We start from the raw sequence: 72,089 nt of genomic DNA, 5'->3' as shown, positions 1-72,089 counted from the left end.
GTTGTCAGGTATTCATGATGTTAATTTATGTTAACAACAAATCAAGTTCCTTTCATAGCACATGTGTCGGTTATACCATACAGTTGGGTTATGAAAGTGCCAAGTATTTATTGTACCAAGGGTTATACAACATAAATCTAGATTAAGCATTTAACAAGCAAAGTATTAAGAGTGAATAAGATAACAAATACAAAACATGTTAGTATCAAACATTAAAGTCCATATTGAGTTTATATTATATTTATTCTTACACCATTAGTGTACCCTTTTCACATTGACATGATAAACTTAACTAAACATGATTAAGAAAAGAAACATAAACAAACTAGATAAGAACATAGTTATGATGAAAAACATAAACAAAAGATTAATGAGAGCAAAACTTAAACATTATAAAAAAATAAAGAAAGAGAGCAAGAACATGATCTTGATCTGAAAACTAAGATGCCTAAATGCATGGCAAATGCCTCCTTTCATATGCCAAAATTTAGGACTATTGATTTGATGACTAATTGTTGAGAGGGTGGTCACCTCTTGACTTGGTAACCATTATTATCTTCTTGTTTGCAGAAAACGTCATTGCTAACATTAGAATTGGAACAGATAGTCTGTATAAAAGTTCTGGGGAATTGTCTCAACTTTCCAACAAAACAAGAATGAGGTTATTTGGACTTCTAGAACTCGAGATATGGGCTGAACATTGAACAATATTTAGGTTGTAGGACAGATTCCAACTTCTCTGTTATTGCTACAATTTGAACTTAAAAACGGTCCTTTTGAATCTTGATCTCTTCATGAAAGTTTTAGGCCTATGTCTTAGCTTCTGTTTTTTATGCTGTCCAAATGATGGTGTTTATTGTTTGAGGTTTTCTTATCTTCTCTATAGAGTATAGTAATGTATTTTTCTGTTGTAATATATGGTTACCTCTCTATGTTTATTGATCATTGATGTAGATTGCCTACCACATTGTTGATAATTTGCTTTTTTCCTTCACTGTAAGTGCTTTCATCCTTTCTGGATGCCCGTGAACAATTCCTTCAGTTATGTTTGTTTGGTGGATGCATTTCTTGTTTGAATCTTAGGTAGTGTGGTCTTATCTTTTGGAATATCTTGTCAAGAGCTACTGACTTTGCAATATTGATCTCTCTCCTAGTTTGTTTATAAATCTTTCTTTTTTAATGCAATAAATCTATTCATTTTAAGGGAAAAAAGTCAATATATTAATTACTATGATGGTGATTTGTCTTCCTTTGTTTCTTTTCTTCTGCTCTTTTTAGGGGTATGCACCATTAGGTTCTACAGGTTCACAGAAGATCAAGACTAAGGTTCTCAAGAATCCAATTCTTAAAATGATTGCAGAGAAATTAGGTAAATTCCCGGCACAAGTGGCTCTCCGGTAGGGACTACAAATCAATAATTCACTTCATTTTCAATTAGGCTTTGCTCTAGCTTCTTTAGGGGTTATTACTTCTTTAGTAGCTCAACACATGTACTCGTTACCTGCTTATGCGTTTATAGCACAAGACTTTACCACTCAAGCTACATTATATACTCATCACCAATACATCGCAGGATTCATTATGACAGGAGCTTTTGCTCATGGAGCTATATTTTTTATTAGAGATTGCAATCCGGAACAGAATGAGGATAATGTATTGGCAAGAATGCTAGATCATAAAGAAGCTATCATATCCCATTTAAGTTGGGCCAGCCTCTTTCTGGGATTCCATACTTTGGGACTTTATGTTCATAATGATGTCATGCTTGCTTTTGATACTCCGGAGAAACAAATCTTGATCGAACCCATATTTTCCCAATGGATACAATCCGCTCATGGTAAAACTTCATATGGGTTCGATGTACTTTTATCTTTAATGAATAGTCCAGCCTTCATTGCAGGTCGAAGCATATGGTTGCCCGGCTGGTTAAATGCTATTAATGAAAATAGTAATTCATTATTCTTAACAATAAGGCCTGGTATGCTACCTAAAAGCATAAACGAGGCAAGAATCATAGAAAACATCGACATTTTTTACTGGTCTATTCCCAAAGACTTATTTTCCAAGCTTTCTGAAATTGAGCAGGCAAGTGACAGAGTTCTCTCTCAATTTTTTATGCTTATGGATGTTTATGTGCACTTGCTCTACCCAATACATTTTTTGTCTTGAGCTGCACTGCACCTACTATATATCTGATAATTGTAGTTCAAAGTAAGTAATAGTTTACTACGGTTATATAAAAATTTGCTTGAATTGGCCTGCAAGATTTTATGGGTCTGGTCATGCAAGTGGCCTATTTGCGTTAATGCACTTAGGCTCATGTTTTATCTACTTGGTGAATCTTGGGGTCATAGATTGGCTCTCTGAATTTATGAGCTATAAGAAGTAATTTACTTCCTTCAAAATGATTGACCTTATAATTTAAACATGCAGGAGAGGCTTGTTACAAGAACTACTTTTGTGCATGGGACTTATGGTGCTTACAGGACATTGGATGTGAAATGTGAGAAGATTACAAGTGTAAAAACTCTGGATTTTTCATTTTAGCTGCCTGTCTCTCACATTACTCAATTTTCAAATGTTTAGTCAGTTCTTAATTTTTAGATTAGCAGCAATATGTTGAATCAAAAAACAGTTGGACAATATGTTGTTATATATTTAGCAGCAGCAAAGCCACTTGATTACATTTCAGTCATGTAAGTTCACCAAAATCATATCAAGAAATGTATTTATTATAAATAGATGAAAACATATTCACAAGACATTCTGCCTCAAAATCAAGTGTGTTCATAGCAGCGCAGCAATCATCTCAGCGTTTATAAAGGTGGCAATGAATAGTTGGATCCCAAGTATCCATGCTTTGAGGAAGAGAGCATTAGTTGCCTAATTGTCTGTTGGCACAAGGTATGCTTTGCGTCTATGGTCAGGATGTTGAATTGACCCTAAGCAACTACATAGACATATGCATGCCATTTATAGTCCAAAACTTAATTTCATGTCCTCACTGTCTTCTTCAAGTATGCTGGTGATGAATAACCATCAAATAGGGATGGATCATTTTTCTTCAACTAATAAGGCCACACAAAATATCTTCAATAATAACAATAACAATAATCTCAATGATATTGATGATGAAATTATCAATCACTTATTGATCCATCTCCCTTTTTTTTTCATTTGTTTTTAATCTTATTTGTTATTCTTAAGATTAGAGATATCTTTCCTTTCAATCTTATTTATGATTTTTAAGAATCTAGTACAATTATATGATCTCTACCAGTTTTCATGTTATCCTTTTTGTGGCAATCAATGCAACTTTTTTTTTTAAAAAAATGCTTTTCACCATGGCTACTCCATTTTTATTTTTGTTTTAGTAATGAAATTTTATTATATTGACAGGAAAAAAAGAAGAGAAGAACATCGTAGCTGAGATGGAACAAAACTATAAAATAAAAGGTGTATCGCTAAATATTATTTTGACATGATAATTTTTTTTCAAGAATAGACATATATATCATAAACTAAACTGATTAACAATCCTGTTTTGTTAGGAGTGGTCCCATTCAACTCTATTTCTAGTACTTTGTGTTCTACTGCGTTGCCAATTTGGTTGGTTCAATGATGATGCTTTAAATGCACTCAACTTGTCAGGTTAGTTGTTTTCTGTTGTACCTTTAGGAGAGTTGTGATTGAATTAGTGGATCCTGAAGTTTCATTTTACATTTGCTTTCATTTCCTTTCATGAAAACACCACTCAAATTTTAACATGCACAATGAAAAGTATTGTCGACAATTGAGCGCAGGGAACATAACTAGTATAATGTATATGATGTTGTGGAAAGAATTTGGTTGTTTCCTTGATTAAAAGGTGTCGGCTCACTTTATGATCCAAGCCCAATGATGGTACAATGCATTAAAATTGACGTGGAAATTGTTCCTTAATTCATGTTTCTTAAGATGACAGAATTACAAGTATATATATAGTGTTATTTTCTTTGGTTTTTATGTTGTGGCAACTGCTTGTTTTGTTTTCACTTCGTTATATATTCAAACGTTATATATTCTTATTGAGATCTTTTATTGGGAATTTTTTTTGAATATTAGTGAACTGAAAAAAATGTAAACTGAAGAGGAATTCCAAAGAATGCTGACCTCACTTGTTTCTTTGCTCTCGTGGAGAGCTGAAACTCTCAAATATGAGTCTTGTTTTATTGATGATCTTATTGGCATGTTTCACAAATGTGTATCTCATTTATACACTAGTTTCTTTATGTTACATTTATTTTGTTTGGCACTTCTTGTTTGAATATCAGCATTGAAAAGCATTACTTTTATATATCTCTTGTCTATTTCATGGATAGATTTCTGACCCCTGTATTCTATAGACATGAAGGATTGGCAGACAAGGTACAAATACTATTTCTTTTCAATATTCTTTTATTGTAAGCATAATAACAAAGGTATTAATATGTTAAGAATCATGTTGCTTAAATGATGATAGGGTGTATAAAAAAATCACTATTAAAAGTGTTATAATTACGCGAGGCTTATAGGCTATATAAATATACAGAACCCGCTTGTTCTCGCCTGTTTTTTTTTCCTTCTCTCTTCCTTGTACCCAAGCTTTCTCGGGTTCTTTGCTTTGTTTTTGCTCTGGTTTTGCCTCTATTTTTGCTCTGGTTTTCCTCTGTTTTTCTGAGTTTTTCTTCCTTGTTTTTTGCTTGCGTTCCTCTCTTCCTGCTTCTGTTTTCTTCCCCGGTTCTTGGCCTGTTCGTCCCTCTCTGTTTTCTAGGTTTTTCCTTTGGGTTTTACTTGAGTTTTTCCCCTGTTTTTTTTTCTCGTCCAAAATCCCACTATTTTCCCCCCTTTCAGTCCCTAGTTTTTCTTCCTTTTTCCTCTTTTTTTATAAGGCCAGAATCGGTGGTAACGACCGCCTCCTAAATGCCCTGTAACAGGTCACCTTCAATGAGTAAATGTTGCTGCCAACGGATGAAATGTCTTTGCCTTTAATGGCAGAGCCGTTGCAGAGGAAGAAGATGGTGAGCAGTCATTGCAAAACGACCCCGTTTTCTAATTCTAAAGGCTGCTTTCAATTTAGTCCTTGGAATTCTTATAATTTTGCAATCAAGCCCCTGGTTAAAACGTAATTGGATCATTGCATTTCCACGCCATTTTCAAGCTGGTTCTTGGATTTTAATGTTTGCAATTTGGACCTCAATTAAACCCCAAACTGACCACTCGCGAAACCCTTTTCGCGTTTTATTCTTCATCAGGCAAGTCACCTGGAACAATTAGACCACTCGCGAAACCCTTTTCGAGTTTTACTTTTCCGATCGGGCAGGTTGCCGGAACAATTAGACCACTCGCAAAACCCTTTTCGCGTTTTATTCTTCTTCGGGCAGGTCGCCTGGAACAATTAGACCACTCGCGAAACCCTTTTTGCGTTTTATTCTTCATTGGGCAGGTTGCCTAGAACAATCAGACTACTCGCGAAATTCTTCGCGTTCTTTTATCATCGGGCAGTTGCCCAAAACAATCTGATCCATTAAAAAAAACAAAACAAAATAAAAAAAACAAAATAAAAAAACAAAAAGAAAATGGGTCGTCTTCCAAATGACTTGTTTATTGATTTCTACATCTCTCTGTAAAGGTCGTGTGTCAATCTATTGTTTTTGAAGTTTTCAAGACTAGAAAAAAAAAAGCAAAGGTTCTTTCTGTATCTACTTTTCTTTATAAATTTACTACACAAAGCTAAAAGAAAATGAAAATTTCCAATATCTTTGTATAGTAAATATTATAAAGAGGGGGCAACTGTCATAACCCAATTTTTGACCATTTTATTTTAATTATTATTATTATTTTATTTACTGAAAAGGATATATAAAAATGATGATACAAAAATAATAATGATGAAAAGCAAGTAAAATGAAATAAATGAAGAATGAATTAAAATTTGGGTTAAGGGCAACATGATTGGAAGTTTTGGGGTTTAATTAAATTTTGAAATTAATCTAATTAATTCAATCAAGGGTTTAATTGGAGAATTGATAAGTTTTGAGACTTAATTGAGCTTGGAATTAATTTAATTAATCCAATTAAGGGTTTAATTAGATAATTGATAAGTTTTGAGACTTAATTAAGCTTAGAATTAAATTATGAAATTTTACAAGGTATTAGTAACCGATGTAGATTCTCTTGGTCTATACTTTTTGCACCTTGCAAGCCTTGAGATGAACTTTTAAGGTTCATTTTCCTAAGCGATGAAGGATATTTTTAAAACCAATAGATTAATCATCATACTTAAACATAATAGCTAGAACCATGTTTAGGATATCCCCGTACAATCTCACTAGGCAAGCATGATGAACATGAACCTAACATTGAAATTTGGTCATGACATAACGGGTAACAAGACAACTAGAACCATAAAATATAATTAGGAGCAATTCCATCTAGAGGGATTGTTTAAGCTATGATTGGTTTAAGCTCAAGAAAGTGAAATTATGATTTGATACAAGGAAAGCTTCAAACTTTGAGAAGATTACAAAAATAATGAAATCTTTTAGATAAGCGAATTTGTAAGCATCAAGTGTAGTAAGATGTAAGGTGGTTCACATGGAGTGAATAAGTGGTATTTATAAATAAAAAAATCTTCACTTAGTTGTTTTTTAACTTTTAAAGTGTTCTTTCATCTATTAGGAATGGTTATAACACTATTTTTTGAAAGAATACACGAGCTTGAATGGAAAATAAATTAATCACTTCAGAAAAGTTAGCTCCTGAGTGTAAAATAACTAAAGTACAATTTTTTTTAAAACTCTTTAGTGATAAAAATTGCAAGAGCTCATTTGATAAACTTTATGTTATCGATTGAAAAAGAATTTGAGTGATAATACCAAAATATTTGATAAAATAATTTCTCATAAGGCATTACTTTATTTTGTAAGATATTGTTTAATTTGCTTTTATTTAGTTATCTTAGTATAAAAAAATATCACAACATCGAGTTGGTACTCGATATTGTAAGATATTGTTCGAATTCTTTATTTTTCTAAAGATCGAGAGTCAAGTAAAAGGACCTCACATACACACCTGTATGATGACCAAGTGATGATATAGATAACAAACTCATGGAACTACCGTACTTTCTAGACATGAATCTCTTTGAAGTAGATTAAAAGATGGACAATTTCTTCTAAAATGCATGGGAATTCTACATTTTATGGGAAGAAGTTTCTGTTCAATTACATTTCTCTAGTAGTCAGTAGTTGCAATATAACAGTAAAGACTCATTTGGAAATCCATGCCAGAGACGGTGCATAGAAATGCCCTAATCTAGGTAGTTTTTTAGAGGGAAAGTTAAGGGACCCTAGAACAAAAGCTCGTTAAGTGCATTGTTTGCTTGGATAGCAATAAATAAGAAAGGAAATAATCCTTCAGTATAGAAATTTAAAATACCCATCACTCAATATATTATATAATAGGCAGACAACAAATGAATAAGATTATATATATATATATATATATATATATATATATATATATAATTAATAAATCACAATGAAAAACAAACTTACCAACACAATTAATTTTCGAACTGAAAAGGGCTCGATGTATGGGGTTGCGCTATCCATGTTTTGGATAAGAAAATCCTTACACACCAAACACACTCTCTTAGCAGTCCTGCACAATACACTTTTCAAGCACATAATAACCAAGCCCCTCCCACTTTTCCCTAATGAATGCAGCAATTCAACAACTTGACCTACAAAACATAAGATATTAACGATAATGTTTCCTTGTCGAGAAAAGAATACATAAGATAATCAAGAAACCCAACTGCCATTAGCCTAATCCAAGTGAACCCTCAAACTTGGAACATGGTACACAAACAAAAAAAAATATTACCAATGGGATACCCGACACATGATATTCCTGAAAGTAGGACACCACCAGAAAAAAAAAACAACAGATTAAACCAAACCACAAAATTGAGCAACAAAAAAAAACCCAGAAATGCTCTTAAACTAAATTCAGATCCTTCAATTCCTGTGCAGATAAAATAAAAGATTATTAGCCATAGTGGATAACAAAAATCCATAAAGTAATGGCAAAACTATATCTTTTCTAACTAGCAGTATAGTTCATGATTATTAAAGGCCTCTTGACAAGATTTATGAAGATCATGCTTTTTTGCAATGACTCTTGCAAATAAAGATGTGAGCTCATCCGAAATCGAGTTGAAAAGAAGAAGGATTAGAAATGTATTGTCAAAACATGTTGTGCCTCGAGAAAATCATTCCACAAATTGCAACGGCAACAATAAAATCTAACAAATTGCAGGAATTTTACAAACATGAACAATTCAAAACCAAATCACCATTTTAGAAGTGGTCTTTGGACCTGCTATTCTTTGTAATGAATATATATGTCATTCTAGATAGATTTATATAGACCACATTCCTACAACTCTCAACATTAAGTTATAGAGTAGCAGTTCAGTATGAATGACAAACATTTCCAGCTGTGGTCTTTTAGTGGCCTTTGCACCCAAAGTATAACGGGTCTAGGCAACAAATTTAGTTCCTTACAATCAATTACAAAAATTTATCAATGCAATAAGCAACAATGAATTCCAAAACGAAACTTGTCACCTAAAGATCCATGGGAACAATGATAAATTGCCTCCAAACCAAATTCAATTCAAGCATAACAAAAGATAATATCCATAACTATTTTCATGATATCATTTAGAAGTCACTGTAATCTCTTGTCATGGTTATGATAATAAACATTAAATGAATAGTAAGTGTTATTAAATACAAGGATAGGTTTGTTTTGAGGAAAAAAAATGAGTAATGTAGATCGATCTATTTAATAAAACATAAGAAAGTCATTGCAAAATAAGGTTTCGAACTAAAATGTAATTGAAGAAACTCACTAAAACCTTATTTTATTTTACCAAAAAAACATGAGCTTGTTACTGAAGCTCACCTTTTGTTTTTCTCTCACAACCATCAACCAACTACAGTCTTAAGCAACTAGCATAGTTCGTCAACCTAGAAGTTAAACAAGGAAAATTTTGCATTACAATAAAATTTCTTATCTACTTTTTTCCTCAATAAATGATGTCCATTTCCTTTCTGGTTAAAAATGGTTGATGATATCCAAAATAATTGATCAATAAGTTGTGATTGAGTTGGAAAAAGAGCAATTAAGGCATCATGTTACATAATGTCCTTTTTTATTTCTATCTCCTCATTTCTGTAAAAAAATAAACACGTATAACTGAGCGCTAACATATTCATACCTTCATTTTCACAGTAACATATTTCCCTCCAGATTTGCTTCATGACGTCCATCATCGTCACAATTATCATCTTCGTGATCAACATCTTGTCAAGATACCACAAAATTTATAGAAATGTTTCAATAGCTATCTAGATTGACCACAAATGTATGACATGACCATTAAAATGCACTCATATGGTTATCTCAAAATTTCAACATAGAAGACCAAAACATATACTAATTAAACTTGGAAAACAATAAAAAGACAGGAAGAACGTCAAGGCATTGCATAAGAGTAGCAAGGGAAAAATGAACGATTGGAGTAAATAAAAAGAACAAATGAAACTAAGACATAAAAGGCTCCTTTGACTTTTTCTTCATCATAACCAAATGACCATGACCACCCTGCACAAGTTCAGAGAATACTTCGTTGAAGTGCTGAGCAACTCCTTTGAAAGTACAACCTATCGATTCATCGTTTTGCTGATCTAAAACATATATAAGTTCTATGATTTTCTACACACAAGCATTGAAGTAAAAACATAATCTGGTTGAAGTGAAGATACATAAATCATAATCTCACGTTAAAAACAATAAATACAACAGAAGACATTTAAGCAATAAAATCCAGTACCATAGTCCTTCGTCACTTGCCTCAAGCCTTTTCTAGAGTTCCTCATGTTTCTCAGTGATATTTACATTTTGATCTAGTGTCTTCTTGTTTACATGGCTGAACTACTGAAGTTGCTCATTGCACCTATGAACAGTGGCAGAGCTAGAGTATTTTTAATGAGGGGACAAATTAATTAACAAATACTATATTATGTAGATATACATTAAAAAATCAATTCGAAACAAATATATTAACTCATATAAAACAAAATTAATTTAAAAATACTTTTAAAATGAGAAAAATTACATTATAATTATTCTCTTTTAAGTTTTCATAATAACAAAATTCAGTTCAATTACCTAAATAATAATTGTAAATTTTTCATAGGAATTTCATAATAAAATACACATTAATTCATCAAAATCCATTTCACATCCCATTACCATGTAACATGTTGTACATAATGCATGGATATGGATCATCATTGATAGTTTAAATTTATCATGATAGATCATTTTTAAAAACAAAAAAATAGTTTTTTTCTTTTTTTCTTAGAAAAATAACTTTTAATTTTGCAAATATCAATCTTTACGCACCGACAATAATTGATAACTAAGTCAATTAAAATTGACATAGCCTTTAATTAATTCAAAATAATCAAATCAAAATCTATTATTCAAAAACAATTTAAAATTATTAAAAAAAATTAAGGGGGCAATTGCCCCCTAAATCTCCTATATGGCTCTGCCACTGCCTATGAAGCATTTTATGCAACTCTTTCACACTCCACTTATACATATATGTTCCAATAAAATAGAGCATGTCACTTCTCAAAAAATGAATGCTTAAGTGGAAGCATGCAAACATGACCTATCTCAGTAAGTACCAAGTACATGTAGAGGCAAGACCAAAACATCATCTTTTAGGATTTCAGCATAGATATCGCCTGGCAAATCAGGCAAGATAAATAGATTTAAAACATTGATTACAAGACATAATAGTTTAACATTACATAAAAGCCAAGAACAAAAAATTGAAGCTCAGACTAAAGCAAATTCACAGTTAGTCAATTATTACATAAAGACAAAATAAAGCAAATTCACAGTTCGGAGTTCCTGTGAACTTGAACAAATAATATTCACAGTTTAGAGTTAGTGTTATGACTTCAACCAATGAGTTAGCATCATTTAGTTCCTGCCCCTACAATTAAGAACCTTGTAACATCTCAGATTTAGCAAAGGATATTATGGCTTCCAAATTTTGTTTTTGTTATTTCAGATTAGTTGTGAAATTAGTCTCTAGCTCTGTTTTCTCATTTTAGTCTATGTGATGGAAACTGCACATTCATGAGATTTCTTACCTCAATGTGATTTGTTCTACATAATTATGCTTATAAACTTTAACTTTGAGCATCGATAATCATAAAAGCCCCCCCGTCATAACGACTTTTTTCCCTACTTAATCACCTGATCATTAGTAACTTGTTAAGGCATCATAAACATGTATAAGGCATCATAAACATGTTCTTACCTCAAGAACATGTCGGTCAAATAATTTAAGTTACATACAAATATCATATCAAAGAAAAAGTGTTTTACTTCGCAAATCATATAAATTTCCTAGTAGCAATGTGGTTGGGGTGGATAACCAGAAGCGTACATGCAAGTACTCTATAGCTTACATTTATTATTGGTACCAATCAACCACAATTATCAAATTAAAACTTTTTCTCAGAACTATCCATCCTTGGATTCCAAAAGCAATAACTACAGAGCTTCTCACACCAAAAACTTTCAACCCAAATTTGCACACCAAGCTAATGAAAACATCAGCAATCAATTAACAAAACACGTAGAGAAATAACCTTCTAGAACAAAATAACACAAGTAATTACTTAGTTTTCACTTGTGTGTAGACCAACATACAAATTGTAAACAACAAAACTCGAACCAATGTTTTTGCTGGATCAATACTATTTTAGTTAGAAAAAGCACGGTGGAGAACTAACCTTCGCTAATCCAAGGGAAAAATTGTGAGAAAACTTCAACTTCTTTAATAAAGGGACCACATCAGAACCATGTGGATGGATAAGTTGAACGAGGAGACTTACATATAAATTCCGTAAGTACTGTTGGCTGCCGGGAGATTTTCCGGCGAGATTTTTGGCCAACCGATGGTCTATCCTGGTAGATCTGATGTCGAGGATTTTGATGGTGGTGGTCTTGACGGTCGTTGATGGCTGATGAGTGAGAATCAACGACTTGAAGTTCGGTGGCCGTCGACAATCGCGGCCCTTTTCCGGCCAAATAGGGCGGAGAAAACGCTGGAAAAGGCCAGTGTTTTGCTTTTTAGGAGGTTGGCGACCTTTCTGTGGTGGTTTGGAGGCTTGAGACGACCGGAGATGGGAGATCGGGGGGGAGAGAGAGAGTCGCCGGCGAGAGGAGAGAGAAGCTCTGGGTTATGTTACGGTGTGAACGCTAGCACAGTACACCGGTGCAGCTGAAGCCTGTGATCCGTTGGATCTCTGATGAAAATATCGTGCGGCTGTGATTGGTTTGATCTGCAGGTTGAACGGACAGTCCGGATGAACAGAGTTTTGATCTGGTGTGACGCGGTGCACCTAAATCTCGGTACACCGGGTGACGTGGCGCAACAGGATCAAAGCTTAGATTATTTCAAGGGTTGAGATGTGTTTGGGTTTTAATCTAGTGTGGTAAGCCTTATTGTATCCTATTAAATCAACGGTTTAGATCTAAACACTATTAGATCTAACGGTTAGGATATATTTGGTATTTTCCATATTGTTTTTTTTTTTTAAAAAATCAATATCCTACTCTCGTGAAGAAATAGTAAAAAAACTTAAATAGTAATCTGGATACTCTTTTCTTTTTTTCTTTTTCTTCCGTCCTCTCTCCCTCTGGCGTACTGTCACTGGCTATTTATAGCCACTGAAAGGGGACATACAAATCTCAAATTTCCACAAATCTTATTTTTTATCACCGTTTGCTTTCGGCACAACTGCCCGTTTGACAAAATTTTTTATTTTATTTTATTTTTTTTATTATGTATAATAATATATATTTATATAGGTAAAATTAAAAACTCAAATCATTATTAGAAAAAGCCCGACTCAACCGCTAAAAATCAATTTTAATTACTGAAAATTATGCTGAAACATAAAAAATCTTTCAATGGATATAAAATCGGTGGACCGGGTTTTGACAAAAAAAAATAATAGTTTTGACCCAAAACAGCATGAAACTCATTTTTTATCCTGGTCGTCATAGTTTGACCCGTATTGACCTGGTGAACTCGGTTTTGGTAAAAAATGACGGTTTTGACCTGAAACGGCCCGAAACTCATTTTTATCCTGGTCGACATGGTTTGACCCGTATTGACCCGGTGGACTCGGTTTTGGTAAAAAATGACGGTTTTGACTCGAAACGGCCCGAAACTCATTTTTTACCCTGGTCGACATGGTTTGACCCGTATTGACCTGGTGAACTCGGTTTTGACCAAAAATAACGGTTTTGACCTGAAACAACCCGAAACTCATTTTTTACCCTGGTCGACATGGTTTGACCCATATGGACCTGGTGGACTCGGTTTTGATGGAAAGATGCGGTTGACTCGAGCAAAATATATTTTTGGATTTTTATAAATAATAATAGAAATAAAATAACATTCGAGAAAATCTTGGTGGATTCAAAATTGGGTTACAATAGTTGCCCCCTCTTTATAATGCTTACGGTGCAAAGGCATTGGAAAATTCATTTTCTTTTGACTTTGCATAGTTAGTTTTGTAAAGAAAAACGATGGAAGTGTTGAAAAATGCACAGATTTTTCAGTTGTTCTAATTCTTATGGGCGACCTTCCCAAGTGAAAAACATGAAAGTGTTTTCAATATTGATCTTGTGAAATACATGAAAGTGATTTCAGATTAATGTTGTGAAATACATGAAAGTGATTTCAACCTTAGTCTTGTGAAACACATGAAAATTATTTCAAAATTGGTCCTATTTTCTAGGTGAGCACCCCGATGATAAAATGCGAGGAAACTCGCAAGTGGTCTAATTGTTCCAGGCGACCTGCCCGATGATAAAATGCGAGGAAACTCGCAAGTGGTCTAATTGTTCCAGGCGACCTGCCCGATAGTGAAAAGGAAAGCAAATAATTTTGTGAGTGGTCTAATTCTTCCAGGCGACCTGCCCGATGATAAAATGCGAAGAAACTCGCAAGTGGTGTAATTGTTCCAGGCGACCTGCCCGATAGTGAAGAAGAAAGCAAAAGAAATTTGTGAATGGTCTAATTGTTCTAGGCGACCTGCCCGATGATAAAATGCGAAGAAACTCACAAGTGGTCTAATTGTTCCAGGCGACCTGCCTGATAGTGAAAAGGAAAGCAAAGAATTTTGTGAGTGGTCTAATTGTTCCAGGCGACCTGCCGGATGATAAAATGCGAAGAAACTCGTAAGTGGTCTAATTGTTCCAGGCGACCTGCCCGACAGTGAAGAAGAAAACAAAGAATTTTTCAAGTGGTCTAATTGTTCCAGGTGACATGCCCGATGATAAACTGCGAGGAAATTCGGAAGTGGTCTAATTGTTCCAAGCGACCTGCCCGATAGTGAAATGCGAGGAAAACTCGCAAATGGTCGAATTGTTCCAGGCGACCTGCCCGATGATAAAATGCGAGGAAACTTGCAAGTGGTCTAATTGTTCCAGGCGACATGCCCGATAGTGAAAATGCGAGGAAACTCGCAAGTGGTCTCATTGTTCCAGGCGACCTGCCCGATGATAAAATGCGAGGAAAACTCGCAAGTGGTCTAATTGTTCCAGGCGACCTGCTCGATGATAAAATGTGAGGAAACTCGCAAGTGGTCTCATTGTTCCAAGCGACCTGCCCGATGATAAAATGCGCGAAAACTCGCAAGTGGTCTAATTGTTCCAGGTGACCTGCCCGATAGTGAAAATACGAGGAAACTCGCAAATGGTCGAATTGTTCCAGGCGACCTGCCCGATGATAAAATGCGAGGAAACTCGCAAGTGGTCTAATTGTTCCAGGTGACCTGCCCGATAGTGAAAATGCGAGGAAACTCGCAAGTGGTCTCATTGTTCCAGGCGACCTGCCCGATGATAAAATGCGAGAAAACTCGCAAGTGGTCTAATTATTCCGGGCGACCAGTCCGATGATAAAATACGAGGAAACTCGCAAGTGGTCTAATTGTTCCAGGCGACCTGCCTGTAGTGAAAAGGAAAGCAAAGAATTTTGTGAGTGGTCTAATTGTTCCAGGCGACCTGCCTGTAGTGAAAAGGAAAGCAAAGAATTTTGTGAGTGGTCTAATTGTTCCAGGCGACCTGCCCGATGATAAAATGCGAAGAAACTCGCAAGTGGTCTAATTGTTCCAGGCGACCTGCCTGATAGTGAAGAAGGCAAAAGAAATTTGCGAATGGTCTAATTGTTCCAGGCGACCTGCCCGATGATAAAATGCGAGAAAACTCGCAAGTGGTCTAAGTGTTCCAGGCGACCAGCTCGATGATAAAATGCGAGGAAACTCGCAAGTGGTCTAATTGTTCTAGGCGACCTGCCCGATGGTGAAATACTTTAAAGTGATTTCAATATAGTCTTGTGAAATACATGAAAGTGATTTCAGCAATGAGCTTCAGGGTTGATGAAAACTTTTAAAGGAAGTCATACCTGTATGGTTGAGATCTTATTCGTAAATCGATCTCAGAAATGATGAAAGCTTCTCAAGAAAGTCCTGTATGTACGATTGGGATTTGATTTGTAAATGGATCCCAAAGATGAGGAAAGCTTCTCAAGAAAGTCTTGTATGTACGGTTGGGATTTCATTTGTAAATGGATCGCAAAGATGAGGAAAGCTTCTCAAGGAAGTCTCGATCTCAAAGATGATGAAAGCTTCTTAAGAAAGTCTTATATGTACGGCTGAGATCTGATTTGTAAATCGATCTCAAAGATGATGAAAGCTTCTCAAGAAAGTCTTATATGTACGGCTGAAATTTGAGCTGCCGTTCAAAACGATGGTAGGAGTAAAATCCTTATAAATCACGCAGTATTTGATGAAAGACATCATCAACTTCTTGTATTTCAATACTTTCATAGTTCTCAACTTTTGAAGCTTTGACCATGTCTTCCTCTTCTTCCAATGCTAACCCAAACCTTGTTCCTGCAGTAGAGCCTGTAGTTTGGCGTACTACCTTTGAAGTGAATGGTCGTCCAGTTACAATAGAGGATACTGTAATGGATGATGAAGATACTGCTATAACCGTGGCTAGAGACATGATCCTTCCCCGTGATGAAACAATGTTGGTAGCCAGGACCGATATTGAAGCAGTGAATCAGTCACTTGCTCTCAGTATCAGGGCTACTTCATCTTTGGTGAACGTTGCAGAGCGTCTTCATGCTAGAAGACTTGAGTTGAATACTCAGGTTCCTGATCTCCAACATCAGATCGAGAATTTAAGGAATAGACTCCGTGATGAGAGACGTCACAGAAATAACTTGGAGAGGAGAAACCAAGAGCTGAATGCACGTGTTGACTTTTGGAGGAACTATGTTAACACACGACACCTCGAGTTCGAGGAAGAGATGGAGCGTATGCATAAGCAATTTAAGGAATTTCGAGGCATGATTGATCATCAAGATGACAATATCCCTAATCGTCCTCGCACTGTTTAACATTTGTACTTGTAAACCCTTTTTCCATGAATAAAAATCCATCTTTCTTGTCTTCATTTATGAATTTTGCTTTTGTGGAATTGCCATGTTTGATGTGATTTAGAAGAATCTTCATTTCATCTGAATCTCGTTGGATCCCAATGGAAATTTTGTTTCGTGAAATATCTGCAAAACAAATATGCAATGCTCGTGAAGTTAGATGATATGCAATGCATCTTACCTGTTTTTGAAACATAGGTCCCCCCTCTTTGATGCTTCATCGTCATAGGGTGGCTTTGTTTGCATTCCAAAGCCTTCTTTGTTCTTTCGACGCATTGGCTCATTCATGTGCTAGTCATCCGCTCAGCTGTAAATGCAGTACCAATCTTGGGCTGTCCGCGATGATTACTACTCTCGCTGTTGATTAAGCTTGACAATGCCCCCAAGTGGAGTGTTGCTTGATTTATCATGAAGAAGCTTAACAAATCGTTCATCTCCTGGATTCTTTCAAGAATTGTTCTCTGATTGATTGTGCGCATTGTGCCAACACCCATCAAGATTGTCAATCAGTTATGGACTTACCTCCAGTTGAAACATACCCTTCAAGTATATGCGGTCATCCACTTTCATGGAACTGTCATGTCATTCAGACCTGCATTTTATACTTTACAGTAAAAAGCTCATCGTTGCATGCGCAGTTTCTTTCTCAATAAGTTCTTCTCAACTGATCTAACCAGATTGTGAAAAGAAGTGTCTCGGCCTCATCAATGATGTTGCTTTTATCACCCATACTCATATGGTGCAATGCGCATTTGAGCTTCAAATCAGATGGTCCCACGATCAGTCTAGGTAGGTGTGGTGCATCCTTCCAACATTCATTCAAAAGCAATCTTGTGATAAAATCTTTCAATAGTCATATCCATATTGGAGACGATAAACTAAGATGAAGATATGAAGATGTCCTTCAGGTACATCTTTGCTCTCAATTGTTGTTGGAGTTTACTGGATCATAAATTGTTGTTGAACATCATTGCCCTCAATTGATCTGAATGTGCTCATTCACTGATTATCTTTCTTTGAACCATATTGTCCTTAGTTCATTGATTCATCATTTGATCATCTCTACCCCCCAGCTGATTTAAACACTATTTGTTTTCCTTCTCAGAGGTCCATTGTATTGCCCCTAGGAGTGTCGAGGAGAATTTCTGTCAGGAATTTGCAAACTTGGTCGATGTTTTTCTTGTTTGAAAATCTTTCTTATTTTGGAATCAAATCTCACATTTCAAAGGTCATGGCTATTCAAGTCTGATTGTTGAAATGAAATCAGAGATGTTAATTTTTGAAAGTATTTTTGGAAATCAAGCTTTATTGGTCAAAGATCCAACACACGCTATTCAATGTAGTCCTTTGATTGTCTTGTACTTTTGAGAGAAAGAAAATTGACTCGTTGTAAGATTAAAATGGCTTTTTCCATGGTTCTTTATATCCATTTTAAACTCTAATTTTGGGTATATCTTTTGATTGTCTGTGATGAGGTACCCGAGTCAAAACTTGAGGCTTTATCAAGAAAAATTGTTGCTAAGAAAAAGAAACAATTTTATCAGCATGCATAATAATCAGTAGTTTGATTCATGAAGTCACGACTTGTATGAAACAACTCTTCAATTTTTGAGATCGTCATTTATCGGTTCAGATTGCTTACTTGATTAAAAAGGACTTTCTAAAGCATGTAATGTAGGCTATGGTTCATGGCTATGAAAGAAAGGAATTTCACAAGCTCAAAAGGTGTTTGAGGGCTTCAAGAACCTAGGATCACCATCAATTACTCATCAATCTCTTTTCCTCACGTTGTCTTTGTAGAGACAGTGACATATAACCTTGTTAATCTCAAAAATCAAAATTTGTTTAACATAGGTCATAACGCAAATCCAACTTTCTTTGATAAATAGCCAATCTAATCTTTTGAAAATCGTAAAGGATTTATCATAGACACACCAAAAGACATAACGCTCAATTTTTCATGTTAACTTTTGGCATTTGTTGTGTCTTTATCAATCTTTGGCTTTCTTCTTCTAGCCCTTTCTCAATCATTGGACTTTTGTTCTAAGCCTTCCCTTTATCCATCAACTCTAACATTGTCTTCGTCTTTTCTAGGAAAAGACTCTCATTGCCCCCAGTGTGGGGTGTGATCCTAGTCAGGGTTTTTTATGAAAGAAATATTCTATTAGCTCAAAATAGGACTGCAAGGGATACATATTTCCAGAATTGTTAAAGGATGAAACAAAAATGGCCTTTTCTCATTTCAAGCAAGGTCGGTTAGAACCGATAAATTTTGACCTCATCCAATGTAATGATTTAGACTTGTACAAATCATAATTCATGAGTCCATAACTACTGAATCCACTACATGTCATTATGCATACTGCTAAAACTTAGCTACATGGTGTATGGTTAAATTTCATGTGTCAGCTCAAAAGTTTCTTGGTCACCTCATGTCATTTCAACAAGCATCGAGTCATTCAAGCAAAATAATTTTAATCTTCAGGATTGACTAATCTTAAACGCATGTTGGAGCTTGATCAAAATATTTTGTCAAAATAACCTTTGAAAGAAACATCTCATGCTTTCAGAACAACAAAGGGACAAAGAAAAGACATGTTTCGTTAAAAGATGAGATGTGATCCCAAAATAAAATGCAGAATGACAAAACTCATAACAAAAAGGATCGACAGTTTAACACTATTCTTGGATCAGCTTTTCTGGCGATATCTTTGTTTTGCCAAGCATTTCGATCACTTGTCAATCTGAGGATGTTGAGGTGACAATATGGCCGATGACGTCATTTTGCACAAACTCAACTTGATTCTTGAAATTCTTGCAACTGTTCAAGTGAATGGCACAAAATCCCCCAATGATATTCAAATCTCTTTTCTGGATTATACCACTTAGAAAACGATGGTTGTATGGGATTTGACAGAGTCAAGACAATAAGTTCGGAGTCTAACAGATGCTGGTGGACAAACTCGAGTGGTCGAGATATGTCAATCTTGGCAAAGACATTTTAGCAGTTGATGCTACAGTGAGACCTGGTTGGACCACATAATTAAGGCTTCCCATCGTCAGAGTCATCCTTTGATTCATCTCTCATTATTGTTCTAGAATCCTTGGCAGAATCTTCAACCATTCCCCTCTTTGTAGCTTGTTCAATTCTTTCGACAATCCTCACAACCTCATGTAAATCTTCCAATGTTATTGTGGTTATTTATGGATTGGTAGAAACTTTCCAACAACCAGGTGATCTTAGTAACGCACAGAAACATGCAGCACCACCATTGCCGACGTGTGGAATCATGCATTGTCTCAACTGGAAGAGAAAATGATGAATCTAAAACCCTTTTGTCTCCTCTTTGATTTCTCACTGGCAGTGCAACAAACAAACACCTATAGTGGGAATTCTATTCTGTTAAAGTTTCAATGTCTGCTCTTGTTTTTCTCAGAGCAGCATCTGATACTGCTGGACTGGAATGGTGTTGACAATAGAGATGTCTGGAAAAAAGGCCAATGCACCAGGAACAGAAAGCTAGCAGCTATTATGTGCTCTTGGAATATGCGAAGGCTTTGAACGACTATCAGTGCAGTTGAATGAGAACAAGGGTTGTCATTAGTTGATGACTGAAGGCATTGCTGTCATTGTTCATGACGGAAAAGGAGAGGTGCAACTTCAATGGAACGTGGACAAGTAGTGTTCCCAGAAAGAGACTGTGCAAACGTTCTCCTTCCATTCTTGAAGCTCAACACTTATTCAAACAGATTTATGAGTTGAGCTACTTCACCTTTACTGCTCTCAACTTCCTTTTGATAACGAGCCTCTAGCTAACCCCTGTCTTGATTTTCAATCTTCATCAGTCCATTAGACCTTAGGTAGGGGAACATATGTTTCAACCGTGTGCATGCTTGATAAATGAATGAAATGCACAAATAGATGTAAAATGCCATATGTTTTATGCATGCTTGTTATTTTTTTCAAGGTTTCCTTATGACGAGGAATAGACCAGATCAGATTCTCTTAAGAAAGTTCTCACTGAGGACTCCAAACCTACAGGAACTTGAACCGATTTGGGGAAGAAATTTGATGCCATAAATCAGAATCAAAATAAACATTTCTCATAACAAAAAGATGATGAAATTGCCTTTTATTAATTGATATTAAAAGTACAACAAGTCAATCTTTTCAAAACCTTGGACCGTCATATGCTGAGATCTCATTAATTCCATCTCTAATCAACCCAAAAAACTGACGGAATTCATTTCTGGTCATTGGCTCACCATCTGCTACTTGTTGGGCTAGGCCTCGTAATCCTAAAGCATAATTCTTGGCATCATCTGCTTGTACATGATAACGCATAGCTTCAGAAGCCCAACGTTCTGCTTCTCTTTCTGCATTTTCTTTTTCTGATGATAAGGTTTGCTCAGCAAAAATCAAATGGTCGACATGCTCATCTAAATTGGCAATGACTAAATCTTGATTTTGATGTTGCTCTTAAAGTGATTCATTTTTCTCTTCCAATTTTAATACCATTTCCCCAGCTTTTGATGCTCTTCTAACCCATTCTTCATGTTGACATCTTGCTTCCTCTTATCTTCTGACAAAAGTACATATTTTTCTTGTAATTGCTGGAACTGAAGTTGTTGATGTTGTAGCTGAGCTGACAAGTCATCCTTTTCTTGTTTTATGATAGCCAAAGTTTTCTCTCGAGTGGCTAGATTAGATTCTAACTTTCTTTTTTTAGCCCATAACTCTTCTACTTCAGCATTCAAACTTAGGTTATAAGATTCTTGTTGGGCGCGGACTTCTTCATGTATGTCTTCAGCAGACTGAATTAAAGACCTGGGTGACCCTTCAAAAGGAGGAACTTTGTACCCTTTCCCTCTCTTCTTTTGCCATATTGGATATCCTTCAGTTGTTTTTCCTTCTACTCTCTTAGAAGAAGTAACCCTACCAGGATGTTTCTATGCCTTCTTCACTGACTCCAATAATTTCTTCGAGGTCTTGAAATCTTCATAAAATGTTCCCAGTTTGGTAGTCCTTAGAATAAACTGCTCAAATCCAAACTGTCGTAAGACATGTTGGGACAGTAACTAATACAACAGCGGGCTCCTATCAACAGGACCCATGGGTACTCACCACGGTATGCCAGATAAGATTTGAAATAAGAGTATCTACTTCTCCAATGAAATGGAGATTTACTTAGACTCAAGAACATTGATTCCCATGTGGTTCTTCCTACTTCATGCAAGTGTTTTTCAGCAAAATTCTCCAGCTGAGAATAAAGATGCCATGGGGTACCAACCAAACCTGAAATCTTCCCCTCAATCATATGACTCACAGTCCAGACAAACAACAACTGCAAGCAACATCTTAAACGACTCCTTCCGACTTTTCTACAATAATTCAAGGATGAGAAAGTTTCTGCCAATATTGCTGTAGCCGGGTTAATTTTAAGGGTCACCACATTTTTAAATACATTGACAGCCTCAAAATCGATCATTCCCTCTGCAGATGGGAAAAGAACCAAACCATATATGCTTAGGGCCAAAATTCTCAATCGAATTTCATTGCTTTCATCATGTAATCTCCTCTTGAATATGGCTTCTAGTTCATTCCAAAACCAACCCTGGCTATTTCCTCGTTTAATTGCATGTGATTTTGCTAGTTGACAGTCTGTTTGGGTAATCCAAACAAAGTTAGTAAGTGCATGCTCTATAGGTGTGTAAAAGTACACCTTTTCTGACTTGGGACAATTTAGCAGGGATTCATACTCCTCGATAGTAGGAGTTATATCCACAGTATCAAATGTGAAGCACCGATATTCTGGATCCCAAAACCCTATCATGGCCTGAAAACAAGCATGTTGGACCCTAGTTTTCAGTAAATGTGATAGATCCCCATATTGTTTCTGAAAAGTGATTTGATCATGAGAGGATAACTTTTCCCAGCAGTCTAGCAGTTGTCCTGTGCCAAGTGGTCTGTCATCTAATTTAACATGCGCTGGCAACTGAGACTCAAATTCTGATGGCAAACAATCCCCTTCATCATGTTGGCTCAATTCTGATCTGGTCAAAAATTCCTCAATAGTAATGGGTTTTTCCATCTCACACTTCCTGTAAGGATCGGTGGAGATTTAATGAGCATATGAAATGTATATGAACATGTATGTTCATGCATTAACATTTGTTTGTGTCCTAAAGGGTATATCCTGCTTGATAGGATCTATCTCATAAGGTTTGGCTCAGTTTAGTCTATCCTTAAAGATATTTTTTGGTTCTTAGATTGCCCGAATTACTCGTGAAGTAATCGGCCTCTTAACCTTATACAACATGAGTAGGGGAGAAAAACTCCACAATACTAGTTGCATAAGATGAGTTACAATCCAAGCGAAAGTCCAAATGAGCATCAGTGGACATAAGTCACACTTGCCACCTGAATCTTTCTTTTCTAATCTTAAAAAGGACAAGCTTGGGTCCAGAGCTTTTATGGGTTCACAGTGAAGTGTGTGAAGACACAAATAAATAAACATGCATGCATGTGGCAATATGGAAAATGGAAAAGAATCACAGTAGATATTGCATAAAATAAATAATGCAAATAAAATAAATGCCCAAAAATAAATAGCGATAAGAAAGAGCAAATGAAAAGCAAACACAAGCAGTTGGCTCAACCCTAAGTCCCCAGCGGAGTCGCCATTCTGTCGATACACGACGTCGGGCAACGGCTCCCGCTTTTTTGCTTATTTTAACAAAAAGGGTTTTTTCTCAATTGGGGGAAATAAAGATTTTATTGGAGTCGCCTTCTAGTAATTTGAGGGAACTAGAAATCCCAAATTAGACATTGGTCCCAGAGATTCGGGTACGGGGTTAGTTATGATTAAGGGAAGGTAGACACCACCCTTAAAACATCCTTTCAAAATAAAGGTTACCCTTACTTGTGTGTTTTTTATTTGATTCAAATGCGATTATATTTTGAGCTTATTTGTAAATTTTTTATGATTAACGTCGGTCCCTAAAAATAGAAGACACGTTAAAAATGACATCAGTCCCTAAAAATTAGAAGACTCGTCTAAAATATTAACGTTTATCCCTAAAAAAGAGAGTTACGTCTGGGTTACCAAAAGAAATAATGGATATAATCCATTATATTTTGGGTTTATTGGTAATTGTTTTTTTAAAAAATGGTTAACGTCGGTCCCTAAAAATAGAAGACGCGTTAAAAATGACATCAGTCCCTAAAAATTAGGAGACTTGTCTAAAATATGACGTTTTAACCCTAAAAAGGAGAGTTACGTCTGGGTTACCAAAAGAAATAATGGACATAATCCATATTTGGTATTTACATTTTTGACATCGATCCTTTTTAAAAAAAAGGAGACGTGTCGACTTTGGTTTTTGTATTTTTTACAACATGCAAGAAAATTTACAAGCATTTATATATAAAAAAATATCAAAAATAACAGTAGGAACCCAAAAAATTACCTAAGTGCCACTGTATAGGTAAAATACTGAAATACCCTCGAAGTTCTCCGAAAATTACAAAAATGCCACTGGCGGCGCGTGTGGCACATGCGCGGCTACTGTTGGCGGCGGGGAGATTTTCCGGCGAGATTTTTGGCCAACCGATGGTTGATCCTGGTAGATCTGATGTCGAGGATTCTGATGGTGGTGGTCTTGACGGTCGTTGATGGCTGATGAGTGAGAATCGACGACTTAAAGTTCGGTGGCTGCCGAAAATCGCGGCCCTTTTCCGGCCAAATGGGGCGGAGAAAACGCTGGAAAAGGCCGGTGTTTTGCTTTTTAGGAGGTTGGCGACCTTTCTGTGGTGGTTTGGAGGCTTGAGACGGCCGGAGATGGGAGATCGGGCGAGAGAGAGAGAGTCGCCGGCAAGAGGAGAGAGAAGCTCTGGGTTATGTTACGGTGTGAACGCTAGCATGGTACACCGGTGCAGCTGAAGCCTGTGATCCGTTGGATCTCTGATGAAAATATCGTGCGGCTGTGATTGGCTTGATCTGCAGGTTGAACGGACGGTCCGGATGAACAGAGTTTTGATCTGGTGTGACGCGGTGCACCTAAATCTCGGTACACCGGGTGACGTGGCGCAACGGGATCAAAGCTTAGATTATTTCAAGGGCTGAGATGTGTTTGGGTTTTAATCTAGTGTGGTAAGCCTTATTGTATCCTATTAAATCAACGGTTTAGATCTAAACATGTTTAGATCTAACGGTTAGGATATATTTGGTATTTTCCATATTGTTTTTTTTTTAAAAAAAAATCAATATCCTACTCTCGTGAAGAAATAGTAAAAAAACTTAAATAGTAATCTGGATACTCTTTTCTTTTCTTTCTTTTTCTTCCGTCCTCTCTCCCTCTGGCGTACTATCACTGGCTATTTATAGCCAATGAAAGGGGACATACAAATCTTATTTTTTTTATCACCGTTTGCTTTCGACACAACTGCCCGTTTGACAAAAATTTTTATTTTATTTTATTTTTTTATTATGTATAATAATATATATTTATATAGGTAAAATTAAAAACTCAAATCAGTATTAGAAAAAGTCCGACTCAACCGCTAAAAATCAATTTTAATTACCAAAACTTATGCTGAAACATAAAAAATCTTTCAATGGATATAAAACCGGTGGACCGGGTTTTGACAAAAAAAAATAACAGTTTTGACCCAAAACAGCATGAAACTGATTTTTATCCTGGTCGTCATAGTTTGACCCGTATTGACCCGGTGAACTCGGTTTTGGTCAAAAATGACGGTTTTGACCCGAAACTCATTTTTATCCTGGTCAACATGAATTGACCCGTATTGACCTGGTGGACTCGGTTTTGGTAAAAAATGACGGTTTTGACTCGAAACGGCCCGAAAGTCATTTTTTACCCTAGTCGACATGGTTTGACCCGTATTGACCTGGTGAACTCGGTTTTGACCAAAAATAACGGTTTGGACCTGAAACAGCCCGAAACTCTTTTTTTACCCTGGTCAACATGGTTTGACCCGTATTGACCTGGTGGACTCGGTTTTGATGGAAAGATGCGATTGACTCGAGAAAAATATATTTTTGAATTTTCTTTTTTCTTAATTTTTTTAGATTTTTATAAATAATAATAGAAATAAAATAACATTCGAGAAAATCTTGGTGGATCCAAAATTGGGTTACAATAAAAGGGACCACATCAGAACCATGTGGATGGATAAGTTACACGAGGAGACTTGCATATAAATTAAGAACAACAAAACTTGAATCAATGTTTCTACTAGATCAATACTATTTCAATTAGATCAAGCATGGTGGGGTACTATCCTGTGCAAATACTGGGGTAAAATTAGGAGAAAACTTCAACTTTTTTAATAAAGGTACCACATCATAACCATATAGATAAACTACACACGGATACTTTATCCTTACCTGTTTAGTGGGATAAAAGTGGCTTGTCCCCATTTCAAAGCATTAAGGTGCATAATTATCTGAGTACATCATTCAAACGATAAAGTGACCTTGGCAAAAAGTCAAGAAACTGCTACTGATTATGCCATATCGTCTAGCAGATTGGGAACACAACTCTAAGAGAGAATATTTAACACAATAGAATAGACTAGGTAAATTACCTGCATGATGTCACGAGTTGTTATAGGAATGATGCAAGAAGCCAAGTGAGGATTACTTGAACTAATTTAAGAAGCCGAGCAAACAAAGAACCTAGTATAAATGGTTAAAGAAAAATCTACAGTGTTTAGGTCAAAATATGCAACCATATGGAGAAGCTTTCTATTAAGATGTCTTAAGAATTGAAAAGGCTAGAGCACACAACATTCAGATCAATAATCATGGTTGCTATCCGAGTACATAAGTGACTAAAAGTGTTGTAACAAACTGAGCTATGTGGAATAGAAACAGAAGAGCTGAATGAGGTTACTACAGGTAAACAGTGTTGGAACGGTACGAATGGCAAGTGCACTCACCAGCCGATCCCAAACTCATCATTTGGCCTTAACTACTCAAATGCACTCAGGTCATATATTCTCTCAAGATAAAAATCAAATAAATCAATGGTTGCATGTAGAAAGTGACTCAATGAAACTGTAAATGAAACAACACAATTGTGCTTCTAAAATCATCCATCATAAAGGCATCTCTTATAGAAATTAACTAGTTACATGACCCGCGCGATGCCACGGGTCAATGGTTTTTGCATAAAAAATATCAAAAAAAATTAAGATCTAAAAGTATTAGGTCTTTTTGCAAAGGTATACCCAAGAGTCTTGGGCGTGGCTGCAACGCCTGACCCAAGATAAATATTTATAATATTAATAATAACATTAAACTTGCATGACCCAAGTTGAAGTGGGTCTGAGTGCAACACCAGACCCAATAGATTAATTAAAAAAAACAAAGAAAAAAAACCAAAATGAAGAAAAAAGTTAATGAAAAAAAAGAAAAAAAAATCTGAATTAACAGGATGGTTCTTCAAACCAGGTTAACCCGTCAAACCTTTGGATTCGTATCGTGAAAGTTTGATAACTAAATAGGAAAAAAAATTTGACGGGTGAACAAAAAATTAACCGGGGTAACTCGTCAAACCCGGGATCCATGTCATGAAAGTTTGATAACTAAATAGAAAAAAATTGAACATTAACAAACTAAACTAAATGAAAAAAAATAAATAAAAAGGAAATAAAACAAACAAAAAGGCATCAACCTTTTCACTGTAGACTCCAGTATGCACTCCACAGTTAAAGGCATAAAAACAGCAAAAAAACAAAAAAAAAGAAAAAATAAAAGCATTGGTCGATAACTAAATAGGAAAAATTTTAATATTGATAAACTAAATTAAATTAAAAAATATTAAATAAAAAGAAACAATAAAAGAAAAAAAACTTATTAGAAGAAAAAAACTAATGAAGAAAGAGAAAAAAAATCTAAATTAACTGGGTTAACACGAGAAACCTGAAATTCGGGTCATGAAAGTCTGATAAATAAATAGAAAAAAATTTAATATCAACAAACTAAAAAAAAAATTAATTAAAAAGAAAAAAAAGAAGGCATCAGCCTTTTCACCGTGGGCTGCACTATGCAGTGTACAGTGAAAGACATAAAAAAAAGCAAAAAAAAAAACTAAAGGCTTCAGCCTTTTCACTGTGGACTGCATACAATATTAAAAGATGAAATCAGAAGAACAAAACTAATGAGAAAAAAGAAAAAAAAATCCGAATCAACCGAGTTAACGTGTCAAACCTACAATTCGTGTCCTTAAAGTGTAATAACTAAATAGAAAAAAGATTTATTATTAATGAAATAAATTAAAAAAAAAGATTAATTAAAAAGGAAAAAGCAAAGAAAAAACAAACATACAGGAAGAAAAAAACTAACAAAGAAAAATAAAAAAAATCTGAATAAACTGTGTTAACCCGTCAAACTTGAAATCTATGTCATGAAAGTCTGATAATTAAATAGAAAAAATTTAATATTAAGAAACTAAATAAAAAAAATAACATTAACAAACTAAATTAAACAAAAAAAATTCATTAAAAGAAAAAAAACACAGAAAAAAAACAAAAAAAAAAACAGCTTAGTGTTTCACTGTGGACTGCACAGTGAAACACTGAACATTTTTAGTATATATTATTAATTAAAAGAAAAAAAAGTAAAAAAAAAAATTTCGAGTTAACTCGTCAAACCAGGTTAACCCGTCAAACCCGGGATCCGTGTCATGAAAATCTGATAACTAAATAAAAAAATTAACATTAACAAACTAAATTAAACAAAAAAATTTCATTAAAAGAAAAAAACACAGAAAAAAGCAAAAAAAAAAAACCATAAAGGCATAGAAAACGAAAAAAACAAAAAAAAAAAAAAAAAAAACAAAAAAAAAGAAAGAAAAAGAAGAAGACTGCTCAATGTTTCACTATGGACTTGCACAGTAAAAAACTGAGTTGTTTTAGTTTATTGTTAATTCATCTGATAAGGCAGATAGGGAACCCATTCAATCCACCATGCATATTTAAGTAGCAAAACAGTCATTACATGAACAGAATGTTAAAAATAAAGGCAGTCACCAAATCAATCATATTCTCAACTGCTTTCTCCAGTAGGTGTAGTCAAGTTGCAGCAGCAACAATTTTATCCTGATTGAATAATGCTCCTAATCCTTACCAGCATCTATTACAGAAACGCTAATAAGGGTATCACACAGTCATAGTATGTAGAGAGACATCAAAATTTAAAAACAAACTATCATTGCTAGCAAAACACGTAACAGCCTTATTGGCAGCAGCATTTGTTAACACAACACATGGGCATAAAGGGAAATATGTGAATGATGTGCATCACTATTGATAAAACTAATGTTCATAATCCTTACCAACACCCATTAAAGAAATGCTAATAAGAGCATCGCACAGTCACAGTATAAAAAGACGTCAAAAGTCTAAAAACAAACTATCATTGCCAGCAAAACATGTAACAGCCTTATTAGCAGCCTAGGAAAGCACGGAAAAGATCTAGGAAAATATAACAGGCAGGAGCATGTGTTAACACAAAACATGGGCATAAAGGGCAAACATGTGTATGCTGTGCAACACTATTGATAAAAATAACTGTGCCAACATTCTGAAAAGATGAAAAAGCATATAAAATTGAAATGCTGATTAAAATCATGTAGATCAAAACAAAAGACGGCAACGCAAGCTTACCAAAGGATTGAAGGAAAAAAAAATGAAAAATCACCAACAACGAGTGAAGAACAAAATAAACGTAGAAATCCACAAGAAGCTTCCTTACATCGACAAGGAAAGTAGAAGTGTTGATATCCGCAGGAGCAAGGAAACATGTGAAATTGAAAACAATCACCCAACAACAAATTAAGGAAAGAAAAAAACCAAGAAATCCACAAGTAGCTTCCCTGAATCTACAAGAAAGTAGAAGTGTTGTTATCCACAAGAGTAAGGAAACATGCAAAATTGCAAAAACTCAAATTTCACTCAACAAGCATCTAGCATTAAGACTTGAAAAAATGGGTGCCTATACAGGTCCCTCAAATCCTACACTAGGCCAAACCAAAGCAGGAAATAAGATGCCCAAATAATTCTTAAATAATTGTGTTCTATAGACCATGTTTTATTATTATCTGCAATGTCAGCTGTATTAATTAGTTTATTGTGAGAGGAATTTTCAGCTGAAATCATAAATTAGGTAGTAACATGTAGAAACTTTTACTTGAGGAGATGCCTTACATTTTAGCTTATTCTAAGCTAAACCCCTATAGCATTCAAGAAGTGTGTTGACATTGTCCTTTTCACACCTAAATATACTAAAGAGTAACATCCTATTCTAAGGCACACCCCTATAGTATTCAATAAGGAGTAACCTCTTGAAATTTGCATAACTATAAAGAAAAGAAAAGGCAAAAAAACACAAGTTGCCTGCAATCCAAGGAATGGAAACAAAATGAAGAAATTGAACAAATAATATGCCAGAGAGGTTAATCATTTCTTTAGATATAGCTCCTGTTAAGTCCAATTTACTAAAACTACCTAAACAATTCAAAAAAGAAAATAAAAAAGAAAACCCTTAACATTGTGTTTTGATCAGGGAATTATCAGATATGAGGGCCTAGTCCTTTCCAAATTAAATGATGAGCATAAGATAAGAAAGTGCCACCTATTGGAAGATTCTGACAACACTAGCATACATCTGCATTGATGTTAAAGTATCATAATAGACTAATTTGAACTCTTGCCTGAGCCAAATTTGAAGAAAAAAGACATTGTAAATCACCATTTTGCTTTTGCAGCCTTTGTTCACGAGTAGCTTTGCTGGAAAATGGGTTGCCCGACCTTGTTTTTTGATAAAGGATGCTAAGCTGCTTTTCACGCTCCATTATACTGCAAGTTGCCAAAATTATTTATGAAAGAAAGATCCTGCACAAACCAAAAATCCTTCTACCATATAAATTGCTATTTTGGCATACACAGAACCATCAAGATAAGGAAAGAAAATACACTCTAGGGACTCTTGCAGGTCTTTCATATCAAGCTCAAGCTCTTTCTGCTTTTTTTATCGCTTCCTGTTTCTCGTTTCTCTGCTACCTCTTTCTCTATGTTCAATGCTTGAACTTCTTTTGTAAGATCTTTGAGCACCTTCTCCAAGTCCTTAGATTCCTCATGGGCATTCAACACCTCATCATGCATCTTAGCCAATTTCTCAGAGACCTTGCTTCGAGCCTCCTTCACCTGGAAGGAGACAAATAAAGATATAAGGGCACTACCTTGCCTCAAGAGAAAAAAATGAAACAATACAATTTAGATCTTGGATAGAGTCTTGAAATTGAATGTCAAGACAATCTAACACACCACTTGATATAACTATGGCCAAGGATTTCCATTTTGTAACATTATTTTTAAAGAAGAAAAGCATGTCATTCCAACGATAAACAGTCTAGAGAAATCTTGAAGGAAAAGAAAAAACACAGCATCAAAAAAATCACAGCACAAGCACAAGTCTTCCTAGTAGTCGATGCTAAACCACACTGCCATTTCCAAGCAAGCCATGAGGGGCTAAAGTAAAAGTCTCCAACAATGAATACGAATGAGAAATACTAGACCTAAATCTTTATGCAGCACTCATTGTATGGCAACTAGCCATTCACACTTCACAACATTCTACCCTCAAGATTGTCAATTTAATGTTTAATTCCTGGATTGCGGTGCTGATTATAAATCCAACTGTTTCCAAAACTAGTCTAGAAACAAGAACCTGATAAAGAATAACATAACTGTCAAACATTTTATTTTTAATGTAAGAATTAAGCTCACCTTTCAGTTCGTTTTTTAAAACTCCAAAATTATCTTGTAATAAATACACACATAAAGGACAAGGAACAACAACTAGTGGAAGAAACCTTATTGTCACCAGCATGCCTGTCCTTCGATGCTTCAACTAACAATTTGGTGCATATTTTGTGAGATTCATAAAATCACTACATGAAACATTATGCATGTCCAAACATCTAACAACTACTGACCTCCAATAATATATGTTGAGCTCATTGGAGTTCCTTATCATAAATAGTATATTCTAGAGATTTTCACTGCTTGTCAAGCTGCTGATATTTTCTCAGCTCCCTTTTCTCTTCATACCGGTCCTTCAGCCTCTCATCCAAGTACTGAACTACTTGAATTATTTGTTTTCTATTGATCCCTGTTTAACAGAGAAAATAAAATTATACAACCTGAAAAACCATCAACAGAAGAAAACCCACCTCAACTATCCCTTCCTTGCATGTTTCCGAAATAATTTTCAAACTTTCATGGCATCCCACATTCAAGACACTCGGAGTCTGTCAACAATGTCAATGATGCTATCTATTAAGTGTCACAAGAAACACGAAATTTAAAAATCAATAGGAAAAGAATATACATAATTTTTAGCAAAATTAAGCACTAACAAAAGGTTCAAGAAATCAAATATTCTTTCATGGCATCTCTCTTCATACACTTGAGTGCCACTAACATCTTTCAATAAATCAAGACACTCAAAGTCTTTCATCACTGTCAATGATGCTATCATTGTAACGGGAAACAAAAGAAATTTTAAAATCACTAGGAAAATAATATACATAATTTTTGGGAAAATTAAGCAATAACAAAAGGTTCAAAGAATCAAACCTTTCCTTACTACTCTACATAGTATAGATTGGAGCAAGAGAACCCACCACTTTCCAATAAATTCATAACTTCAGTTTTCCTAAAATTATTACTTTCAATCATTGATCTTCCAGAAACAAAGGAAAAGGTAGTGAGAAATAGAGTGCATAAAGAACATAGATGAACGTGATGTGCTTTCCATCCAAAAAATACTCATCCTTTTTCAAACCAATTGTTCTATGGAGATGCAATTCCTCCTAATCAACCAGTTGTGAAAGCATATGCCTAACAAGTGAGAGGGCACGAAGAAAACACCAAATGAATGCACACCATATGTAACAATTTCTCTTATAAGGAAAGGTAACATGGATCCAAGGACATTGTATAAAGCAATTTGCAGTTAAAATAAAATAGCAACAAAGAAGCACCAATCAAAAGGCAATGAGAAATAGAGTGCATAAAGAACATAGATTCTTTTCTACGAAGAAGCAATTGTTCTACAAAGATGCAATTCCTCCTTATCAACCTGTTGAAAGGTGAAAACATGCTTAACAAATGAGAGGACAAGAAGAAAACGACAGTCGAACGCACACCATATGCAACAATATCTTTATGAGGAAAAAGTTAACATGGATCCAGGGGACATTGTATAAAGCATTTTGCAGTCATGTTAAAATAACATAGCAACATGGAACCACCAATCAAATTTTTACTCTTAATGAATTCTCTCATGACTCTCACACGCAACAATATAGCCATCCATTTACTATAAAAAAATAGCCATGCCAGCAACTTGCTATTTGAGGTGGCCATCAACAGTGAAGATGGTCCTGGTTGGTTGATGTGGACAATAAACAACTGAAATAGAGACTTCCAACCCAACCCATTTAGGAAGCCAGAAGAGTGAGGAATAGGCATGATAGCAGTTAAGTTCAAGCAACTCGCCGAGATCGATAAAGTTGAAGATTCCAAGAGGTAGTAATTGAAGACAAGAACCTAATAAAAAATTAACCAAATTGGTTGATCAATGTGGTAAAAATATTCAAAAAGAACAACACTTAGATTGAGCACTTTCGAATAAGCAAAGAGTAATCAGGTTTCCTTTCATCTTCTAAGGGTCCGGAGGGATGAAGAAAATAGAAAAAAAAATTTGTATGGCGGCAAATATAGAGCACTTCTCTGTTTCCCCCCTAGTTCTTCCATAAAGCATTACAATGTTTCCAATTTCATGCATGGATGGAAGGATAGTGGCAGAATCCTAGATTGTTATCCCAATCAATGGTGGCCAAAGTTTGACTTTCTGAACTAAAATAAAATTATGCCTCATGATAGAATAACTAATTCAAAAGAAATTCTGGAGCATTGTGGGAGAAACTTTGTAAAGATAAAGATAAGCTTATATGTTAGAAGAAAAAAACGAATATAAAATTCAGGATCCTTCTCCTTTCGTAATAAGATGTGGACCATTATTTACACTCCATACCTCAGAAAAGAAAAAGAAGTAGGTTATGAAGTATTACCGGGATGTGATTGTCGGAATTATCAACACAATCTCAACAAAAACAGATAAAACATGATGCCCTGCACCTTCCTATTGAATAACAACAATCATTAGAATGCAAACTTAAAACGGTGACATTGAGAAACTACCTCAATCTCATAGATATTCAAACCATGTAGCTTACATGCAACATACCTATGCTCGACCAAATCATAAGCCTGCCGGAAATTTCTCACTTCAAATCACTGCAAAAGGATGTGCTTTTACAATTGCCAATATTGGCAACAGAATGATCTATACTCTTGTCATGGTATATAAGAATTTTCATCAAACAAGCAAAGGTTAGTGTTTCTATTATCAAATGAAACTACTTTCTATTATCAATTGAAACTACTTGCCGAAGTTCGGACCTTGTAAACCTCACTAAATCCTCCTTGCCCAAGAAGGTTTAAAAGGGCATATTGATGATTTAAAATCTGAAAATTATTAAAACTTGAATCATCCTCATCTCGTATCCTTTTCAATTCACGTATAAGACGTCCCTCTTCCAGTTCATAGCCGTCTCTCTCATGCAAAATTGTCTCTTCCTCCTACAGATAATCAACAATTCAATAACAAGGGACGCATGTATAATGGAGCACTTGCAACTTTTGCAATACTTGCAAAATGCAGCATCTCCATAAAGAATGACTTACACGCTAGACGCTCACTAGACGAGATTTAGAAATCTCATCCTGGATGAGAAAATCTTCTTCTTGTGCTCCAGATTCTGCATTTGTACCATCACCTTTGCCTTCATAGTAACAAAAACTAATGTTAATACTCAAAATGTATCTTAATAAATCACAAATAGCAGATAGACATTGTAAAAGCATGAGGAATAATTCGTTTCTTTTTATTTACTCATTTTTCAGTGACAAGTAATATTATTTTTCTAGGGTTTGAGGCCAAGACACATCAGTGCAACATCAGTCTATCACCTCTAGTGCAACAGGTGGCAATAATAAACGATAATAAACTATTTTCTTCCAAAAAGTCACCCACCTCAGTTAGCCATAAATATACAGAAACTTTTGGGGCAATGTATTACCATACACCCATTAGCATATAGGCATGCATGACAGCAAGCAAGAGGCCTATCAGAAAGCAGATCATAAATATGGAAGTAGCTTGGAAGGCCACAAAAGCTTCATGTGAAACAGAACAAATACCTGTTAAGGATAAGTACAGTTGCTTCTCAACAAGGTTGAGATATCTTACCTCGATGCGATCTGTTCTAAATTTAATAAGCTCCTCTTTAAGATCTTTTATTTCTTAGTTCAGCTGGGATAGTTCATGTTTTTCCTATGGTGTCAAGTGATCAATGAGCTCTGTGCCCGCCTCACCTTGTTTCGTGGTCACAGTGGCTTTAAGCTCACTATTTGATTAGTGACATCTACAAGAGATTTTTCCTATAAATAGGACCCAACGGCAGAGGAATAAGAACACTTGTGGTCTTAGCTTATCAAATTCAACAATAAGTTCACTTTCCTTTTTCACCATGATCTACAGAAGCAGAAAAGTCTGGTCAAACTATGCCCTTTCAATAAGCCTGACCAAAATAGAAAGAGAAAAAGATACATGCTTCCTGTAGCTTGTTTCTCTATGCTTTATGACTATTGAATCCTTCATGAGACTAGAAAATAACGATTTCAGCTCTGCAGCTCTCAACGTAGGCATTTCGCTCTTTGAAGTCTGCATTCAGCCTATAATTTTCTTCCTGAAGTAGATGACTTCTTTAACATCAAAAAATCAGAATATAAAGGAAATGGCAAGAGAAGCATGAGGACTTGCAACAACAGAATTAAGAAGTTCAATTGCATACTCATACCAAGTAACAAAACATACTTATCTAATTTCAATTAATCCATACATTTACACATAAACCTTGAAGACAGCTCATCATAAAACTAGAAATTTTCAAAGGGGTCTTGTTTTTAGTATAATGGTGGGCATCTACTAATTACTGCTATAGACCTTGAATAAATCCCGAACATTTGTAGCCAGTACAACATCTGGAAAAGGTAAAAAACTTATCATCGAAGTGCCCAGTTAATGTGGAAAAGAAAAATCAATTATTTCTCATAACAAGATGGTTCCGGTTCCTTGGACTAAAACGAAAAATCACCCAACAACAAGTGAAGGAAAGAAAACTTAGAAATCCACAAAAGCTTCCTTGAATCTACAACGAAAGTAGAAGAGTTCATATCCACAAGAGTAAGGAAACCTGTACAAATTGCAAAAAATCAAATTTCACTCGACTATGTGTGTCTATTCAGGTCCCCCAAATCCTCCACTAGGTCAAATCAAAGAAGGTATAAAATCCCCTAACATATTAATTTAAGTAACAAAATACACAAATAATTCTTAAATAATGATGTTTTAATTACTTATTTGCAAATTCTCCATCTACTAGACTGTGTTTTATTATTACCGACCATGTTAGCTGAATAAATTAGTTTATTGATAGTAGAGGACAAAAACCTAAAGTGAGGAGATACCTTAGGTAGTAATATGTGGAAAAGTTTAGTTGAGGAGATACCTTACATTTTAGCATAGCACACGTTAAATCATAGCATCATCCTGGAAGCAAAGCACATGTTAAATAAAAGCATTCAACATTTTTTATCCCCAAAAAATAATTAGCATTTTTCTCTTTGCTACAGTTTGATACCTTGGCTTGGATATGTTCTGAAATTCTCTCTAGCACGTCTTTCACATCAGGCTCAAGCTCAGTCTATTTTTTTATGGCTTATGTTTGTCGTTGAAGTAAAGATACATAAATCATAATCTCACATTAAAAACAATAAGTACAACAGAAGACATTTAACCATTAAAATCCAGTACCGTGGTACCTTGTCACTTGCCTCAAGTTCAGCTTGCCGTGTCTGAAGTTCCTCCTGTTTCCTAGTGAGATTTACATGTTGATCTAGTGCCTCCTTGTTTACATGGCTGAACTGTTGAAATGCTCATTGCACCAATGAAGCATTTTATGCAACTCTTTCAAACTCCTCTTATACCTATAAGTTCCAATAAAACAGAGCATGTTACTTTTGAAAAGATGAATGCTTAAGTGGAACCATGTAAACATGACCTATCTCAATAAGTACTGAACATGTGGGGGAAGACCAAAACATCATCTTCTAGGATTTCAGCAAGGATAACGGCTGGAAAATCAGGCAGAATAAATTAATTTAAAACATTGATTACAAGCCATAATAGTTTAATAATACATTAAAAGGCAAGAACAAAAAACTGAAGCTTAGACTAGTCATTTATCACATAAAGAAACAATAAAGCATATTCACAGTTCAGAGTTGTGTTGTGACTTCAGCCATTGAGTCTATCCATCCTGTCAGAAACACCTGGAAGAACAGCTAGTCAAAAAAATATTTTTATAGTGCAAAATTAAAATCAAGTTTCTAGAAACAACTCAAAGCACACTTTAGAGTTAGTGTTATGACTTCAGCCAATGAGTTAGCATCATTTAGTTCCTGCCCCTACAATTAAGAACCATGTAACATCTCAGATTTAGCAAAGGATATTAGGGCTTCCAAATTTTGTTTTTGTTATTTCAGATTAGTTGTGAAATTAGTCTCTAGCTCTGTTTTCTCATTTTAGTCTGTGATGGAAACTGCACATTCATGAGATTTCTTACCTCAATGTGATTTGTTCTACATAATTATGTTCATAAACTTCAACTTTGAGCATCGATAATCATAAAAGCCCCCCCGTCATAACGACTTTCTTCCTTACTTAATCACCTGATCATTAGTAACTTGTTAAGGCATCATAAACATGTAGAAGGATCATCATGTATAAGGCATCATAAACATGTACAAGGATCATGTATAAGGCATCATAAACATGTTCTTACCTCAAGAACATGTCGGTCAAATAATTTAAGTTACATACAAATATCATATCAAAGAAAAAGTGTTTTATGATAAAGGCACTGTGCAGTCTACAGTGAAAGGCATAAAAAAAAGAAAAAAAAACTAAAGGCACTGTGGACTGCATACAATATTAAAAGATGAAATCAGAAGAACAAAACTAATGAGGAAAAAGAAAAAAAATCCGAGTCAACCGGGTTAACGTGTCAAACCTAGAATTCGTGTCATGAAAGTGTAATAACTAAATAGAAAAAAGATTTATTATTAATGAAATAAATTAAAAAAAAAAGATTAATTAAAAAGGAGGCAAGGAAAAAAAAACATACAGGAAGAAAAACTAACGAAGAAAAATAAAAAAAATCTGAATAAACTGGGTGTTACGTCACATCTGAAATCTATGTCATGAAGGTCTGATAATTAAATAGAAAAATTTTAATATTAAGAAACTAAATAAAAAAAAGACGAGGAAAAACAAAAAAAAATCTGAATCAACCAGGTTAACCCGTCAAATCAGGTTAACCTGTCAAACCTGCAATTCGTGTCATGAAAGTGTAATAACTAAATAGAAAAAGATTTATTATTAATGAAATAAATTCAAAAAAGATTAATTAGAAAGGAAAAAAGCAAAGAGAAAAGAACATACAGGAAAAATAAAACTAATAAAGAAAAATTAAAAAAACATCTGAATAAACTAGGTTAACCCGTCAAACCCGGGATCCGTGTCTTGAAAATCTGATAACTAAATAAAAAAAATTAACATTAACAAACTAAATTAAACAAAAAAATTTCATTAAAAGAAAAAAAAACATAGAAAAAAGCAAAAAAAAAACCATAAAGGCATAGAAAACAAAAAAAACAGAAAAAAAACAGAAAAAAAACGAAAAAAAAGAGAGAAAAAGAAGAAGACTGCTCAGTGTTTCACTATTGACTTGTACAGTGTAACACTGAGCAATTTTAGTTTATTGTTAATTCATCTGATAAGGCAGATAGGGAACCCATTCAATCCACCATGCATATTTAAGTAGCAAAACAGTCATTGCATGAACAGAATGTTAAAAATAAAGGTAGTCACCAAATCAATCATATTCTCAACTGCTTTCTCCAGTAGGTGTAGTCAAGTTGCAGCAGCAACAATTTTATCCTGATTGAATAATGCTCATTATCCTTACCAGCATCCATTACAGAAACGCTAATAAGGGTATCGCACAGTCACAGTATGTAGAGAGACATCAAAATTTAAAAACAAACTATCATTGCTAGCAAAACACGTAACAACCTTATTGGCAGCCTAGGAAAGCACAAAAAAGATCTGGGAAAAAATTATGGGCAGCAGCATTTGTTAACACAACACATGGGCATAAAGGGCAAATATGTGAATGATGTGCATGACTATTGATAAAACTAATGTTCATAATCCTTACCAGCACCCATTAAAGAAATGCTAATAAGAGCATCGCACAGTCACAGTATAAAGAGACATCAAAAGTCTAAAAACAAACTATCATTGCCAGCAAAACATGTAACAGCCTTATTAGCAAGAGCAATATTATGGCCACACAAAGAGTGTGTCTTGAGTTATGTTTCATACGTGTTCTTGTTTCATCATCTTAGAAAAAAAAAATGAAAAGTTATATGAAAGTCATAATAAACATAATCATGGATGCTAAGGTCCTTACTATTTATGATAAGAGAAAAGCTTATGCAATAGGTGTCTCACAGTAAATTAAAGCTTCCAGCCATTTTACCTAAGAAAAGCATCATAAGAAAATTTTTAAGGTCAGTCAAACTCCAAGTATTTAAAGTTAACAAAGTACCCAAAAGAGACTTATTAAAAATATTTAACATGAATGTATGGTATGACTGGTCTATTGTATTCTTGAGAGGAGTTACATCTTGTTGTGTGGATTAAATATTCTATGCACTTTCAACATTTGGAGAAACTAACTGAGGATACCTTAATTATTCATATTAAGAATGTGGTTGATAGAGTAAGTCTAGGAGTACAACATAAATGTTTGGCAACAAAATAGAGCTATGTTGCACAACAAGATAATATATATACCTTTCCCCATCACTATTGGTCAGTACATAACCCCTCAAATTTGCAGCCATCCACAGTCTAGACACAACATGAAATCAATTAGTTAGAGATCAAATCATGACAGAATCATAACTTAGGATCATTGAATGACTCCAAACTTATCAAAAGGTGAGTTAACAACATGATTAATACTAAGGGTGGCAGAAAGATAAATCTACACAAGCCCAAAGCAGCTTTCAGGACCTCTTTTACCCAACGAATCTAATGCTTGAATGAAATGGGAGATTCAGTGATCAGCAATGTAAAACCATTTACTTCTAATAAATCGACACACAAGACCAAAGCAGCTTCTTGGACCTCATCTGCCCAACAAATCTATTGCTTGAATGAAATGGGATGTTCAGTGACTAAAATTTTAAAAACATTTTTATTTCTCATAGTTATCAACCAATATGTGGGTAAAAAATTTCATGTATGTTTCCATATTTTATGTTTGTTTCTATTTCTAATCTAGCAATATATCATAAGAACATTTTAATTTTTCTATCTATCAATAGCATATTTTTAATGCCAAGCAGAAAGAGCACTTAATTGAATCTTTGTGCTTAACCTTTTATCTGGATAGCAACCATAGATCCCATAGCATTTAATCGCAGGAAAAAATAGCTTGTTTTAAATGTAAATTCACTTGGAAATTTTCCATGCTTGTAACAACATTGCTGGAAATCATGGATACACCGTGTTATAAGACCATCATCAGAACTTAAAAGCTAATCTTTCCAACACCATCATCAAATAAGGTGCAGCTTTAAGATGACTAACCTGGATGTGATCTTTTGCCGCAGAATGCTTGAGTTCTTCAATGAGGCAGGTTTGGTATATGATCGTGCCAAATGAGGCACCAAATCTGTAAGAGATTAACACAGAGAAGTGCAGCGTAGATTGTAAGAGATGTGGTGAGCGATAAAAAGATGACAGAATATAGCTGATAAAACCAACCATGCCGACTACAGATCCACACCAGCACAACAAAGAAAATAAAAATATTTGTGGACATTAGGTTTCATAAAAGACAACAAACCAACACGGAAGCACAAAAACAAATCTTTTCTGGATGGACAACCAAAACAGTAAGGAAATATGTAGCCAATTATAAAATAGGCTAATAAAAAATCAACCAAACTGGTTGATCTATGTGATAAAAATATTCACAAAGAACACGTAGACTGAGCACTTTCGAATAAGAAAAGAGTAATCAGGTTTACTTTCATCTTTTGAGGGTCGGGAGGGATGAAGAAAATAGAGAAAAAAAAATTGTAGAGAGCACTTCAATGCCCCCCCCCCCCCAAATCCTCTAGCATGACAGGTTTCCAATTTCATGCATGGAAGGAAGGATAGTGGCAGAATCCTATATTGTTATCCCAATCGATGGTGGCCACAGTTTGACTTTCTGAACTACTCAAAGAAAATTATGCCTCATGACAGAACAACTAATTCAAAAGAAATTCTGGAGCATTGTGGGAGAAGATTTGTAATGATAAAGATAAGATTATATGTTAGAAGAAGAAAAAAATGAACATAAAAATCCGGATCCTTCTCCTTTTATAATAAGATCTAGACCATTATTTACACTCCATACCTCAGAAAAGAAAAGAAAGTAGGCTATGAAGTATTACCGGGACATTGTCAGAATTATCACCCAATCTCAACGAAAGCAGATAAAACTTGATCTCCTGCACCTCCCTGTTAAATAACAGCAATCATTAGAATACAAACTTAAAAGGGTGACATTGAGAAAATACCTCAATCTCATAGATTGGAAATGAGATAGTGTATGATGAAACATACATCGAGTAGTTGATGCCTGTAATAATTGCATAGGTTGTGGAAGAGATCACTCAATACAAAACGAATGGCTACTAAAGAAACGTACTGTATGCCCATAACAGAATTTTGATATCAATTAACTCCAATAAAAGTTTATTGAAAAGGACCAACAAAAACAAATCAAGGACGTGATCACTCACAATGAAAAAAAAATATATTCTTGTCAGGTCCGTTATCTCCAACTGCAAAAGACACTTGTAAGAGAAAGCACAGGGTAGCCCACTTTAAATGGATCAAGCCGAAGTCAAATAAATTGACGAAACAAAGAAAGCACAAAAGAAAATTAATAAATAACCAAGATTCAATCAATTCCTGAAAACCAGGAACTGCAACAAAGAAATGCATCCCCCATCCCCGTCTTGATCCTCGCTCCCCCACTTTTAACTCCCATAAGGTGCTCTTTTCAACCTCCCAACATCTTTGAACATATAACTATCTGTGTTAACATTTCTAGACTTTCATGATTTCAAAAGGATTCCACACAAACACATGTATGATGACAAGGTGATGATATAATATTAAATGGACTTTTAATAAATGACAGATTTATGGAACTACCATGCTTTCTCGGCATGAATCTCGGTGCTCTAGATTACAAGATGGACAATTTCTTGCAGAAGATGCAGGAATTATACATTTCATGGGATTTAGTTTCTGATCCAGTTACATTTCTCCAGTGGTTTCTGATGACTTTGTACACTCTTTACTTCTTTAAGTACGTAAGATATGGATCTTGAGCAATGGTCCAAACATCTAGTCTCTCTACTTGGTTATAGGTCAGACATTGACGAATCAAATCATGTAATCCATCAAATGCACGTACAAAAATCATCATCCACTGTTGTTGTGATAATAAGACCTAAGAAAATATGTTGTGAAAACTACCACACTCAAATGAAACTCACCTTCGCCTCATTTAAGATAGTAGGCTTTGTAAGGAATTCAACCCTGCAAGCTTTTATAATTATGCCTTCGCATAGTATTCGTTCTTGAGTTTGGTCATGCCCAAAAGGGTGTCTGCCGAAGAGCATTTGGTAAAACAGAACTCCAGCTGACCACACATCAACCTGCATCCTAAGAAAAGGCATTTTAAAGAAGGTTAAATAGATGAAGCTTAAGCAGTCAATTATATACGGTGATAACCAACTCTTTGGAATTCTCATGGAGGTCTAAATAAACTCAATCACGAACAGCAGGTGAGCAACGAGTCAGAGGACCATGAATCCTAAAAAAATAGGGACATTCTCATTTTAGTAAATGCATTTTATTCTCTTGGCTATGGCTATGACTAAATGTCCTTGATGGGGTATACCTTCGATGATATTAAAGGGGTCTTGCTGAGCTCAAAGCATTCTGGTGGCAAATACCTAAAATTACAAAACAAGAAAATGAAATCAGAATTTTGCCCATATAGCTAAACTAGAGATGATTTAGTACGAAATAATTGTCTAGGAAATTACTGCAAGTGCATTTAGATCAAACATTTACAACATCCAAAATCACAGATGACAAACTTCAGTGTTACTTGCCAATAAGTTCCAGCTCCCTGAGACGTAAGTTCCATTCCCTGGGATCTAACATCTTCCACCACTATCTTGCTAAGACCAAAATTAGTAACTTTTGCGATACTGAATTCATCAAAAAGAACAGTCCCAGGCTTCAGATCATAAAGAATAATCTTTTGTGCTCTCTTATTCAAGCATACAAGGCCTTGAAATATCTGGACAATAATGATCCTTGCTTCTCTTTCAAGTAATACAGGAGTAGCTATAAGAACAGCATCAAGATCTTTAACTGAGAGTAGAAAATGGGTACATGAAAAGAAAAACAATCCGAGTGTTAGAGGTTTCCATGATCCAAATGTTTGGATGTCGTAATAGATTGGGTCTTCACTATACTATCTATAAACAAACTGACAGTTGTCGAGTTTAATGTCATACCACTACAGTACTCTAAGATAGTGCAGAATGTATTCTGGTCAATTTCAAAAATGTCCCAGAGTCGAACAATGTGATTATGCACCAAGGTCTTGTGAATATTGTACTCTCGCAGTGCGTGCTGGATGTAACTTTGTTTCTTATCCTCACTCCATTAACATTCAGACCATGTAGCTTACATGCAACATACCTATACTCCACCAAATCATAAGCCTCCCGGAAATTTATCATTTCAAATCACTGCAAAAGTACATGCTTTGGCAACAGAATCATGTATACTCTTGACATGGTAAATATGAATTTTCATCAAACAAGCAAAGGTTAATGTTTCTATTATCAAATGAATACTTGCCGAAGTTCTGACTTTGTAAACCTCACTAAATCCTCCTTTCCCAAGAAGGGTTAAAAGGGCATATCAGTGATTTAAAATCTGAAAATTATTTTTCTAGGGTTTGAGGCCACGACACATCAGTGCAACATCAGTCTATCACCTCTAGTGCAACAGGTGGCAATAATAAATGATAATAAACTATTTTCTTCCAAAAAGTCACGCACCTGAGTTAGCAACGAATATACATAAACTTTTGGGGCAATATATTACCATACACCCATCAGCATATAGGCATGCATGATAACAAGTAAGAGGCCTGTCAGAAAGCATATCAGAAATATGGCAGTAACTTGGAATGCCACAAAAGCTTCAGATAGTTTCTCATAGCCAGAGACATATGCCAAATAACTCTTAAATAATGATGTTTTAATTACTTATTTGTAGATTGTCCATGTACTAGACTATGTTGTATTATTATCTACCATGTTAGGTGTATGCATTAGTTTATTGCAATAGACAACAAAAACCTAATGTGAGGCACTTTCAGCTAAAATTATAGCTTAGGTAGTAATATATGGAAAATTTTAGTTGATGAGATACCTTACATTTTAGCATAGCACATGTTAAATCATAGCATCGTCCTGAAAGCAAAGCACATGTTAAATAAAAGCATTCAACATGTATCCCCAAAAAATAATTAGCATTTTTCTCTTTGTTAGAGTTTGATACCTTTGCTTGGATATGTCCTGAAATTCTCTCTAGCAGGTCTTTCACATCAAGCTCAAGCTCTGTCTGCTTTTTTATCGCTTATGTTTGTCATTTCTTTGCTTCCTCTTTCTCTCTACTCAATGCTTGAACTTCTTTCGTAAGATCTTTGAGCACCTTCTCCAAGTCCTTGGACTCCTTATAGGCATTCAATTCAACACCTCATTATACATCTTTACTGATTTTAAGAAATCTTACTCCGAGCCTCCTCCACATGAGAAAAGGACAGAAATATATAAGGGCTACCTTGCTTCGGAAAATAAAATGAAACAATACAGTTTAGATCCTGGATAAAGAGTCTTCAAATTGAATGTCAAGATAATCTAACACTGCTTAAACACCTCCTCGGATATCTATGGCCAAGGAATTCCATTTTGTAACATTATGTTTAAGGCAGAAAAGCATATTTCACGTCAATGATAAATAGTCCAGAGAAATCTTAAAGGAAGAGAAAAACATAGCATTAAAAAAAAATTCACAGGCACAAGCAGCAATCTTCCTATTAGTCGATGTTATAATACACTGCCATGCATTTCCAAGCAAGCCATGAGGGGCTAAAGTAATAGTCAAAGAACAATGCTAAAATACTACTTCTGTATTGCCAGCCACTCTATCTTCTAATGTTATTCCTACTGGTTATTCACAGGCAGTCAAAGAACAATTCTGGCTGCAGGCCATACAAGAGGAACTGTGCTCTTGAGACTAACAAGACTTGGGACGTGGTGGATTGTCCTGCAGGTGTGTCTCCACTTGGATGTAAGTGGGTCTATTCGATTAAGGTTAAGTCTGATGGTAGTCTGGATATGTAGCTTTTTAGAGGGAAAGTTAAGGGACCCTAGAACAAAAGCTCTTAAGTGCACTGTTTGCATGGATAGCAATACAAGGGATAAATTTGACTATTGACACTCATCAAAAAGGGAATAATCCTTCAGTCCAGATATTTAAAATACTCATCACACAACAAATGAATAAGATTATATTTAAAACAAATTAATAATTCACAACGAAAAACAAACTGAAAGGGGTTGCGGTGTATGGGATTGCGCTATCCAAGTTTTGGATAAGGAAATCCTTACACACCAAACATACACGCTCTGACCAGTCCCGCACAATACGCTTTTCAAGCACAGAATAGCCAAGCCCCTCCCACTTTTTTCTGATGAATGCAGCAATTCAACAACTTGACCTACAAAACATAAGATATTAATGATAATGTTTCCTAGTCAAGAAAAGAACACATAAGATAATCAAGAAACCCTTTTCTTTGAAGAAACCCACCAGCCATTAGACCAATCCAAGTGAAACCTCAAACTTCAAACATGGTAAGCAACCTCAACCCTATAGTCTCGAACGAAGTACACAAAATACATGGACCCTCTTCTACTTTGTCTCCCTTGTGGAACTCCATTGTTGTTAAAGAAATTAATAACAGGCAAAGAAAAGAGGAACTTGACGAGCAAGAAATTGTTTTTTGTGTACTACAAATCAAAATCAATGAAATGGAAGTGTTGCAGGTGGGTTGTTTTTGGCCCTGACTATTTTCCTAAAGGGAAAAGGATTGTGAGGTTGGTTTGATTTTTCTAGGCTATAACGGATAGTTTTCAACCGAGGTTTACATAGGTACGCAAACAAAAAAATATTACCAATGGGATACCCGATACATGATATTCCTGAAAGCAGGACACCACCAGAAAAAGAACACCAAATTAAACCAAACCATAAAGGTGAGCAACAAAAAAAAAAGCAGAAAACACAGATATGCTCTTAAACTGAATAAAAAGCCCCCCAAAATAAGACACCTGGATGGGCTCTAAAAGAAGCACACATTGCTCTTAAACTGAATAAAAAGCCCCCCAAAATAAGACACCTGGATGGGCTCTAAAAGAAGCACACCAGTAATACATAGGCTATAATGACAATTTTAGAATTGGAGCAAAAAGAAGCAACACAAGCCATGGAACACCAGGTGGCTGCGACAAGAAAAAGTCATAAAAAGTACCGAAAACCTGAGAAAGGAAGCAGCAAAAAAGAGTTGATCTTCATAAAACTGCAAAAATCAAACTCGTAACACAAAAAATAAGAGCAAAATGACTAACTCAAGACAATGAGATAAGATTGAATAATAAGAACCTGGAAGCTAACAATAAACAAATGACAGTAATTGGAATCAAAGCAAAGCTAAACCGCTAAGAAAAAGAGAGTAGGAATGCAAAACAGTGGAAAAAGGAGAGAAAATAACATAGGCTATAATGACAATTTTAGAATTGGAGCAACAAAAAGCAACCCAAGCCATGGAACACCAGGTGGCTGCGACAGAAAAAAGTCACAAAAGGTACCGAAAACCTGAGAAAGGAAGCTACAAAAAAGAGTTGAGCTTTATAAAACTGCAAAAATCAAACTCACAACAACAAATAAGAGCAAATGACAAGCGCTCTTAATGGGATAAGAAAGAATAATAGGAACCTGGAAGTTAACAATAAACAAATGACAGCAATTGGAATCCAAGTAGAGCTAACCACTAAGAAAAAGAGAGAGTATGAATGCAAAACAATGGAAAAAAGAGATAGGATAACATAAGAACTTCTCTGCAAGTCTCCTAATCAGACTCAAATAGACACAACCCAAAAAATCCAAAAAGTCAAACCCCATCTGCCCATGATGGGAAAGATTACCATTAGGGCAGAATGCATGATTGCCATAGCTAACGTGCTGCTCAACCTGAATTCAATTAACTTAACATGGCAAGGATGTACTGAATAGCAATAAATAAAAAAGCAAATCAAACCAAACCAAGCTGAGAATCAGTCATCACCAAACCTAATTAAATAAAAACCATACCTATAACCCCCAAACAGAGATGATGGATTGGGTAACCCAAAACAAATCCAGCCTCACGTAGGATCAACACCTTCCCAACACAAAAACACCTTGTATAACCTGCAAACATCCTGCACAACTTGCCAACTTGGAGCACCTTTCATGGGCAGCAATTCCAATGCATCAATAAAGCGAAAAGGACCGACGAATCAGAGCCAAAAGCCTTCGAGATCAGCACCAAATCCCCCAAAAACAGCAAGCCAAAACCCAGACAAAAAAGAAGAAAAAGAAGGCTGATAATTCACGCCATCATTGCGAGGCAAATAGAGACACAAAAGCAATCCCACCTTACCCTAACAGCTCAGTTCTTGGTGGCTTCGATGGAGAAAGAGAAGAGTGCACGAAAACCAGGAGAGAGAGACACAAAAAATTCACATAAACAAAGGAGAAGATGAGCTTAACCCAATAGCTAGCAGCCCCAATCCTAGCCCCAGCAAATGAAACCCAAACCAAAAAACATAATGCCCTATGCTGAATGAAGGGAAATTAACACAAGAAAAAAAAAAAAAGCATGCTCCTAGCCCAAGCCCACCAACATAAGCTGAATAGAAGGGCGGAAAGCCAGCCAAAAAGAAATGAGCAAGAGGTAAAAAAGCCAGCCAAGAAGCACTTTGCACTGTTCCATTGAATAGGAAGTTGTCTCTTGATATACAGTGGATTCACCAATCCTTTTAGTTTTTTTGTTATTTCCTCAACGCATCATGCATGTTATACAATCCAAAACTTGCAGACTGGATTATCTAATTTGGTGGTCTTTTTTATCAATATCTTTTATCTCTACTTTTATCACTCACAAAGAACACCAAGAGAGATCATTCAAGCACATTCAGGACAAGCTTAAAAAGATGTGAGTATACCCGATAACACCCACACTACTAAGTCTTAAGGAATCTTGGTGAACTTTAATCCTGGCTTGTCTCTATTCTTTTGAAACAGATATCAGCAGATCCGATATGATTTTGGTTCTCTGCATCAAGAAGAAAACGAGCATTAGATATGGTCACAAATCTGCTAATGAAAAACTTGTTACACTGCTGAATGAGTGGATACCCTGCCTATTGTTGGTTGCACAATGAAGAGAACTAAGCAAGCAGGTTAAATGCCTGAAAAAAAAAATGCCAGTATCAAGATTCCACCTAAAGCCATATGCAAATGCTATTAACTGACAAGTTTAAATCAAGTAAATCAACAGGCCCAGAACTCTTCACCGATGACATGCAAGAATGCATGCCTTAAATGTCATTGCCTTCAAGCTAAAACATTGTTAAATGTTTTGTTCTTTCCAAGTTTCATCAACTCTATAAGCTTCCTGCACCATTTATACATTTCTTTATTGGGAGGCCATATTTAATCTCCTCCTCAACATTACATTTCTCACTTTAGAATATCCAATTATTAGTAAGGGTGCAAAATAAGAGACACCAACAACTGAACCCATTTGCTAAGTATTCTCCTCCTCAACATTACATTTCCCACTTTAGAATATCCAATTCTTAGTAAGGGTGCAAAATAAGAGACACCAACAACACTATATTTCCCACTTCCGGCACGACATTACCTGCTTTACATACATCCTGAAATTACAGAATCATCCACCTTCTATAAAAGAGATTAAAGAACAGCACACCATTAGCGGAGTTTTCTTACGGTTAGAGACAGAAAAAAATTAATTTAAATTAAAAAATTAAAAAATTAGTTTTCTTACTTTTTTAAACAGGAAATTAAAAAAAAACAGTTTCCAGGATTAAAAAATAAATGCTTAAAAAAACTAACTACTAACTAGGGTTTCAACTTCCAGAAATTTACAGAACATACAAAAATCGAAGTCTCAAACCCCAAGTTCTAAGTAACAAATACAGGCACTAAAACCACGGCGTAGCGGAGCAAGATTAGCAAGAAAACTTACGAAATTGTCACTCCATCGACTAGAAAGGGGCTTGGCTTGAAGAAGATGAGGAGTAGTGGAGGACTGGGTTTGAGCGGGCGAGTTAATGGTTTAGGGGTTGGGTGGGTGCGCAGGTTAAGGCCGTTGAGTATAGTGCTCCAGCGGTGTGTTTTAGCGCTGGGCTTGCGGTGTGTCTCTATCAGATGCTTTGACATGTTTTCCTCTTCCACTGACATGTTTTCCTCTTCCACTAGGTTCTCGTACTGCACTACTTAAGAGTTGGCCTCAAGTTTCTTGACCGCTGTGCGCTGCATAATATGATCCAAGAAATCCTGCCTCTTCGCTCCATACTTGTACTTTGTCTTTGTCTCCACCGTGGAACTCCATTGTTGATACAGAATTTAACAGGCAAAGAAAAGAGGAACTTGAAAGATCAAGGAATTCTTTTTTCGTGTACTGTAAATCAAAATCAATGAAGTGGAAGCGTAACAGACGGGGGTTGTTTTTTAACGTAAGGATTGTGATGTCGATTTGATATTTCTAGGCTGTTAACGGATAGTTTTTTTTCTTTTTTCTCAAGTACTAATGGGATCCCCATGGATCTATCAGGAATACCCATATTATTATAATATGTGATAAAAATATTTTCATTTTAATACAAATAGGTCCTCTTTTTATGTCACTCTTTTATGTCATTCAGAAGAAAAACGTTTTTCTCATAGTTATTAAATTTAATTCAAGATTCATATTGTGAGTTGACGGATAAACTCATAAATTATAATAAACAATCTAAATTTATCCTAAAATAATATTATTTAAAAAAATAATTGAAAATAAAAATTTTTAAAATTTATAATATTAGGTTTCATCTTAGTTTGACTAGTCAATGTCCATTCAAATTCAAAAGAAAGCCCACGTATATTAGGTTTTGAGCTATTCTTCTAACCATGTCAAGTTCAATAATTATAATTTTGAGTGAGGGTTACTTGGGTAATGTCTAAAAAATAGAGAATCCACATAAAGTCAAATAAATTGATGAAACAAAGAAGGCTCAAAAGAAAAATTAATAAATAACCAAGATCCAATTAGTTCCTTCAAACAGAACTCCAACTGACCAGACATCAATCTGCATCCCAAGAAAGGGCATTTTAAATAAGGTTAAATAGATGAAGCTTAAGCAATCAATTTTATTATGTGATAACCAACTCTTTGAAATTCTCATGGAGGTCTAAATAGACTCAATCACTGAATAGCAGATGAGCAACGAGTAAAAGCACCATGAATCCTAAAAAAATAGGGACATTCTCCTTTCAGTAAATGCATTTTATTCTCTTGGCTATGGCTATGGCTATGGCTATGACTAAATGTCCTTGATGGGGAGAAATATACCTTCAATGATATTAAAGGGGTCTTGCTAGCTCAAAGCATTCTGGTGGCAAATACCTAAAATTACAAAAGAAGAAAACGGAATCAAAATTTTGCCCATATAGCTAAACTAGAGAAGATTTATCAAGAGAGTGGGAAATAATTGTCTAGGAACTTACTGTAAGTGCATTTATTTCTTGAAGCAAAAGATCAAACATTTACAACATCCAAAATCACGGATGACAAACTTCAGTGTTACTTGCCAATAAGTTCCAGCTCCCTGAGATGTAAGTTCCATTCCCTGGGATCCAACATCTCCCTACACTATCTTGCTAAGACCAAAGTCAGTAACTTTTACGATACCGAATCCATAAAAAAAAAAAAAAACATTCACGGGCTTTAGATCATAATGGATAATCTTTTGTGCTCTCTTATTCAAGTATACAAGGCCTTGAAATATCTGGACAATAATGATCCTAGCTTCTCTTTCAGGTAATACAGGAGTAGCTTTAAGAACAACATCAAGATCTTTACCTGAGAGTAAAAAATGGGTAGATGAAAAGAAAAAAACCTGAGTGTTAGAGGCATATTCCATAATCCAAATGTTTGGATGCCCTAATAGATTGGGTCTTCACTCTACTGCACATCTATAAACAGACTAAAAGTTATCAACATACTACTGTGTTCTGGTAAATTTCAAAAATGTCCCAAAACCCAACAATGTGATTATGCACCAAGCTTCCTTGAATCGACAAGGAAAGTAAAAGTGTTGATATCCACAAGAGCAAGGAAACACGTGAAATTGCAAAAAAATAACCCAACAACATGAGACAGAAACCAAATTAATACTTTCCCACCAACAACAAACAAAGTAATCAAACTATTTGCATTGAAAATATTAATCATCGAAAACCAATTACACATCAGAGTTTTATTTTATTCTATTTTATTTTTTGAAAAAAGATTGGACTTTTTCAAAGTATCAATGACATTGCCCACACAATATTCATGAAAAAAATCTTCAAGCATTCAGACAATCCACAACGAGAACACTAATTATCTAAAACAATAAAAAATCAAATAAAAATAAAGAAAGAATCAAATTATACATTCAAAACCCAGAAAACATATAAAAAATAATGTTAAGATATCAAGATTTGACACGAAATTGAATTCATGAAAACAAACTAAAAACCACAAAAATCTATCTCGGCATATTAAAAAAATCTCATCAAATGAAAAAATCAAAGTTTAAGAAAGATAATAAGAATCAAGATTAACATAAAAATAACCCGTAAGCTATCCTTGTCCTTATCATCAATGCCATGTTAAGAATTCTCTTAAATCACCACTATCATCTCTGCCACCTCCACAAGAAAGACCAGTAAGCCGCGATCACAAATATCGCAGTCGTCACCGTCACCTAGATCTCCCGGCACTAAAAACTCCAACATCGCCGTTTCAAACATTTCGCCTAGCAGTTTCACCTCTCTCTCTCTCTCTCTCTAATTTTAGTCGATAACTAAATCAAACAATGATAAATTAGAGTTTTAAATAATAATGAGAGAGCATGAGAGGGCGTTTTGAAGAGTAAAACAGAAAGACTATTTCTAGAGAGAAAGTGGAAATTTCATTTATTTTTTCAAAGTTTTTTTATTTTTTTAGAGATAGAGAGAGAAAGTAGACTGTTGTTGATGGTTGAATCCTGGATATTAATAGCAACGGAGAAGGTAGAGCTCGGGAAATTTTTTCAAAAACATTAACGTTGGTTTTTTACTATGACAGCCTTTGATATTGTTTGGTCATTACAGGATTGTGGAAGCTTTGAAGAGTATGGTTTGGTTGTTTTGGAGGGTAGTTATGGGAGAATGAGCTCATCGGGCTAAATGCTAATGCTCATTATTTTGTTATCGTTCTTCTTCTTATTATTATTATTAATTTGGAAAATTAAGCATTTTGTAATTTGGTTGGAATTATAATTAATAGCTCGAAAAATTACATAACTAAATTAACCTTGCGTATGTATTATTTTATTTGCCTTTTTGGGTTCAACTAATTTTGGTTTAATGGTCAATTTTAAAATCTTATAACCTATTTGTCTAACTCTAGTTTTTAACTAAATTACGTTGGAGCTAGCCCAAACTAAAATGATTGAATTCATGGGTTCAAATACAAACTTGATGACTTAGCTTGTAAAAAAACTTCAATATGATAATTATTTAAAAAAAAAATTATTGAGACGAGGATATATTGAATCTGAGTCCCCCAACGACCCATGTCATGGACCCTATAGAGTTTAATAACTTTTTTATGCACATTTTTTTAAATTGTATGATAAAAATATATGGTCACAAAATTGAGCGCCACCCTATAGAAATAATCATTATAGAAAGCAAACAAAAATAAATCAAATGGTTTATTTCCAAACCAATCTGATATTGAAGGGTAAAATTAAGAAAAAAAATTAAAGAACCAAAAACAAAACAAAAAAGTGTGTTGGTCTAATAGGTGAACTCGTCAAACCTATAAACCGAGCAACTCAGACTAGCCTGTAAACCGGGTTATGGACTCCAATAGAATTATAATTTTTTTTTCAAAACTATTTTTTATTTAACTATATGATAACAAAAACAGACAATCGCAAAATCAAACTCCAACTCAGTATGATTGCGTGCAGGCCTAGCTACTAGTTCAGGCCTGCGCACATGGGCCTGTAATGTTTTTTTAAGTTAAAGGGGCAGATGACATCTCATGTGCCCTAATGCTTTTTTTATTTATATATATAAAAAATACAGTGTTGTTTGAAATCCCAGAATCATGCCACTGTAGTAGCCAGAAAAAGAGGGTCCATTGTTTTTTTCCTTTCAAAAACTCATTTTCAACTCGTTTTTTACTAACACCCAAGGAACCTTGTTAAACCTAACCATGGCCTACAAAAACGCAAAAAAACCTAGCCCGAAACCTAAAATCAACTAGAAACCAAAAATCTTCTCAAGCTCAGATTTGTTTTTTATATGTTTTCAAGGTAAGAAAAAATACATAATCTTAACTTTTTATATTATATGGAACCTTTTGACACAAACACTATATGTTTTGGTGGCCTAAAGCTTCCCCAATAATAATTTTCTCTCTCTAAACCGGGATTTGGCAACCTCCTCTCTCTCCTCTATAATAAAAAGACTAAGAAAAGAGAAAAATGAAGTTTGGTTTCAAAATATATTTTTTGAAAATTATAGAGACCGGATACCTAATTGCTTAAAAAAATGGTGGGAGAAAATGAAATTCTCAAACAAATTGTATAGCTGCTATCAATTTTATCTGCTTTTATCACTTCAGTCTCCTAGATTTCAATTCAACCCCCACTCCTAGAAAACATGCTATTGAGTTCTAATTTTGGCTCAAAATGGTTCAATTGTGCAAAAAAAAAAAACTTAGGGATCAAATTAATTTTTTTTAAAAATTTCACTACTATAATCCACAATGAAATGTGTTAAGATAAACAGTAATTAAATTGTAGTAAAAACACCACACCATTTAATTTTTCTTATAATATATATCATAAAAATCAATTACACAAAGTTTCTCTCTTTAAACACTAATATTCTCTTCTCTTGATGATCTAAACCAAGTTCGTCCATCTTTTAGGTTTGTGTTGTTGAAAAATATGAAATTGGAGTTAATTTTGTATTGCGCACGCGAAATACCAAGTTATAGTTCCTTTATATTTTTTGGCAGAGTTTAATATTAATTTGATGGGAAAGTTGTCATCTTAATATTGCAAGGGCTCTTTAATCAATAAATAAAAAATAATGACAATTTTGTAAATATTCATATATTTTTTGTTGTTTTTTTTTTGCAATGATATAATGTGCTAGTGCAAGTGTACAAGTACAAGATGTAAAGTGTAATTTTTCAAAATACAGCAGGTAATCGCAATTCGTTAAAAACTTGCCAAGGGTGATTTTTTCTTATTGTTATGGTTAATTGGTTATCAGAAGATTTAGGCAAACCTTGGAATGAGTCCTTTAATTATCAACTTTTTTTAACATGGTCTATAGACTAAAATCTTTCTCATGTGAGTCCTCTAACTATTATGCATTTTTCATCAACCAAACTTTTTTGTAAGAAAAACATTAATTTTACATTTATATTGGAGGATTACTTTAACTGTTAATATTAGCATTTCCAAGAAGAGAACTCCAATGATGTGAACAACCAATCGATGGAGCAACCACTTGTAATTTTAAGGCGCCATTCTGTCACTTTAAGTTTTCCATCTATTAGTACTTTTGTTTACAGTTTCTTGGACACACTCAATTTCTCCTTTCATACCTGCTGTTATGTAGGCTTTCTGTTTTATTCTACTTTTCTTCTGAGTACAAGCGTTCCTTAAAGTGAGTGTGTTGGTTTGCATATTAGCGTTTGTATTTATTCATATATGCATCTAAGATATTGTTAATAATGTTGCATTAGGTGATATGAACTGCATACAAATTAGAGGTTTTGTATGTTATATGAACATTTGGATGTGTGTATGATGCTAGTTGTTTGATGCTAGTTTTGCAATCTTGGAGTGTTTATTCTTGGACATCACTAGTAAAAATGTTAATTTAAGTGATTCCAATGTATTTTTGTATTTCAATGTTAATTTAAAAACTTACATCACTCATATAATTTTTGTATTTTCAATGTCTTCCGGGAGAGCTTGTGAAGCTCTTTGCAAATGAGTAGAAAAGGATAAGTATGAGCAGTTCTGTAAACCCTTTAAAAACTTGAAAATAAAATAAATAACAAGTAAAAAAAGTTAGCAAAAACAAAAAGAAGGGGTGAAAAAATATTGACTAGTTAACATTCGAAGCTCATTTAATTGTCCGGTAAGGAGTTCTGAACTCAATTGTGCAAGTTAAAGTAGAGAGAAATGAATTTTTATGTAAAATTCTTAAATTTCAATTAGGATTTTTGGATGAAAATTGAGTGAATTATGAAATTATAGTGGAATGATGTAATTGGAGAAGATTAGAATATGAATGACTCAAATAATGAGTAACTAAAGAAGAAATTTTGGTATTTTGGTTAAATTAAAACCGACCAAATAGGTAAAAAGTGAGGAAGTTATGGAGCTAAAGTGAATGTTTAATTATTGTATGTATTTAGCATATGAAGATGTGTTGATGATGATTATAATTGGATTAAATTAATTGTCAAATTGTAATTGATTTTCTTGTTAGTATATTGTGAATTAAGGTATATATACAAAGATTGAAAATTGTATTAATGGTTTACAATTGATAAATTGAGTTAGATTAATATGTTTAATAAAAATTCATAAACAATTGAAGATCAGATTATGAAAATAAATGAACTTTAGGGTCGGCCTTATATTGTTTTGCATAAGAATTGGATAATTGTGATAATTTTCTCTTTGTGTTACTAGGATGGTGATATTAGAGAAAGAATGGTTAGTTATAAACATTGAAATTGATGTGAAGTATGTTTACGTATTAGGAATTTTTTATAAAGATTGACGTATAAGAAATTTATCTTAGAATTTATAAATGGGTATAAAATTTAAGTTATGAAAAATATACGAGGAGATTGGAATTCTCAATCAAGTTCAGGTTTGATTTAACCCAAATATGAATATAGAACAACATGGATAGTCTATCAAGACTCGCGTAGGTAAGTATTTTGCCTTTGATTTTTAGGAGTAGTAGATCTCATTTTGGGAAGGCTCGAGTGGGTAAGTATTTTACATTGGTGCCTGTAGAAAAAGAACAACCCAAAAGACAGTGGAGCCACACCGGGAAACAAAATAAAACAACCACCACGCCATCGTCTTCGGCGCCATCCTCCGCTACACAGGTAAGTTTCCATTCTCTGCATTCAATAAAACTTTCAAATGCAGTGTGAAGGTAATTTAATTACCTTCACACTATTCATGCACGCGTGAATTTACAACCTAGAATAAGTGGGGGAGTAACGGTACCCCTATGGTTTTATCTTGGGTAAGACTCGTGAAACCATCCAACTCTCGCTTGATTGTTTACTTGGAAGTGGTTGATATGCCAAACTGATATTATTCAGGGCCTCTATCTTCACACTACTTGTAAGCCTCATATCGACCTTTCAAAGGACAATCACTGAGCATGCGAGAGACCTTGTGAAACTAGATAATGACGAACCCCTTGATGCACTCAACACTTAAGATCTTCTTATTAGGTTGTCATCCCGTGAAAGGCAAGTTTGCATTTCATACGTATTTTTTTAATTGAATCAACATTTTTGTATAATTGCATGATTTACATTTAGCAGGTTGAAATATAAGTTCCCCATTGAAACCCGCCTATAACACTCGTTCAAGAAAAAGACAAATGGAAAACGAAGAAAGAGCCTAGTTGGAAGCCCAATATCAAAAAGAGATGGATAATCTTAAAGAAGAAGTCGCAAAGCTTACTAGTCTACTCGAGCAGGCCTTGAGAGATAAATATGGAAAAGCAATACTTGTAGCTAAGCCTGAAGATATGCATATAACTCATTTCAATCTACAGAATTTGGGGGTAAATAGGGTCTTCACGCGTGCTTCTTCTTCTTTTGCCCAGCCGGGCCACTAGCTTGGGCCAGTGGCCGGGCCGGGCCGGCTGGGTCCAGCCCAGCCCCCAGCCCCCTGCCCACAGCCCAAAAAAATAAAAAAAACAATAGAAAAATAAAAAGTAGAAAAAATAAAAAATGTGTATGCATTAATAAAAATAATATACATTTATTGGTTTATTCACTGATTCCAGAGTCAGAAATAAAAATTGAAATTGAAATGTTTGAAGTTTGAACCTCAAATACCTATATTTTAGAAATAAAATTTAATATCAAGATCCATTCAACTTGGAGTGGATTTAATTTTATTTTCAAGATGTAGTAGCTATGTTACTTATAGCACGAGTAAGTTTTTAAGTTAATGTAAGAGAAAAGGATGACTGCATTATAGATGCGTTTTCATGTATCATAATTTTTTCAATTGAGAAATGAAAAGATGTTTATGTTAACACTAATTAAATACTTTAACGAGAAGCTAATATTCGAAATTGAAGTACAAGATAGATGCAAATGCAAATATTTTACAATGATTTTTCTTTTCTTATATGTGTTTTTGTTTGTTTCTTCTTAGAGACTAATTGTCATTGCTAATAATGAAAGACTTATTTCTATAAAAACATAATTCAAATGCAATTAATTGATATAAGATATATGTAAAAATAAAGATAAATTAAACTAATCTCTTGAAAGCATTATAAAACAAAAAAATAATAAATAGATTAATCACTATTTAAAAAAAAAGATAAATAAAACAACTTAAAAAAAGGAGATAGGGCATTAATCAATATTAAAATAGGAAAACACAATACAAAGAAAAAAAACCAGAAAAAATAAAAATAAATGAATTAAAGAGGCATATATTGATGGGCTTAACAAGCGAGCCAATACGTCCGACCTTAAAAGAAAAACCCTAGTCACGCCAGGCCTTTTTTTTTCCTATTTTCTCTAGGATTTTTTTTAAATAATCATGTGACAAGTTGCTTATTGGTCAATTTTCGATCACCTTTAGTGACTGAAAAATTTGGGCAAAACTTTTAGACTCTAAAAACTTTTAGACTCTATTTTTTCTAGCATGTTCATAGAGGAAAAAAAAACAACTTTATTAAACCCCTCTCTTGAGAAGACAAGCTTATTGATATAAATATTAGTTTTTTTTTAACTGAAATGTGATTAAATGATTACTTTCTCTCTCCTAAAAAAATTCCAATGATTTTCATCAACTAAGGATTAAAAGTGAAGAAAATGAAGTTATTGACACGATCAAAAGATTTATGTCTTCTCCCAAGTGTAGGAGTGTCGAAGTAATAAATAACCCGACAAGACCGGGGTCGAACCACAGGGAGGTAAACTATATAAATTACAAATAATATATATATTTAATAAAACAAAGAGTTTATGAGAATTTTATGGGATATTGATGTAAGAATTAAACAAGGATAAAACAATTGTCAAGGTTAGAGGATCCACTAATTGTATTTCAAATAAATATAATATAAACTCTTTTTATTACTCAACTAGAAAGCACACACAATTGAGGTTCCAATTGGATTATAAATTGTTAACATGATTACATAAGTTATCTTATTCGAATAATGCATCTTGTAAATGTTGTCAGGTATTCATGATGTTAATTTATGTTAACAACAAATCAAGTTCCTTTCATAGCACATGTGTCGGTTATACCATACAGTTGGGCTATGAAAGTGCCAAGTATTTATTGTACCAAGTGTTATACAACATAAATCTAGATTAACCATTTAACAAGCAAAGTATTAAGAGTGAGTAAGATAACAAATACAAAACATCTTAGTATCAAACATTAAAGTCCATGTTGAGTTTATATTATATTTATTCTTACACCGTTAGTGTACCCTTTTCACCTTTACATGATAAACTTAGCTAAACATGATTAAGAAGAGAAACATAAACAAACTACATAAGAATATAGTTATGATGAAAAACATAAACAAGAGATTAATGAGAGCAAAACTTAAACATTACAAAAAAAAATAAAGAAAGAGAGCAAGAACATGATCTTAATCTGAAAACCATCTGCCTAAATGCCTCCTTTTATAGGCCAAAATTTGAAAGTATTGATTTGATGACTAATTGTTGAGTTGGTGGGCACCTCTTGATTTGGTAACCATCATTATCTTCTTGTCTGTAGAAAACACCATTGCTAACACTAGAATTGGAACAGATACTCTGCATGAAAGTTCTGGGAAATTGTCTCAGCTTTCCAACAAAACAAGAATGAGGTCAGTTGGATTTCTAGAACTCGAGATATGGGCTGAACACTGAATAGTGTCTGGGTTGCAGGATAAATTCTGACTTCTCTGTTGTTGCTAGAATTTGAACTTGAAAACGATCCTTTTGAATCTTGGCCTCTGCATGAAAGTTTTAGGCATATGTCTTAGCTTTCTATCTATATAAACCATACCTAAATCCAAGTTCTACAACTCCAATTATGATCCAATAATCGAATGGTGTTCCAATTTGAATTCAACCAGCATCTCTTTTCTAAGCTTAGCCCTCTTTTTGTCTTCTCAATTTTAGTGGTTAAACTCATCAATCAATCCTTTGATTTATGATATAGGCCTGCATTTAAAATGAATATTTACCATAAATTAAAGGCATCTTATATTATCAGACTTGTTATTATAAAACATGCTCTAATTAAAGAGTTATTGATAGTTCAAGTGCAAAATGATAATATAAAACCTTGATAAAAAATACACTTTTAAGTACTAATCACACACCCCAACCAGCTTATTTCTAGTCCCTAGTAATCAAAGTGTTAAAATATAAAAACAATTTTCAAATTCCACAAAGCAAGTCATTTATCATTCAACTTCCATTAATCTATCCACATAAACAAACTCTCATTAAATTTATATATTTGCTGCATACTGTTGAAACAAGATATTAATAAACCTTCTTTTTATGTGCTCAATATATGAAAACATAGATGATGGGGAAACAATATTATGTTATAATGTTTTTCTAAGGTTAACTTCCTTGGGTTGAGATTATTATCTTTTTTTAAAAAAATTATACACACACACACACACACACAAATAACTTAAAACACAATGCATTTTTAACCCATGTAACGAGCTTTCGGTTAATGACTCTCAGACTAGTTGGTCTTAGAGCATTAGGTGTTGAGACACCCCTACGAGCTTAGTAACTCGGGCTGCAGATACTGATACGTAGATAATGCAATGTTTGATTCCCTTAAGCTTTTCTTCTTAACCCATGTAACAAGCACTGGGTCAATAGCTCCCAAGTCAGTTGACTTTAGGGTATTAGGTGTGAAAACACCCCTCCGGGCTTAATTGCTTAGGTTAGGGAGGCTACGAAACCAAACTTATCTACGTTTTTATTATCATAAATATTATCAATTTGTTTTTTTTTCAAATTATATATTATCCATTTTTCTTAGTTGTTACCTTTAACAGAAGATCATAAATAATGTAATAATCCAATGTGCAACCCACAATCATAAATTAAAGTGTGTGTGAAAATGAAGGTTTAAGAATACTTGTTAAATGAGTATATGAGCATATTTAAGTGATAACAATGCGAGAGTTTGTAAACCTGAATATTTCAAGAAGTATTCTGATAAACTTTGTTATGAATATTGCAAATAACCATTGGTAAATGTTTACTAAGATGCGTCTCAAGAGTCAATAAAATTCTCCCTTACTCTGCCATCCTAGTAATAACAGTTTTTGTCAAATGGTTTTATTAAAACCCAAAGCAGTTAGTTAGATTTTTTTTAATGTCAACTACTACCCTCTCTCCCAACCAAAATGAGACATTGTCCTCAATGTTCTAAGGTAGAAAAGTAGAGTATAGAAGACATCACCTGAAGTAGTGACTACTGACAAGCTTGAAACACACATACACAAATATAAGAAATAACAAAACATAAAATATTATGCTAAAAGACATAAATTTTTACAAACTAAGACTCAAATTGTAATTGTAATTGTTGCTCATATTTTCCCTTGGTTTTACGTCCAAAAACGTCTTAAACGCCCTCTATGGGTCGGATATAGGCTTCCCATCAAGTTTTCTGAAAAACTAGCAAACATGGTCTTTTTTAGTCAGATTCTCAAGACTAGGTCGATCATGTTCTTTATGAAAATAAAGTCATAAATCATGAATTGCACGATGCACATCTCCACTAGGGTGCGTCTCAAGAGTCAATAGAAGATTATCTAAAGACCCCTTACTCCGACCATCCTTAATGAATTGTATTTTATCTTCACGGTTTACAGATATCATTCCTAAAGAACGACATGTTGCATTACAAGTCTATCTGTCACAGATACTTTCAGTTATTTTGCACGATGTTTTTTTTGTAAAAGTGCTTTTACCTGTTCCAAGCATGTATGAAATGAAAGAATTGGAAGACTCACCTGATAATCAGACCTTTGCTTCAATTAGCCAGCGAATATCTTCAGGAATTTCATGGTTCATAAACAACCTCAATCTTTCACACCTAACACGGTAAATTTTTGCAATCGCATTTGGAGGCAAAACGGGAAAATATTTTTCAATTTTTCAAGAGTGGTGTCTATTTTTTTAGATGAGAAGTGGAAAAGAGATGCAAAGAAAAGAGAAGGAACAAGGAATTGAACAAATATATACACAGATATCAGTTATCATTGGAAACTGAAAGAACCGACCTAAGAGTCACGGAGTACCGTTATCCACCATTTGACCAGGGTTGGAGAAAGACTAGCAAAACAAGAGTCACACCAAAAAGAAACATATAAACAATGTGAAAAATAATAAATAAAAAAAATAATCAATCTTTATATACAGGATCACCTAATTCAATGGAGTCATTTTCAACTGAAAAATTATCAAAGTAAACTTTCAAACGATGTCCATTTACCTTAAAAACATTATCATTCTTTGGATTCTCGATATCACAGGCCCCATATGGATACACATGTTTCACAATAAAAGGACCGCTCCATCTTGATCTTAGTTTTCCAAGAAATAAATGGAGTGGAGAATTATAAAGCAAAACTTTTTAACCAATATCAACTTTTTAACAATTTTCACAAGTTTTGCAGAATGCATGCGTGTCCTTGAACGTGGTGGGCTAATAAAATCCACATTGTAAGATTTTCGCAGCTGTCTTTTTTGATGAGAAATGACCCCCACATGCCTCAAAATGATAAAATTTAATGACATTGCTTAGCTCATTATCGGGAATGCATCTTCAAAATATTTATGAGGACAATATTTGAATAAGTAAGGGTCATCCCAATAAAAGTTCACTTCATTCAAAAACTTTCCTTTGTCTTCAGTACTCTAGTGAGTTGGCAAAAATCCTGAAGTAAGAAAATTGATATTTTTAGCAAACCAAGGCATTGAACTAAGAGAAAGTAAAGATTCATCAGAAAAGTAATCATCGATTGGTGTGATGTCAAATGTCGAATCTATTATCAATCTTGACAAAAGATCCGTATCAACATTTTCGATGCCTTTCTTATCCTCGATTTCTTCTTGAGAATAAATCATTTGTAAATCTGCATATTCGTCAAATTATGTTTTACTCATGGTAGATTCAAATTGATCATAAACTAATTCTTCAATAAGATCTACTTCATGTGAATCATTATCATCTCTAAGTTGCTTGCAAATGTTGAAAATATTCATCTCCAATGTCATGTTTCCAAATGATAGCTTCATTAGTCCATTCCTACAATTAATCAATGCATTAGAAGTTGCAAGAAACAGACGTCCTACAATAACAGGAAATGAATTACATGCTTCAACAGGTTGTGTGGGACAATAAAATCCACATGATAAATGGATTTATCAACTTGTACTAACACATCTTCAATTATTCCTCTATGCACTTTTACAGATCTATCAGCACGTAAAAGAGTTATAGAAGCTGGTTTTAACTCACCTAGATTGAGACTTTGAAAAACTGAATATGGAAGTAAATTCACACTAGCTTCATGATCAAGTAAAGCTTTTTCAATTTTATATTCTCCAATAAAGCATGAAATTGTAGGACAACCAAGGTCTTTATATTCAAAGCATTATTGTTTTGAAGAATGACACTTACTTGTTTGGCTAAAAAGGTTTTCTTTTCACGTTCAGTTTTCTCTTCACGGTGCACAAGTCTTTCAAAAATTTAGCATAAGAAGGTACCTGTTTAATAGCATCCAACAAAGGTATATTGATCCTTACCTGTTTGAAAGTTTCAAAGATTTCAGAGTTGTGATTGACTTTTCTTTGTTTGGTCATGACATGAGAAAATGGAAGTATTGGTGGGGAATCAGTCTTTTCTTTGCAATATTCAGATTCAACCTTACCACTACGAAGAGTGATGACTGATTTGACTTGATCCATGTGTTGGCTTCCGGGACTACTTGTATTTGCATTGTACTGCCCTTTGGGATTTTGCTGTGGTTGAGATGGAAACTTACCTTTCTCCTGAAAACTAAAAGCAGATGTGAGTTTTGCAATAGCATCTTTTAGATCTGCCATAGTTTGAGCATTTTGAGTGTTGATTGTCTCCTGCTTTTCAATGAATGCATGACATGTTTCCTCAAGATTTCTTCTAGGAGGGGAAGCATAAGGAGGTGCATATCCATGAGAATTTTGAAAATTATGGTGTGCTTGAAACGATGGATGTGAAGTTTTTGCATTATTGTTATCACTCTTCCAACTGAAATTTGGGTGATTTCTCCAACCAGGGCTGTATGTTTGCGAGTATGGGTTATGATTGGGCCTTTGAAAACTGTTTAAAGCATGGGCTTGTTCATGGAGGCATTCCTTGAAAAAAGGCAAAGTTGGACAGTCATTGGTTGAGTGTTCATTGGTTTCACATATTTGACACACAATGTCTTGAACAGATTTTAATTGACCACTCTTTTTTAATTCTAGTGCCTCGACTTTTCTAGCTAAAGATGCAAACTTGGCTTGGAGGTCATGATCTTCCCTAAGGTTGTACATTCTTCCACTAGATGTATGAGGTTGAGTTTTACTTGGTACCTCATAAGTGCCTGTAGTGTCCTAATTTTGAGCATTTTTAGCTAGCAAGTCTAGGAACTCTAGTGCTTCATTAGGATCTTTATTTTCAAAAGTTCCATTGCACATCAATTCCATCATTTGTCTATCTTTAGGTGTTAACCCTTCATAAAAATATGAAATCAATCTTCATGTTTCAAAACCATGATGAGGGCAAGTATTAAGCAAGTCTCGATACCTATCCCAACATTGGTAAAATATTTCTCTTGTTTTTGAGTGAAAATGGTGATTTGTCTTTTGAAAGAGTTTGTTCTATGAGAAGGGAAAAACTTCTTTAAAAATTTTTGTTGCATTTCATCCCAAGCATGAATGGATCCTGACCTAAGATTTTGTAGCCATGTTTTATATTTATCTTTTAATGAAAAAGGAAAAAATTTTAATCTGATGGTGTTTATGCAACAATTTAAGTCATTATAGGTGTTACAAACCTCCTCAAATTCTCTCAAATGCTAGTATGGATTTTCTAGATCTAAGCCATGAAAAGAAGGTAAAAGTTGAATAATGTCTAGCTTAAAATTGAAGTGAGATGCATCAGGAGAAAAAACTATACATGAGGGTGCAATTGTTCTTGTAGGATTCATGTGTTCTCTAAGTGTTCTAACTCGATTATTCTCATTATGAAGCGATTGGTTATCTTCTTCAGCCATATTTTCTGAAAATGATGAGGATACCCAACAAAGTCTACCACTTAATGTATGTGACCAAACTCTCATGCACGTGTAGGAAGAGAATAAAATGGAAGAAAAAAAAGAAACAAAACAAAACAAAAGTTAGATAAAAGAAAAGAAAAGACAAAAAATAAAATAAAATATATAATTTATACAATAATTTACCTCCCCGGCAACGACGCCAAAAACTTGACACGATCAAAAGATTGATGTCTTCTCCCAATTGTAGGAGTGTCGAAGTAATAAATAACTCGGCAAGACCGAGGTTGAACTATATAAATTACAAATAATATATATATATATATATATATATATATATATATAATAAAACAAAGAGTTTATGAGAATTTTATGGGATATTGATGTAAGAATTAAACAAGGATAAAACAATTGTCAATGTTAGAGGATCCACTAATTGTATTTCAAATAAGTATAGTATAAACTCTTTTTATTACTCAACTATAAACCACGCACAAAGGAGGTTCCAATTGGATTATAAATTGTTAACATGATTACATTAGTTATCTTATTTGAATAATGCTAATACTTGTAAATGTTGTCAGGTATTCATGATGTTAATTTATGTTAACAACAAATCAAGTTCCTTTCATAGCACATGTGTCGGTTATACCATACAGTTGGGCTATGAAAGTGCCAAGTATTTGTTGTACCAAGGGTTATACAACATAAATCTAGATTAACCATTTAACAAGCAAAGTAATAAGAGTGAATAAGATAACAAATACAAAACATGTTAGTATCAAACATTAAAGTCCATATTGAGTTTATATTATATTTATTCTTACACGATTAATGTACCCTTTTCACATTGACATGATAAACTTAGCTAAACATGATTAAGAAGAGAAACATAAACAAACTAGATAAGAACATAGTTATGATGAAGAACATAAACAAAAGATTAATGAGAGCAAAACTTAAACATTATAAAAAAATAAAGAAAGAGAGCAAGAACATGATCTTGATCTGAAAACTAAGATGCCTAAATGCATGGCAAATGCCTCCTTTCATAGGCCAAAATTTGGGACTATTGATTAGATGACTAATTGTTGAGTGGGTGGTCACCTCTTGACTTGGTAACCATCCTTATCTTCTTGTTTGCAGAAAACGTCATTGCTAACATTAGAATTGGAACAGATAGTCTATATGAAAGTTCTGGGGAATTGTCTCAGATTTCCAACAAAACAAGAATGAGGTCATTTGGACTTCTAGAACTCGAGATACGGGCTAAAAACTGAACAATATTTAGATTGTAGGATAGATTCCAACTTCTCTGTTATTGCTACAATTTGAACTTAAAAACGGTCCTTTTGAATCTTGATCTCTTCATGAAAGTTTTAGGCCTATGTCTTAGCTTCTGTTTTTTGTGCTGTCCAAATGATGGTGTTTATTGTTTCAGGTTTTCTTATCTTCTCTATAGAGTATAGTAATGTATTTTTCTGTTGTAATATATGGTTACCTCTCTGTGTTTATTGATCATTGATGTGGATTGCCTACCACATTGTTGATAATTTGCTTTTGTCCTTCACTGCAAGTGCCTTCATCCTTTCTGGATGCCCGTGAACAATTCCTTCAGTTATGTTTGTTTGGTGGATGCATTTCCTGTTTGAATCTTAGGTAGTGTGGTCTTATCTTTTGGAATATCTTGTCAAGAGCTACTGACTTTGCAATATTGATCTCTCTCCTAGTTTGTTTATAAATCTTTCTTTTTTAATGCAATAAATCTATTCATTTTAAGGGAAAAAAGTCAATAGATTAATTACTGTGATGGTGATTTGTCTTCCTTTGTTTCTTTTCTTCTGCTCTTTTTAGGGGTATGCACCATTAGGTTCTACAGGTTCACAGAAGATCAAGACTAAGGTTCTCAAGAATCCAATTCTTAAAATGATTGCAGAGAAATTAGTTAAATCCCCGGCACAAGTGGCTCTCCGGTAAGGACTACAAATCAATAATTCACTTCATTTTCAATTAGGCTTTGCTCTAGCTTCTTTAGGGGTTATTACTTCTTTAGTAGCTCAACACATGTACTCGTTACCTGCTTATGCGTTTATAGCACAAGACTTTACTACTCAAGCTACATTATATACTCATCACCAATACATCACAGGATTCATTATGACAGGAGCTTTTGCTCATGGAGCTATATTTTTTATTAGAGATTGCAATCCGGAACAGAATGAGGATAATGTATTGGCAAGAATGCTAGATCATAAAGAAGCTATCATATCCCATTTAAGTTGGGCCAGCCTCTTTATGGGATTCCATACTTTGGGACTTTATGTTCATAATGATGTCATGCTTGCATTTGATACTCCGGAGAAACAAATCTTGATCGAACCCATATTTTCCCAATGGATACAATCCGCTCATGGTAAAACTTCATATGGGTTCGATGTACTTTTATCTTTAATGAATAGTCCAGCCTTCATTGCAGGTCGAAGCATATGGTTGCCCGGCTGGTTAAATGCTATTAATGAAAATAGTAATTCATTATTCTTAACAATAAGGCCTGGTGTGCTACCTAAAAGCATAAACGAGGCAAGAATCATAGAAAACATCGACATTTTTTACTGGTCTATTCCCAAAGACTTATTTTCCAAGCTTTCTGAAATTGAGCAGGCAAGTGACAGAGTTCTCTCTCAATTTTTTATGCTTATGGATGTTTATGTGCACTTGCTCTACCCAATACATTTTTTATCTTGAGCTGCACTGCACCTACTATATATTTGATAATTGTAGTTCAAAGTAAGTAATAGTTTACTACGGTTATATAAAAATTTGCTTGAATTGGCCTGCAAGATTTTATGGGTCTGGTCATGCAAGTGGCTTATTTGCGTTAATGCACTTAGGCTCATGTTTTATCTACTTGGTGAATCTTGGGGTCATAGATTGGCTCTCTGAATTTATGAGCTATAATAAGTAATTTACTTCCTTCAAAATGATTGACCTTATAATTTAAACATGCAGGAGAGGCTTGTTACAAGAACTACTTTTGTGCATGGGAGCTGCTTGTCTCTCACATTACTCAATTTTCAAATGTTTAGTCAGTTCTTAATTTTTAGATCAGCAGCAATATGTTGAATAAAAAAAGAGGTGGACAATATGTTGCTATATATTTAGCAGCGGCAAAGCCACTTGATTACATTTCAGTCATGTAAGTTCACCAAAATCATATCAAGAAATGTATTTATTATAAATAGATGAAAACATATTCACAAGACATTCTGCCTCAAAATCAAGTGTGTTCATAGCAGCGCAGCAGTCATCTCAGCGTTTATAAAGGTGGCAATGAATAGTTGGATCCCAAGTATCCATGCTTTGAGGAAGAGAGCATTAGTTGCCTAATTGTCCGTTGGCACAAGGTATGCTTTGCGTCTATGGTCAGGATGTTGAATTGACCCTAAGCAACTACATAGACGTATGCATGCAATTTATAGTCCAAAACTTAATTTCATGTCCTCTCTGTCTTCTTCAAGTATCCTGGTGATGAATAACCATCAAATGGGGATGGATCATTTTTCTTCAACTAATAAGGCCACACAAAATATCTTCAATAATAACAATAACAATAATCTCAATGATATTGATGATGAGATTATCAATCACTTACTGATCCATCTCCCTTTTTTTTCATTTGTTTTTAATCTTATTTGTTATTCTTAAGATTAGAGATATCTTTCCTTTCAATCTTATTTATGATTTTTAAGAATCTAGTACAATTATATGATCTCTACCAATTTTCATGTTATCCTTTTTGTGGCAATCAATGCAACTTTTTTTAAAAAAAAAAATGCTTTTCAGGCTACTCCATTTTTATTTTTGTTTTAGTAATGAAATTTTATTATATTGACAGGAAAAAAAGAAGAGAAGAACACCGTAGCTGATATGGAACAAAACTATAAAATAAAAGGTGTATCGCTAAATATTATTTTGACATGATAATTTTTTTTCAAGAATAGACATATATATCATAAACTGAACTGATTAACAATCTTGTTTTGTTAGGAGTGGTCCCATTCAACTCTATTTCTAGTACTTTGTGGGTCTACTGCGTTGCCAATTTGGTTGGTTCAATGATGATGCATTAAATGCACCCAACTTGTCAGGTTAGTTGTTCTCTGTTGTACCTTTAGGAGAGTTGTGATTGAATTAGTGGATCCTGAAGTTTCATTTTACATTTGCTTTCATTTGCTTTCACGAAAACACCACTCAAATTTATGTTAATGCACAATGAAAAGTATTGTCGACAATTGAGCGCAGGGAACATAGCTAGTATAATGTATATGATGTTGTGGGAAGAATTTGGTTGTTTCCTTGATTAAAGGGTGCCGGCTCACTTTATGATCCAAGCCCAATGACGGTACGATGCATTAAAATTGACGTGGAAATTGTTCCTTAATTCATGTTTCTTAAGATGACAGAATTACAAGTATATATATAATGTTATTTTCTTTGGTTTTTATGTTCTAGCAACTGCTTGTTTTGTTTTCACTTCGTTATATATTCAAACGTTATATATTCTTATTGAGATCTTTTATTGGGAATTTGTTTTGAATATTAGTGAACTGGAAAAAAAAACCCAGAAATGCTCTTAAACTAAATTCAGATCCTTCAATTCCTGTGCAGATAAAATAAAAGATTATTAGGCATAGTGGATAACAAAAATCCATAAAGTAATGGCAAAACTATATCGTTTCTAACTAGCAGTATAGTTCATGATTATTAAAGGCCTCTTGACAAGATTTATGAAGATCATGCTCTTTTGCAGTGACTCTTGCAAATAAAGATGTGAGCTCATCCGAAATCGAGTTGAAAAGAAGAAGGATTAGAAATGTATTGTCAAAACATGTTGTGCCTCGAGAAAATCATTCCACAAATTGCAACGGCAACAATAAAATCTAACAAATTGCAGGAATTTTACAAACATGAACAATTTAAAACCAAATCACCATTTTAGAAGTGCTCTTTGGACCTGCTATTCTTTGTAATGAATATATATGTCATTCTAGATAGATTTATATAGACCACATTCCTACAACTCTCAACATTAAGTTGTAGAGTAGCAGTTCAGTATAAATGACAAACATTTCCAGCTGTGGTCTTTTAGTGGCCTTTGCACCCAAAGTATAACGGGTCTAGGCAACAAATTTAGTTCCTTACAATCAATTACAAAAATTTATCAATGCAATAAGCAACAATGAATTCAAAGACGAAACTTGCCACCTAAAGATCCATGGGAACAATGATAAATTGCCTCCAAACCAAATTCAATTCAAGCATAACAAAAGATAATATCCATAACTATTTTCATGATATCATTTAGAAGTCACTGTAATCTCTTGTCATGGTTATGATAATAAACATTAAATGAATAGTAATGTTATTAAATACAAGGATATGTTTGTTTTGAGGAAAAAAAATGAGTATACTTAGATCGATCTATTTAATAAAACATAAGAAAGTCATTGCAAAATAAGGTTTCGAACTAAAATGTAATTGGAGAAACTCACTAAAACCATATTTTATTTTACCAAAAAAACATGAGCTTGTTACTGAAGCTCACCTTTTGTTTTTCTCTCACAACCATCAACCAACTACAGTCATAAGCAACTAGCATAGTTCGGCAACCCAGAAGTTAAACAAAGAAAATTTTGCATTACAATAAAATTTCTTATCTACTTTTTTCCTCATTAAATGATGTCCATTTCCTTTCAAGTTAAAAATGGTTGATGATATCCAAAATAATTGATCAATAAGTTGTGATTGAGTTGGAAAAAGAGCAATTAAGGCATCATGTTACATAATGTCCTTTTTTATTTCTATCTCCTCATTTCTGTAAAAAAATAAACACGTATAACTGAGCGCCAACATATTCATACCTTCATTTTCACAGTAACATATTTCCCTCCAGATTTGCTTCATGACATCCATCATCATCACAATTATCATCTTCGTGATCAACATCTTGTCAAGATACCACAAAATTTATAGAAATGTTTCAATGGCTATCTAGATTGACCACAAATGTATGACATGACCATTAAAATGCACTCATATGGTTATCTCAAAATTTCAACATAAAAGACCAAAACATATACTAACGTCAAGGCATTGCATAAGACTAGCAAGGGAAAAATGAACGATTGGAGTAAATAAAGAGAACAAATGAAACTAAGACATAAAAGGCTCCTTTAACTTTTTCTTCATCATAACCAAATGACCATGACCACCCTGCACAAGTTCAGAGAATACTTCATTGAAGTGCTGAGCAACTCCTTTGAAAGTACAACCTATCGATTCATCGTTTTGCTGATCTTATATAAGTTATATGATTTTCTACACAGAAGCATTGAAGTAAAAACATAATCTGGTTGAAGTGAAGATACATAAATCATAATCTCACGTTAAAAACAATAAATACAACAGAAGACAGTTAAGCAATAAAATCCAATACCATAGTCTTTTGTCACTTGCCTCAAGCCTTTTCTAGAGTTCCTCCTGTTTCTCAGTGATATTTACATTTTGATCTAGTGTCTTCTTGTTTACATGGCTGAACTACTGAAGTTGCTCATTGCACCTATGAAGCATTTTATGCAACTCTTTCACACTCCACTTATACATATATGTTCCAATAAAAGAGAGCATGTCACTTCTCAAAAAATGAATGCTTAAGTGGAAGCATGCAAACATGACCTATCTCAGTAAGTACCAAGTACATGTAGAGGCAAGACCAAAACATCATCTTTTAGGATTTCAGCATAGATATCGCCTGGCAAATCAGGCAAGATAAATAGATTTAAAACATTAATTACAAGACATAATAGTTTAACATTACATTAAAAGCCAAGAATAAAAAATTGAAGCTCAGACTAAAGAAAATTCCCAGTTAGTCAATTATTACATAAAAGACACAATAAACAAATTCACAGTTCGGAGTT

General features: G+C 34.3%; 1 protein-coding gene, 2 long non-coding RNA genes and 1 pseudogene across 5 annotated transcripts; all 4 read right to left on the bottom strand.

Moving 5' to 3' along the window:
* Nucleotides 1-7,561: 7,561 nt before the first annotated feature.
* On the bottom strand, nt 7,562-10,047 carry LOC133671303 (uncharacterized). 2 transcript variants are annotated; one of them, XR_009834280.1, is made up of 3 exons: nt 9,926-10,047; nt 9,311-9,395; nt 7,562-7,765 (listed from the first exon to the last, which is right to left on the bottom strand). It is a non-coding gene; the product is annotated as an uncharacterized LOC133671303 (long non-coding RNA). The 2 variants fall into 2 exon arrangements; XR_009834279.1 differs by lacking the exon at nt 9,926-10,047 and having other exon boundaries at nt 9,311-9,463.
* A 19,328-nt stretch (nt 10,048-29,375) lies between these two features.
* On the bottom strand, nt 29,376-37,737 carry LOC133671296 (uncharacterized). Of its 2 annotated transcripts, XR_009834268.1 has the most exons (8): nt 36,500-37,737; nt 35,407-36,408; nt 34,482-35,331; nt 33,982-34,376; nt 33,806-33,876; nt 31,664-32,385; nt 30,642-30,872; nt 29,376-30,524 (listed from the first exon to the last, which is right to left on the bottom strand). It is a non-coding gene; the product is annotated as an uncharacterized LOC133671296 (long non-coding RNA). The 2 variants fall into 2 exon arrangements; XR_009834267.1 differs by having other exon boundaries at nt 31,664-31,839; nt 34,482-36,408; nt 36,500-37,730.
* Nucleotides 37,738-39,204: 1,467 nt separating this feature from the next.
* Nucleotides 39,205-50,049, bottom strand: LOC133671293 (serine/threonine-protein kinase TOUSLED-like). The gene is made up of 18 exons (XM_062092022.1): nt 49,463-50,049; nt 49,115-49,155; nt 48,607-48,659; nt 47,844-48,523; nt 47,518-47,719; nt 45,958-46,349; nt 44,644-45,865; nt 44,520-44,555; nt 44,139-44,230; nt 43,176-43,440; nt 42,959-43,013; nt 42,552-42,713; nt 41,787-41,828; nt 41,608-41,691; nt 41,436-41,492; nt 40,582-40,666; nt 39,781-39,837; nt 39,205-39,463 (listed from the first exon to the last, which is right to left on the bottom strand). The coding sequence occupies exons 8-16, from the start codon at nt 44,534-44,536 to the stop codon at nt 40,619-40,621; spliced, it is 822 nt and encodes a 273-aa protein (XP_061948006.1). The 5' UTR covers nt 44,537-44,555; nt 44,644-45,865; nt 45,958-46,349; nt 47,518-47,719; nt 47,844-48,523; nt 48,607-48,659; nt 49,115-49,155; nt 49,463-50,049; the 3' UTR covers nt 39,205-39,463; nt 39,781-39,837; nt 40,582-40,618.
* Nucleotides 49,727-63,919, bottom strand: LOC133670784 (serine/threonine-protein kinase TOUSLED-like; annotated as a pseudogene).
* Nucleotides 63,920-72,089: the final 8,170 nt, after the last annotated feature.

The sequence above is a fragment of the Populus nigra genome, chromosome 13, assembly GCF_951802175.1.
Source record: "Populus nigra chromosome 13, ddPopNigr1.1, whole genome shotgun sequence".
NCBI classification, from domain to species: Eukaryota; Viridiplantae; Streptophyta; class Magnoliopsida; order Malpighiales; family Salicaceae; genus Populus; species Populus nigra.
Note: the sequence above shows the minus strand (reverse complement) of the source record. Positions and strands in the feature narration are given on the sequence as shown.

Bases quoted from the DNA above. Each gene is read 5' to 3' on its own strand.
- LOC133671293 (XM_062092022.1), bottom strand. The intron at 43,441-44,138 runs GTGCGTGACTTT...TTCTACTCTCAG, and splicing joins TATATTCGTTGCTAACTCAG to TTAAAGATCTTGATGCTGTT. The intron at 42,714-42,958 runs GTATACCCCATC...CTTAGGATGCAG, and splicing joins CCCCTTTAATATCATCGAAG to GTTGATGTGTGGTCAGCTGG.